At 57.2% G+C, this 67,989-nt stretch overlaps 3 protein-coding genes across 13 annotated transcripts in view; 2 read left to right on the forward strand and 1 right to left on the reverse strand.

Annotated features, from left to right (window-relative positions):
- Positions 1-5,393: 5,393 nt before the first annotated feature.
- Positions 5,394-13,159, reverse strand: DNPEP (aspartyl aminopeptidase). 2 transcript variants are annotated; one of them, XM_062192452.1, is made up of 15 exons: positions 13,101-13,159; positions 12,483-12,576; positions 12,304-12,392; positions 12,092-12,205; positions 11,782-11,907; positions 11,522-11,652; positions 11,220-11,295; positions 11,001-11,108; positions 10,259-10,336; positions 9,309-9,392; positions 8,251-8,411; positions 7,932-7,971; positions 7,734-7,835; positions 6,006-6,173; positions 5,394-5,683 (listed from the first exon to the last, which is right to left on the reverse strand). In XM_062192452.1, exons 2-15 carry the CDS (start codon positions 12,568-12,570, stop codon positions 5,633-5,635), a joined length of 1,416 nt encoding a protein of 471 aa, XP_062048436.1. In that variant the 5' UTR covers positions 12,571-12,576; positions 13,101-13,159; the 3' UTR covers positions 5,394-5,632. The 2 variants fall into 2 exon arrangements, with proteins under 2 accessions (XP_062048436.1, XP_062048426.1); XM_062192442.1 differs by having other exon boundaries at positions 12,990-13,147.
- Positions 13,160-40,749: 27,590 nt separating this feature from the next.
- On the forward strand, positions 40,750-47,976 carry DES (desmin). Its single transcript, XM_062192465.1, has 9 exons — positions 40,750-41,398; positions 42,288-42,348; positions 42,471-42,566; positions 42,727-42,888; positions 43,060-43,185; positions 43,477-43,697; positions 44,901-44,944; positions 46,387-46,469; positions 46,635-47,976. The coding sequence occupies exons 1-9, from the start codon at positions 40,824-40,826 to the stop codon at positions 46,674-46,676; spliced, it is 1,410 nt and encodes a 469-aa protein (XP_062048449.1). The 5' UTR covers positions 40,750-40,823; the 3' UTR covers positions 46,677-47,976.
- Positions 47,977-55,974: 7,998 nt separating this feature from the next.
- Positions 55,975-67,989, forward strand: part of SPEG (striated muscle enriched protein kinase) — a 54,002-nt gene continuing 41,987 nt past the window's right edge. For 6 of the 10 annotated variants that reach the window (XR_009865969.1, XM_062192477.1, XM_062192513.1 and 3 more), the window contains exons 1-5: positions 62,096-62,145; positions 63,062-63,980; positions 64,550-64,639; positions 64,727-65,063; positions 67,717-67,989. The exon at positions 67,717-67,989 is cut by the window's right edge and continues 1,037 nt beyond it. Coding sequence is in view for 9 of the 10 variants with exons in the window: in XM_062192477.1 (XP_062048461.1) it covers positions 63,779-63,980; positions 64,550-64,639; positions 64,727-65,063; positions 67,717-67,989 (902 nt within the window). In the remaining variant the exon portion in view is untranslated. Of the gene's footprint in view, positions 56,444-62,069; positions 62,146-63,061; positions 63,981-64,549; positions 64,640-64,726; positions 65,064-67,716 lie in introns of those variants that run through there. The other 4 variants (XM_062192486.1, XM_062192495.1, XM_062192505.1 and 1 more) reach the window with 4 other exon arrangements.

A 67,989-nucleotide genomic window follows, 5' to 3' on the forward strand; every position in this document is an offset into this window, starting at 1 on the left:
GCATTAGCAGGGAGCTGGACTGGAAGCAGAGCAGCCGGGACTCAAATTGGCACTCCAACATGGGATATCGGTGTTGCAGGTGGTGGCTTAACCCACTGCATCACAACACTGGCCACTTCTAAGTTTTTTTATCATTGTTTTTAAAGATATATTTATTTTATTTGAAAGGCAGAGTTAGAGAGAGGGAGAGATCTTCCATCCTCTGGTTCACTCCCCAAATGGCTGCAATGGCCAGGGCTGGGCCAGACTGAAGCCAAAACTCAGGAGCTTCTCCTGGGTCTCCAACACAGGTGCAGGGGCCCACGCACTTGAACCATCTTCTGCTGCTTTCCTGCATTAGCAGGGAGCTGGATCAGAAGTAGAGCAGCCAGGACTTGAACTGGCGTCCATATGGGATGTCGGTGTCAGAAATGCCAGCTTTTCCTGCTATACCACAGCACCCATTTTCTTTCTTTCTCTTTTTTTTTTTTTGACAGGCAGAGTGGACAGTGAGAGAGAGAGACAGAGAGAAAGGTCTTCCTTTTCCGTTGGTCCACCCTCCAATGGCCGCTGCAGCTGGCGCATAGTGCTGATCCGAAGCCAGGAGCCAGGTGCTTCTCCTGGTCTCCCATGCGGGTGCAGGGCCCAAGCACTTGGGCCATCCTCCACTGCCTTCCCGGGCCATAGCAGAGAGCTGGCCTGGAAGAGGGGCAACCGGGATAGAACCTGGTGTGCTGGCGCCGCAAGGCGGAGGATTAGCCTGTTAAGCCACGGCGCCGGCCTTTCTTTTTTAAAAATAGGTTTATACTCCCAGGTAGAACAGCAGGGTCATATGGCAGATCTATTTGTAGCTTTTTTTTTTTTTTTTTTTTGACAGGCAGAGTTAGATAGTGAGAGACAGAGAGAAAGGTTTTTCCTCCTTTGGCTCACCCCCCAAATGGCCACCACAGCACGGCGTGCTGTGCTGATCCAAAGCCAGGAGCCAAGAGCTTCTTCCTGGTCCCCCACATGCGTGCAGGGGCCCAAGGGCTTGGGCCATTTTCTACTGCTTTCCCAGGCCATAGCAGAGAGCTGGATTGAAAGTGGAGCAGCCAGACTCGAACCGGTGCCCATGTGGGATGCTGGCACTGCAGGCAGCAGCCTTTACCCACTCCGCCACAGCGCTGGGCCCTCTTTGTAGTTTGAGGAACTGCACACTGGCTGTACTCTCTAGTGGCCCTGCTAGTGTACACCCCAACACAGAGTGCAAGAGCTCCCCCTTCTCCCCACTCTGGCTCTTCTCCACCCAAGTTCAAGGCTGCAGATTTTCAAGCCATCCAGATGATGCCGAGCTGGGCCCAAGATTACGGGAGAGGTGGTTTCTTCTCTGGTTTTCCTTGACCACTTAGATTCAGCTCTTTGAGGTCCCAATCCGTGATGGTCATAGTTATCCAAGGTACCAAACTGTGACAAGCCTTGGATCCCCACTTTTGTCCCTGTTCCCTCGAGACCCTCAACATCCTGGTGCCTTGGATGCCTTTCTGGGGGTTGCCAAGCACCCCCAGGGTAAGAGCTTCTCGGTGCCTGGCTTCTCTTCCTGGATTCTTGCCCTCTCCCTGATCTCGGCCAGGTAACTACTCAGACCTTATTACCTCTGTGATGCTTTCTGAAACTTTTTAAAATAATTCTTCCCGCTTGATCAGCTGTCCTCGCTGGGGGAGGCTGGTCTCAATCGTGCAGGCCACCTTCAGAAGCTGAGGTTTCCCCCTTATAATTTTCAATTGGCTTCCACGACACCTTGGAATTCCACGCATCTCGGCTCGCTTTTAGAGGACCAGGCAGCCCCCTGGCTTCAGCGAGTGAGTGGGTGGAACAACTGGTGGTGTTGGTAGGAAGCCGCAGAAGCGGGACTGAGAACCGGTCTGATGTGGGCGTGGCCGTAAGACGCCTGAATGAGCCTGGAAGCTGACAAGAGATGGATTCTGAAGGCCCCACGGGCTGGATGGAGCATTTGGGCTCTGCACGTCACTAACAGGTTTCCAGGACAGTGTCGATTCAGATCTTCATCCAAACTGGAGACCGGAGATGCCAGTCTCACGACGGTTGTGTTTCTACCACCTAAACTGTGCCTGATACATGGCAGACGCCCACTAAGTATCAGCTGAATGAAACAGATGACTGTCCTACATTTTTTTTTTTTTTGACAGTGAGAGAGAGAGACAGAGAGAAAGGTCTTCCTTCTGTTGGTTCACTCCCCTAATGGCTACGGCTGGCGCTGCGCTGATCTGAAGCCAGGAGCCGGGTACTTCCTCCCAGTCTCCCATGGGGTGCAGGGACCCAAGCACTTGGGCCATCCTCTGCTGCCCTCCTGGGCCACAGCAGAGGCCCAGAAGAGGAGTGGAACTTCTAGTGGACTGGAAGAGGAACAACTGGGACTAGTACCTGGCACCCCAACCGGGACTAGAACCTGGGGTGCTGGCGCTGCAGGCAGAGGATTAGCTAAGTGAGCCATGGCACCAGCCCTGTCCTACATTTTTAAAAAAGATGTATTTACTTATTTGAAAGGCAGAATTACAGAGGGACAGAGGCAGAGTCAGAGAGAGAGAGAGAGAGGTCTTTTATCTGCTGGTTCACTCCCCAGATGGTCGCAAAGGCCGGAGCTGTGCCGATCTGAAGCCAGCCGCTAGGAGCTTCTTCCGGGTCTCTCATATGGGTGCAGGGGCCCAAGCACTTGGGCCATCTTCTACTGCTTTCCCAGGCCATAAAGAGAGCTGGATTGAAAGTAGAGCAGCCGGGACTCAAACCAGCACCCATATGGTGTGCTGGCACTGCAGGTGGCAGCTTTACCTGTTACACTACGGCGCTGGCCCCCCTACATTTTTTTTTTTTAAGATTTATTTGAAAGGCAGAGATAGAGGCAGAGAGAAATCTTTTATCTGCTGGTTCAAATGGCCGCTGGGGCTGGGCTGGGCCAAGTCGAAGCCAGGAGCTTCTTCCTTATCTCCTATGTGGGTACAGGAGACCAAGCACTTGGGCCATCTTCTGCTGCCTTCCCAGGCACATTAGCAAGGAGCTGGATCAGAAGTGGAGCAGCCAGGACAGGAACTGGCACCCATAAGGGATGCCAGTGTTACAGGTGGCAGCTTAACCCACTACCCCATGACACCAGCCCCTGTCCTACAATTTAGGAGTAACTTCTCTCCCACGATAGACCGCAAGTTACCTGAGGGCAGTATGGAAACAGGACTCCACAAATATTTCTTGGAGGAAGTGAGGGAGAAAGAAGTTTATGATGGGGTTATCTAGTCTCATCCAACCAGGTACAAAGAAATGTGACCATGGGATGCAGGAACTTCAGCTGCCCTTGGAAGCGGCTAGTGGGATGGAGAAGGCTCACATGGACAAGTCCCAGAGCCTACCTTCTAGGGGTTCCTTAAACACTTGTAGGCAGAACACACTGTGACCAAATTCCAACTCTTAAGAAAGCTGAGAATGCAAAAACAAAGCACCAGAGTTTTGAGAAGCTCAAAGACCCACATAAATGGGAGATTCTGGTCCTATGTGTTGGGGACAACTCCTCCTTTCTAGATTGCAAGATCCCAGGCACAACATGCTGGTATTCACCCACATCTCAAATATCATGGGGCTGGTGCTGTAGCGTAGTGGGCTCAGCTCCAGCCACCTGCTCCTGGCTTTGGATCAGCTCAGTTCCAGCCACTGCGGCCATTTGGGGAGTGAACCCCCTGATGGAAGACCTTTTTCTCTCTCTCTCTGTAACTCTCAAAATAAAATCTTTAAAAAAAATACATCATACCTTGGATTCCAGAGTGTCACTTCTAAGAATGTACCCCAGGGAAAAAATAAGACAAGTATGCAAATATATGTATATTCATCCCAGCATTGTTTAGAACTGCCAATAGGTGGGGGAAAAGCAATTAAAAGTCCATTAATAAGGGACTGAATAAAGATAATACTGTGCAGCAACTGTAAGAACAAATATTCTTTTCAGGGGAAGGTTTTTTTTCTTTTACATAATACACTGCTTGTCACTCTAGCCTAGAAAACCTCCACTCAAGTCTGCTACCCATTTTTCAGGCTTACTTTCTATGCATCCACATGCATATTTACAGATCCATAAAAATATGTATTGTAGGGGACGGTGCTGTGGAGTAGCAGGTAAAGCCGCCACCTGCAGTGCCGGTGTCCCATATGGGTGCTGGTTTGAGTCCCAGCTGGTCCACTTCTGTCCAGCTCTCTGCTATGGCCTGGGAAAGCAGAAGATGGCCCAAGTCCTTGGGCCCCTGCACCCACATGGGAGACCTGGAGGAAGCTCCTGGCTCCTGGCTTTGGATCAGCACAGCTCTGGCCATTGCGGCCATCAGGGGAGTGAACCAGAGGATGGAAGACCTCTCTCTCTGTATCTACCTCTCTTTGTAACTCTGTCTTTCAAATATATGAATCTTTTTTAAAAAAGTATTGTCTGTGCATGGGTTTTATACAAGTTGCAACATGCTCTGTCCAGTTTTACAACTTGTCTTTCCTATTCAATGCTGTCTTTGCCATCTCCTTAGTACAGTTTGGCTTCTTCTCAACAGCTACAAATGGCGGACACTTCGTAGTTCATTTGGCTTTGCCGTTACCAACAAACCTTCAGGTGGATTTAAATTTCTGTCACTGCTAAATTAAATTTGTATGTATGGATATGGACATATCTCTACATCACACGGAGTTTTTTTTAAAGTGGTCACATTTAAATAACATTAATTTTTAGATGGACATAAAAAGGATTGGGGCAGACATTTGGCCTAGCAGCTAAGATACCACTTAAGACACCCACAGCCCGTATCGGAGTGCCTGGGTTCGCATCTTGGATCCGCTCCCTGCTGATGCACACCCTGGGAGGGTAGGGTCCCTGCCACTCCCATGGGAGACCTGGATGGAGTTCCTGGCTCCTGGCTTTGGCCTGGTCCAGCTCCAGGGTTACAGGCATTTGGGAAGTGAACCAGCAGATGGGAGTCTCTCTCTCTCTCTCAAAAAAAGATGCTGCTGGTCGGCGCCGTGGCTCACTAGGCTAATCCTCTGCCTGCGGCGCCGGCACCCTGGGTTCTAGTCCCAGTCGGGGTGACGGATTCTGTCCTGGTTCCCCCTCTTCCAGGCCAGCTCTCTGCTGTGGCCCGGGAGTGCAGTGGAGGATGGCCCAAGTGCTTGGGCCCTGCACCCGCATGGGAGACCAGGAGAAGCACCTGGCTCCTGGCTTCGGATCAGCGTGGTGCACCAGCTGCAGCACGCCGGCCACGGTGGCCATTGTGGGGTGAACCAATGGCAAAAAGGAAGACCTTTCTCTCTGTCTCTCTCTCACCATCCACTCTGCCTGTCAAAAAACAAAATGCTGCTAATTTAAAAATGAACACATTTATTAAAAACAGAAAGAGATTTTAAACCAGGCCTCTGGCGGCTCTCGGGAGCTGTGGCCTCCCCTGGCTGAATCCCAGCCAGCCCCTCTGCTCTGGTTCCAAGGGTTCAAAGCCTGGCTCTACCTCCACCCCGCCGGTGTCCAAATAAGCACAGCAGAGATTCTGAGTGGAAAATCCACTTTAATCGTCCAGCTTCAGCTCGGCTGAGAGCCTGCCCTCCCGAGTGCAAAGGGGCGGGAGAGAGGTCTCCCCACAAGGCCTCAGTCCACGGAGAGTTTACGGCTCAGAGAAGGGAACAGCTCGAAGAAGCCCTGAAACGGGAGGCGACAAGGGTCAGACGGAGGTGCCCACCACGCACCTCCCGCCAACACCAAACCAGTGAGAGAAGCGTGGAGCCCTGCCTGGCATCTGCACCGCCCCACCCCCACCCCGCACCTGCGCTTCCCTTCGGGGGCTGCTCGGGCCTCTGGGCCTTGAGAGGAACAGGGGCCTTTGTGTGCCCACACGGTAGCCTCGTGACCAGCAGCCCATCACCAAGGCCTGCCACTCAGTGATGGCGCTGCTGCCCGACCAGTGCAGGCCCGAGAGGGAGGAGGAGCCGGGCCAGGGCAGGGAGGGTGGGCGGGGCGTTACCTTGAAGAGGGTGAGGGTCTGCAGCACCCCCGTGGTGCAGGCGGTCTCCCGGATGGAATGCATGGCCAGCTGCGGGCTGCCCAGGTCCAGCACCCGCAGCCCCAGCCGAGAAGCCAAGATGGGTCCAATGGTGGTCCCACAGGGGGAGTCGTTCCGGACCATGAGGTCCTGCAGGGAGGAGGGGAGTCAGGAGCCACACACAGTGTGTGCTCCTTAGGGCTGGGACGAAGCCACCTCACGACTGCAGGGTGCCCGGGTGTAGGTCCATGGCAGGCCCCAAGGGACAAAATATTCTGAACTGGTCCAGCTCTCCTGGTCTGCACCACCAGCACCCTGGTTCTGGCTGCAGTCACCCCACCTCCCACAAGGGGGAGCTCTTTTACAACCCCTGTCCATTTTGTCACCCTTGGCTTAATTACCCACCCTCCTATCGCCCCCACCCCCACACACAGAAAAATCATTCAGTAGTTTTACTGCTTCAAAATATATCGCTCTTGGCATTTGGAAACAATTTTCTTTATGTATATCAAGGCAAAAACTAAATATAATCATATTAGGATGCTAGATAAAGATTTTCAGTAGAAAACAGGACGATAAAATCACTACTAAGTTAATAACTACTCTGCTTTCTGACTAAGAACTGCTGTATTAATGCATGATTTTTCAAAGACGTCTACTTGTCCCGGCACTGTCCACGGACATGGCCCCAGAGTACCATTCCCCAATTCAACCGTCACATGCCAGACCCAGGTCTCGAAGCTATTGCTCACCCAAAGCTCCCAAGTCTGGGAGAGAGGACCCAGCTGCTCTTGTTGTGCACAAAAGCAAGGACATTTTTTTTTTTTTTTTTTGACAGGCAGAGTGGACAGTGAGAGAGAGAGACAGAGAGAAAGGTCTTCCTTTTGCCGTTGGTTCACCCTCCAATGGCTGCCGTGGTTGGCGCGCTGCGGCCGGCGCACCGCGCTGATCCGATGGCAGGAGCCAGGTGCTTCTCCTGGTCTCCCATGGGGTGCAGGGCCCAAGGACTTGAGCCATCCTCCACTGCACTCCCGGGCCACAGCAGAGAGCTGGCCTGGAAGAGGGGCAACCAGGATAGAATCCGGCGCCCCAACTGGGACTAGAACCCGGTGTGCCAGCGCCGCAAAATGGAGGATTAGCCTAGTGAGCCGCGGTGCCGGCAGGACATTTTCAAAAGTCAAAAGGGCCAGGAGTCACAGCAATGCAGCGGAGTCGGCATTGTTACCCCCCAGTTTGAGGCTCAGATTAGGAGACCAACGCAAGGTCACGTGGCTGACACTACAGAGGCAGCACTGGGGGCCAGCGCCGCGGCGGAGCAGATGAAGCTGCTGCCTGCGATGTGTCCCTGCCGTTCTGCTTCCGATCCAGCTCCCTGCTCATGGCCTGGGAAAGCAGCGGAAGATGGCCCAGGTGCTTGCACACCTGCACCTGCGAGGGAGACCTGGAGGAAGCTCCTGGCTCCTGACTTCAGCCCGTTGCAGGCATCTGAGGAGTGAACCAGCAAGTGGAAGATCTCTGTCATCCCTCTCTCTCTGTAACTCTTTCAAATAAATTAAACAAACAGCAGCATTGACTCCAGCTCTGTCTGTATCCCAGAGTTCTGCTCTCACTCTGTCAGGACCACCTCCACCAAGTCCCCACCATGGGGACACATCTGCCTGATGTGCCCGCCTGCCCTCCGGCAGCCTCCCTCCAGGCAGCGCCCCACACCTGCAGGGGCACCCCGACGTGGCTGGCCACCTCTCGGATCAGGGCCTCTGAGATGGCGTTGGAGGCGTAGCGCTGCTTGCTGTTCACCTTGATCACGGGGCCCTGGGAGAGGCGAGGGAGAGGCAGAGGTGGTGAGGGCCCAGCGAGAACAAGACGGGCCCCGGGCCCCGAGTCCTGAGGAGAAACAGAGCGCCTCACCTTGTGGAACAAGGGCCGGTGGTTCTCCTCATGCTTGTCCCTGCGGGAGGGAGACAGAGGCCAGAGATGGACAACAGGCACAGCAGACCGGGCAACTCCCACCTCCCCTGCCAGGGCAGACAGCACTAATGGATCCCAGCACTCTTTCCCAGCCAGCCCAGAGGCATCCTCAACATGGAGTTATAGGCAACCTGCAGCTGCAGGTGAACCTGCTCGGCTGTGCTGAGCCTAGGAGCAGTCAAAACCCTCCAGCAGAGCCAGTGGCGGGGCTGCGCCTGCAAGTGGGTCATGCTTGGGTTTCTGGATGTGGAAGACTCACAGGTAGTTGGGGTGCACGGCGTGGGCCATGTCTGCGCTGATCATGTAGGACTTGGGGATGGCCTCCTCGAAGGCCGTCACGTGCTGGGACGAGGCTGAGATCCGCCGTAGCACCAGCTCCGTCAGCAGCGACTGCGCTCCCTGGGCACTCTCGGACCCCACCTGGAGACAGCAGCGTGAACCGGGGCTCTGAGCTGGGTGGGGCCCAACGCCCAGACCGCCCCAGGACCCCACTGAGTCAGGGGGTGGACTGGGTGCAGGTGCCTGGGTCATCCCTGAGCCCTGACGCCCGGCTTGGGCTCAGATTCATTCGTGATCTTTGCTGGGGCAGAAGTAGCACTTATCAGCACTCCCCACACTCCCCCTGCCTTGCTCGCACCTGAGCCTGGGCACAGGTGTCCCAGGCACACGGATCAATCTCTCACACATGTGACAGAGCTGAGGGGCCCTGACATCCTGCACAGCAGAATACCCAAGTTTAGTGGTGCTAAGCACACAACTACCCGGCTAGAGATGACTTTCCCAGCCTCCCTTGCAGCTAAGCACGGCTGTGCCAAGGTCTAATGACTGTGAGCAGGGACAGATGCCACCTCTAGTCCACGTGGCCTTCACGCCCTCCTCCCTGCCTCTGAACTCAGTGTAGCACGGTGGCCAGGGCTGGAACAGCCACCCTGGGCCTGCAGCCATGAGCCCTGCACGCGCCATGGCGGCGATCCGTCCCGAGCTCCGACTCCGACTCGGGGATTACCGTCCACCCGTCCAAGTTCCAGCACCACAGCTAAGGCTGCAGTTAAGACACACGGGCACCAGGAGGTCCTGGGCTTGCAGGGCGACCTGGGCAGAGTCCCTGTCCCTGAGGAGGGGGCCATCCGAGTGGGAGATGGGGGCACAGCAGGGCAGAGCCGTGCGGAAGTGTGTGTGTGGGGGGGTGGTGGCCTAGTGCTGGGGACGGACCCCCATCCCTGGGGTCTCCAGAGCGGCCCTGGTTCAGGGCGGGGCTGGCACACGCTGGCTGCCTAAGACTGCACAGGGGAGCCCCTCGCCAGGCCCCCCATCTACCTCTTCGTTGTCGTAGAGTGTGATCATGCGCACGTGCGGCTCCATGGCCAGGGAGGCGGGGGCGGCGCAGGAGTCAATCAAAGCCTGGTTCAGGGGGAGAAACGAGAGCAAGACCCTCACCCCTGCTGCTTCCTTGATGCAGCCCCCCAGCTCCTTAGAGGGGTACACTCCGGGCGCCTCCACTGCAGCGGTGTAGAGTGGAGTGGGCGGGGCTTTCACTGCCCTCCTGCAGGGGGCGTGGTGGGGACCTTTCCAGCTAGGATGGGCACTCTTCTCCCATGAGGCAGGGGGAAGGTGTAGAAGGGGCCGAGGAGGAGCCGAGCACCCGGGAAAGCCAAAGACGGCAGCGAAGGCCTCGGCTGGGCAAGGCTGAGGTCCGAAGCGGTGAGCGGGACCCCATGTAGGTGACAGAGCGGCTGGCTGGTGGCCGCAGGGCACGCAGGCCCAGGCTGGACTCTGCTCTCAGGAACAGCCCAAAGCCCGTCTCCAGCCCCAGGATGTGCAGGGGAGGAAAGGCCGGAGGGCGAGGGCAAGAGAGAAAGCGAGGGAACGGCTGGGGTGCAAGAAGTGGGCAACAGCACGGTGAGCAGGATGTGGGGGCTGCACCCCAAGACCCCGGCGCAGACAGAGGGCTGGGTGGGCTTCAGCCAGCGCTGCGGTGGGGGCCGCCGCTGCCTTACGGCACGGTGAGGCCTTTCCCGTGAGGCCCCGGGAACGTGGTGAGAGCGAGCCACGCGGCGCCTAAACAACTCCTCGGCTTCCTTTCCAGGGCACGGCCAGAGGTGGCGCCCCTGAGGCTGCAACTTTCAGGTCTCCACCGTAATCCGCCCAGCGCCAGCAGACCCAGGGCGCCAGTGGCCCTCGCGCCACCCGCTGGGCCTGAGCCGCTCCTGACACGCCAGCTCTCGCGGGGACCTGGTGGCGGGGTGGGGGGAGGGGTTGCTCCTCACCTGCAGGGCACAGAAGCAGCTGTGCAGATTGTCCAGCCGAGGGGCAAAGATGAACTCGTCATAGGCTCCACCCAGGACCTGGACAGACAGGACCATCAGCCTGGCTTCCCGCCCTGCCCTGCTCACCACCGGCCTGGGTTCCTTGTGCAACCTCTCCCCGGCCCCACACGAGGGCGCTGTTACCTCTGCTTTCCCAGGGCTGAGAACGGAGGAGGGGCTGGGCTGGAACTGAGGGGTGGGAAGGGGCAGCCTGCGGGTCCTGGCCTCTTCGGGTGGGACAGGGCAAGGGAGGGCTGGGCGGTCATTGAAAAAGGAAACCGCGGCGAAACTGCACGCTCAAGCAGCACAGGACACCAGGGATGACCTGCTGCGGGCAACCGGGACTGAGCCTGGACCACATTCGGTTCTCTCAGCCTCCGAGGCTCGGAGCCAGCGTGGCCCAAGGCACCCAGGCGCCATCTGCAGCAGAGACTCCTGGGGAACCCGTGGAAAGGGCTAGTCCCAGGCTGCACCCTCCATACAGTCCCGCCAGGCAGGTGCGGGGCAGGGAACTTGTGCTGAGGACCCCCGCCCTGGAAGCAGAGTGGGCAGGTGTCCGCTGGGAAGAACAGGGACAACAGTGACCGAGGGACGGGTGGCAGTGATGAGTGCTCAGCGGACAGGCCGGGGCTGGCTGGGATCCTGGAACCCCCCACCCCCAGCACACCCCGGCCAGCTGGCCAAGTTCACGGCCATTGCTTACCGCAGGCTGGGTGTCTGCCAGGCAGAGCTCCATCTCCAAGATTTCCTCAGGGCTCAGCCCGAGATGGGCACAGAGCAGGGACATGAGGACCGTGTGGTGCCGCTCATCCTGCAAGGCACAGGTTGCTGGAGGAGGCTGGGCCTGGGCCTCCTCCCTCCCCCCCCGGCTCAGGTACCCTGTTCCCCTCTGCCCACCGCCCCGAGCAGGGAACCTGCTTACGGTAGCATTGGGAGGCCCCGGCTCAGGGGTCCCCTTCTCCAGCTCCTCCTGGACTGCTGTGGCAAGAATGGGGATGCTGTGGGGAGAGGCATGAGATGGGGTGTGGGGATGGCTGGAGGGGCCTGGGGGGCACCCACGGGCTCAGGTCCTCGCCTGCTCCCCAGGGGTAGAGGGGTGAGGACCCTTGGGCATCGAGGGGGTCCTGTGAGTAGAACGTGGCCATATTGGGGGCCCCCTTAGACAGCAGTCTCCCAGGTGCCCTCCCGTCCCTCGGCCCCCAAAGCCACCTGCCCCAGCCTCACAGGTGCGTCTCTGTGTTGGGTGCGAAGTTCTCGTTGACGTTGCGCTGCAGGTGGATGGCCAGGTGCGGGATGCGCAGAATGGGCCGTTCCACGTGCACCAGCCGCTGCTCCAGCCGGCCTGAGGAGGGGCACTGCGGCCAGGCGGGCCAGGTCAGCACCGCGGCCCTGGACCCAGACTGCCCGTCTCGGGAAGGCGGGGCTCTGCTGGGCCCCCGATGGACGTGACAGTCCGCCTCCCCCTCCCCAGCCGCAGTTCCCACCTTGACGATGACGCGTCCGGCCAGCGTCAGGTCACGGTCAAACCAGGTGCTCCAGATCCCGCCACCATAGGTCTCCACGCCAACCTGCTGGTAGCCCACCTGGCTGCGGCGAGAGCGGCGCTTCACCTGAGCGTGCGGCAGGGAGGGGGCGGTGAGAGCTGAGAGTTCGGCCATTTCCAAGGTAATGAACCCCCGTGGAGGAAGGGTGCAACCTGTCCGTCTTCTCCCCGGCCCCAACAGGTTCCGCCCCCTTGGCTCCCTTCTGCCCTTGCTCTCTCCCCCCACACCTACCCCCAGGCCAGGTCCTTACCCGGAGGCAGGGGCTGTCCGTGTGGGCGCCAATGAGGCTGAAGCCATTGCCAGGAACATACTGGCCTCCCACGGCAAAAGCGATGATGGTGGAGGCGTTCCTGGTCAGGAAGTACTGGGGGGAGGGGAGCGCAAAGGCAGGGGTGTGAGGTGCCTGGGCCGGCCCGTGGGACTTTGAGACCGGCCTCCCGGCGCCGCACACGCCCCCAGTACCTTGCACTCGGGCTTGATATCCCAGCTCTCCGTCTCCTTGAGTTCGTGGAAGCCAGCCTGGAGGAGGCGGCTGCGGCACTCGGCCACGACTGTAGGAGAAGGACCCCCTCAGCACGGTGGAATCTGGTGGGGAGGGGGCGTGCCACCTCCCACTCTCCTCGTTTGCCCTGGTCACTTACCGTGGAAAGGAGAGGGGCTCCGGTTCACGAACTTGAGGAGTTCCCGGGCCGCGGCCTGCACCGCCTCCTTGCGGGCCCTGACAGCCATGGACAGCTGGGGCGGGGGGGAGACGCTCGGGCTCCTACGAGGCTTGGGGCCCCTGGCCTCTTCCACCAGAGCCGCGAGCACTCCCCCGCCCCCAGGATCGGGTGCCTCTGCCGCTTTCCCCACCGAGACCCGGATCCCGGAGGGAGTCTCCGCCGAAAGCCCCAGCCCTGGACCCGAAGGACCACGACCCCAGGTCGCGCCGGCTCAGAAGGGCCCGCCCCCAAATCCGAGCTTAAACCACGACCCCGCCCAACGAGGAAGTCCCGGGCTGTATCACACTCCGAGCACCCGGTGTGCCCTCCAACTAGGCCGGCCTGCTCCACGCGCGACCCCAACCCGGGGCCAAAGCCCCGTCCCCAGGGAACAACCCCACCCAGTGTCCCGCAGGGCACCCCCTGCCAAACCCGGAAAGGTCGAACCTCTGCGGCGGGGCTTCCGGTTTCGCTGTGGGTCGGGCGCACCCCCACCCCGGCACGGCGTTAAACTTAGGCCCGAGCGGGTCTGCGGTTGAAATCCAAGCCGCCTCCTACCTGGAAGGCCCCGCGGGACAGCCGCGGAGGCCCAGCGGGCGCCCAGCCCGCCTCTCCTCAGGCCACGCCCCAGCCTGTCCGCCCCGCCCCGCGGCAGGCCACGCCCCCACCGCGCTGCGGGCCGCCGCGGCCAGCGCCCTCTGCCGGTCCGGAGGTGCTAGGACAGCCGCGAACGGCCCGGGACGTGGAGGACTCCACAGTACAAAGTGGGCCGTTGTTCGCGCTCTCTCTCCACAGGCAGCCACCTTGTGATACCAAAAGCGGCGTGGCCAGTGCTCACGGTGAGCGTGTGCCATATGGCGAAGCTTGCTACGCTCCTGTCTTTTCACAAGTGCACTATCCACTGTGCATTCACTGTCATTTACTGCATGAACACACTGATATATCGAGACCAGCTCCCAGGATGCGCAGAGAACGGCAAAAGCCTAAAAGCCTTTAGTAAAGGCCGGCGCCGCGGCTCACTAGGCTAATCCTCCGCCTTGCGGCGCCGGCACACCGGGTTCTAGTCCCGGTCGGAGCACCGATCCTGTCCCGGTTGCCCCTCTTCCAATCCAGCTCTCTGCTGTGGAGGATGGCCCAAGTGCTTGGGCCCTGCACCCCATGGGAGACCAGGAGAAGCACCTGGCTCCTGCCATCGGATCAGCGCGGTGGCCATTGGAGGGTGAACCAACGACAAAAAGGAAGACCTTTCTCTCTGTCTCTCTCTCACTGTCCACTCTGCCTGTCAAAAATAAAAAAAAAATTAAAAAAAAAGCCTTTAGTAAAATGTTTCAGAACTGAAATATGCACACATAGGGGTGGGTGTTTGGTGCAAGTCTAAGATGCCTTGTTGACTCCTAGCTCCGCCACTGATGCACAGTTGCAAGACAGCAAGTGGTGGCTAAAGCTGGGTCCCTGACCCCCGCATGGGTGGCCTGCATTGAGTTCCTGCCTCCTGGCTTCGGCCTGGCCCAGCCCTGGTTGTTATGGGCATTTGAGGACTGAACCAACATGTGGAGAAGCTCTCTGTGTCTGTCTCGCTCTTTCAAATAAGATGAAAATAAATAACCTTTTTAATAACCTTTTTTTTTAAACACACATAAAGCTGTATTTCTGGCCCCTCAATTTGGAAATTGTGCCTGCATATAGAAAGGGAAGCAGATGGAATGTTTCTTTGGCTCTTGATAATTTGGGGGAAAAATCAAGTGAGGAACTGGGGATGAGGTGGGGGACCCTTCAGTAAAGGGGTACCCAGCTCCACTCCTCCCTCACCTGCACCAGCACTGCACCGTACCTTTTCCCTGGTCCTCACTCCTCCTGGCTTCACGTCGAGTGTAAGTCCTATGTGCTATGGATCCTACAGTCACTTAGTCACTTCCTTGCGCACACCTTCAAGAACCTCTGGCTGGGGCCAGTGCTGTGGTACATATCAGAGTGCTGGTTCGAGTCCCACCTGCTCCACTTCCAACCTACCTCCTGCCAACGCATTTGGGAAAGCAGTGGTGAATGGCCCAAGTCCTTGGACCTGCCACCCATGTGGGGGGCCCAGGTAGAGTTCCAGTTTCCTGGCTTTGGCCTGGCCCAGCCCTGACTATTGAGGCCTTTTGGGGAGCGAACCCATGGATGGAAGATCAGTCTCTCTCTGTTGCTTTGCTTTTCAAATAAATGTATGAATACATTTTTTAAAATTATATTTAAAGGAAAAGAGAACCCTTGGCTCTGGATTTGCTTTCTTGCCTGGTGGAGCCGCAGCTCTACTGCAGCCCGCTCCGCGCCTGCTCCCCGCGCCATGCTGTCCTCCCCCCCCCTTTCTTTTGACAGGCAGAGTGGACAGTGAGAGAGACAGACAGAGAGAAAGGTCTTCCTTTTTCCATTGGTTCACTCCCCAATGGCCGCTGCAGCCGGCGCACCACGCTGATCCAAAGCCAGGAGCCAGGTGCTTCTCCTGGTCTCCCATGTGGGTGCAGGGCCCAAGCACTTGGGCCATCCTCCACAGGCCACATCCTCTGGGCCACAGCAGAGAGCTGGACTGGAAGAGGAGCAACCAGGACAGAATCTGGAGCCCCGACCGGGACTAGAACCCGGGGTGCCAGTGCCGCAGGCGGAGGATTAGCCTAGCAAGCTGAGGCGCTGGCCCATGCTGCCTCTACTTACTCTCCGTCTACAAGCACTAACCTTTTGGGACTTCATCCTGCCCAGAGCGCCTCCTGCCTCTCCCAGACCATCCATTCTTCTGCTCTCCTGGAAGATCGCTGCGTTCGATCTCCTGCCTTGGCCTTACTCTGGGCGAATGGCCGTGGTTCCCATTATCCTGTGAAATTCCGAGTCCTCAAAGGAGAACCTCTGCAGGTTCTAAGCATCTGCGCTCCACATTCTGTTGGTGTTTCCATGGATAAACCATCTGTGCTTCTATCCAAGGCCACCTCTGCCTCACGCACAAGGCCCCTCTCCCTTGCTGCTCCAGGACCCTATACCAGCCGCTCTCCCCCTTCTCTTGTGTTCCCACTCTCCACGGTGGGTCGTGCTGGTCAGCACACACGCGTGCTGTAATTTCTTCCTGTTAGGCATGGGCAGTGTGGTGCAGTGGGTTGAGCCACCTCTCATAACACTGGCATTTCGTATCAGAGCTGCTTCAAGTCCTGGCTAGTCCGCTCCTGATCCAGTTCTCTGCTAATGTGCCTGGGAAGGCAGCAGGTAATGGCTGAAGTGCTTGGGCCTCTGCCACCCACATGGAAGACCCAAATGAAGCTCCTGGTTCCTGGCTTTGGTCGGGCCCAGCCTGTCTGCCGTGAGCACTCCGGAGTAAACCAGCAAATGGAAGATGGAATATAGCTCCCCGTCCCTCTCTCTCATTGTCACTCTGCCTCTCAGGTAGATGAACAACTTTTAAAAAATAAACATTTTTCAAAAGCAGCAGTCCTCACTTCACTCCCAATGTCCCTCCAGCAAAGGGTGGCCTCGTTTTTCTGCCATCCGTTAAATGGGTCTCCTTTCACAGAGTTTTCTAGACTTAGTGTCTGTAATTGCTCATCTCCCAGTCTCTTTTAAACTCTCCGGAATGAGGGTTTATCTCAAACGTGCTGTCCAAAGTTCTCTTGTCTGAGTCGAAACCAACCCCCATGACCCTGAACCCAAAGGTCAACCTTCAGTCTGCACTGTGTTTTATTTGAAAGGCGGAGAGAGAGAGAGAGAGAGCGAGAGAGAGAGAGAGAGAGAGTTATTCCATGCACTGGTTCACTCTCCAAATGCCCGCATCAGCTGGGGCTGAGCCGTGCAGAGGCCAGGAGCCTGGAACTCAATGCAGGCCTCCCACGTGGATTCTGGGGACTCAGGTTAGAGCCTCCGAGGCTGAGCGCTACCTGGAAGCTGGACAGATGTGGGGCGCAGACGTCCCAAGTGGTGACAGCGCTGGGCCGGATGCCCCCGCTCGTTGCCTGGGACTCACGGGCAGCACTTGACAAAGGTTCTGGCTGCTTTCCTGGAAACACTCCTCACCCGGCCTCTGAGACTCTGGCTGCCCTTGGCCTCCCCTTGGCATCTCCTCTACTCCTCCCCATCTTTAAATGACTCGCGCAGAGCGCAGTTCTTGCAAACCTATCCTCTCCCTTATTGATCTCGTCCAGCCTCATGGCTTTGAGTAGTATCTACACCCAGACAATTCCCAGACGGATCTCTAGCCCAGACCTCTCTTCTGAACCATAATCTCACCTGTCCGAGTGTTATTCCGTGACTCCGCCTGTGTGCCCGTCTTAGCCCATTTTCTGCTGCTGTAACAAAACACCCAAAGGCTGAGTTGTTATAAAGAGGTTTATTTAACTCGGGATTCTGGAGGCTGCAGGGTCCAAGCCGCATGGTGCTGGCATCCTGGCAGGCACCCCTGGCTGTATCACAACACGGCAGAGAAATGCACGGGGCACAGACGCACAAACGAGAAAGGTGTGGGTGGAGTGGCCTCGCTGTGTCGCAAGCTCCTCCCGTGGGAACGGACTGACTCAGATGGCAGCTTGAATCGCTTCCAAGGGCAGCGTCCTCGGTGACCTGACCACTTCCCACTGGGTTCCAGCACCTCACCACCACCACACTGGGGACCAAGCTTCTAGCACATGCACCTGCACGGGACATGCCCAACCCATCCGTGCTGTAGCAGTGCCTGATAGGAGCCAGCGGCTTGGAGTGGCTGGCTCTGAACTTGTTCTGAAAGCCACCCATACCCTTCCCATCTCAGTAAAAGGCGGCCCTGTCCTGCCACTCTCAGGCCCAAGCCCCCCGTGACATCCTTAGCGCCACTCCTCCTCTGACTCCTATCCGTCAGCACCTCCTGCTGGCCCTGGCTCCTACTAGCATCCCCCAGAGGGAAGTGCTGTGGCCCTCGGTCCTCCCCTCAAGGCTGTCCTGTCCTGCCTTGGGGCCTACAGGAAGAATCTGCAGTATCAGTCGACTGCAGGCCAATGACAAGGAGCGATTCCGCCTCTGCTGGGGCCGTCCTCAGCGCCTGGCACATTGTCCCGAATGAATTAAATTTGTAGACGCAATTGCTCTTTGTGGACAGGGGCCCCATAGAATACCAGGCAGCAATAAAAAGCTCACTCGCGGTAGTGATGAACGCAGCAGTCCGTGCCCAGGAAACAACACGGAGAGATGGGGAACAGCTCGGTGGTTGCCAAGGCTAAGGTGGATGGGGGAGGGATGGTGTGACTCGGGAGGGGCAGCACAAGCTACATCTTATGGCTGGTGAGGGCTGTGAGGGCTGGTTGTCGATCTCCATTACGGGAGTGACTGTAACTCTACATGTAGAAGAAATACAGCCGCAAGCAGAGACAAAGAAGGAAAAGCGGACCCTCCGCCCCGACCCCCAGCACAAACCTTGAAAAGCGGCTTCTCCCAGTTACCTGGTGATGCGGCTGCCCACTGTTATCTTGTCCAGGGAGGGAAGAGGGCCCATGTTCTGCTTCTGTAAACTCCAGTCATAACTCTGTCCTAACAAATCTGCCCCTGGTATCTCTCTTACAAACACACTGGACCCACCGACCATTGGAAGTGTGGTCCTAAGTCACGGAGGCTGCAATTTAAACCCCCCAATGCTGTAACGGCTAAGGTATGACGCGCATGAACCGACAAATATCGTAAGAAACTTGGGATTGTTGCTCAGTTCTCGGGAAATGATTCCAGCTGAGCCCGCTGGCGTTGTGAAGCTACTCGGATCCTCCGCTGTCTCTGGTGCCTGTTTGAACAGAGGGAGCTTTCCCACCCCAGGTTTCTGTGACATACACATGTGACAGCATTAGGTTCCCAGATAACAGACGGGATGCCCAGTTAAATTTGAGTTTAGGATATACAAAAGTGATTTCTTCAGGCTATATTCTAAATATGATGGGATATACTTATGCTAAAAATAAGAATTCTCTGAACACGCTGTATTTTTATTTGCTAAGTCTGGCAACCCTAGGAAAAAATACCCTAGAACTGCGAGTTTATGCGCACTCAGTTTTTTTTTTTTTTTCTTTTAGGATTTATTTTATCTGTTTGAAAGTCAGAGTGATAGAGAGAGAGAGAGGAGGGAAGAGAAACAGAGACAGAGATCTATCTGCTGGTTCGCTCCCTTAAACGGCCACAACAGCTGGAACTGGGCCAGGCCGAAACCAGGAGCCAGGAACTCCATCCAAGCCTCCCATGTGGGTGACAGGGACCCAGGGAAGGCGCACTAGCAGGGAGCTGGATTGGAAGTGGAGCAGCTGGGACTCGATCCGGTGCTCTGACATGGGACGTCAGCGTCGCGAGCGGAGGCTTAACTTGCCGCGCCACCATGCCAGCCCCCACGCACCCCTATTTTCCCAGTGTTCCTTTCCTGGTTGTGATATCACGCTCTGAGCAGAGGGTGCACAGGCTGTCTCTGCACTGTTTTTGCAACCTCCCGAAAATGTGTAATTATTTCAAATGACAAAGGCCTTTGGAATGGTCCTCAAAAGAAAGCCAATGCTCCTGGTGGTAGAAACAAAGGAGGTTTTATGCAGCCTTGTAAAGGCTTCCCAGAGGGCTTCAGAGGCTTCCTTGGGAGTGGAAGGTCAGGATCTCAGGTCATCAGAACAAAGAGTGTGGGCTCAGGATCAGGGCCAGCCAGGTCAGCTTGTTAGCTGTGAGCCACCTATGCCAAGGTGAGCTGGGCCTGCCCACTCCTGTCTCCTGCTCCGAGTTCGGTGGCACCAGGCCTGTGCGTGTTTGCACTGCAGAGATGGGCAAACACTGCTCACCACGGCGGCCCCTTTCCTCCCCAAGAGCTGCCTGCTAAGCATTCACCATCATTCCACGGACTTGGAGCCTCAATTTTCTTATCTAAAACGAGGGAAGAAGAAGGGGGCCAGTGCTGTGGCATAGCAGGTAAAGCGGCCACCTTCCATGCTGTCATCCCTGTGGGCGCTGGTTCGAGTCCCGGATGCTCTACTTCCAATCTCGCTCCCTGCTGATGGCCTGGGAAATCAGTGGAAGATGGTCCAAGTGCTTGGGCCCCTGCACCCATGTGGGAGACTGGAAAGGGAGACCTGGCTCCTGGATTCAGATTGGCCCAGCTGCAGCCATTGTGGACATTTTGGGGAATGAACCAGCAGATGGAAGACCCCACCCCCCACCTCTGCTTCTGTAACTCTGTCTTTCAAATAAATAAATAAAATATTTAAAAAGTGGAAGAAGGTGTCGGTAATAATCTCATCACATTCTAAGGATTAAATGAGATAATGCATTTAGGTGGCTCCTCACTCAGTTTTCAAATAGTAAGTGGACAATAATCAATAGGTGGGGTTATCTCATATTAAACTGAGCAACTTTCAGGCAGTTTTTAAATTAAAAAAAATTTTTTTTGACAGGCAGAGTTAGACAGTGAGAGAGAGAGACAGAGAGAAAGATCTTCCTTTTTTTGTTGGTTCACCCCCCCAAGTGGCTGATCCAAAGCCAGGAGCCAGGTGCTTCTCCTGGTCTCCCATGCAGGTGCAGGGCCCAAGCACTTGGGCCATCCTCCACTGCACTCCCGGGCCACAGCAGAGAGCTGGCCTGGAAGAGGGGCAACCGGGACAGAATCCAGCGCCCCAACAGGGACTAGAACCCGGGGTGCCGGCACTGCAGGCGGAGCATTAGCCTAGTGAGCCACGGCGCCAGCCTTGTAGGCAGTTTTTTAAATGTTCTTTTTTTAGTGCCTTACCCAGCTTGATATCTTCGGTTTTTTAAGTGATTTTTTTTTATTTGAGAGGCAAAGAGAGAGAGAGGATGAGCTCTCCCACTCCCCTAGTCACTCCCCAGAGTTGACCCAGGATGAAGCTGGGAGCTGGTAACTCAATCCAGGTCTCCTACAGAGGTGACAGGGGCCCAACTACTTGAGCCACCACCTGCTACCTGCTGAGGTGTGCATTAGCGGGAAGCTGGATTGGGGAGCGGAGCTGCATCCTGAACCCCGGTGATCTGAGTTAGAATACGGCAGTCCCAGCCAACAGCTCACCTGTTGTGCCCAAAGCTCACTCACTGAGTCATCTGGATACCTTTAGTAACTGACACAGGGTCTGACATACAGCAGGTGCTAAATAAATGTTTGCTCACTAATGCATACGTGGCAAATAACAGGAATTTGGAGTAACATACCCCTAGAAGATCAGCATTTTTTCTGAAGCCTTCTAGAAGATCCTGGGGATTTTCAGGCCTGTGGCAGGCTGCCAGGGAGGCCTGGGACCACCCCCACCACCCAAGGGTAATGTCTGCCTTTGCAGGCCTGGCCCTGCGCCCCCAAGGAACAGCACTCCTGGGGTGCCCCCTCCAGGTGTCAGGGGGCAGGCGCAATCCCTCACCCCTCCTTCCTCCCGGAGCCGAGAGGGAGCACTTCTCGCTCTGAGCCTGTCCGACTAGAGGTCATTTAATCCTTGCTGGATTTGTCCTGTTTATTTTAGTGAACAGGGCTGTTGAGTTTCAGTTTGGATTTCTAGGGGTGCTTACTCATTTTGCTTCCCTTTTATTTACTCTCTGCAAGCTCTCGGGTTTGAGTAAATACATCTATAAAGTCCCAGGGACTGGGTTATTCTGTGTCTGGTATTTTAATGGCCTTTAAACAGTGGCTGCTCAGGTAAGCATTTTATAGATGGGTTGAAAAGGTGGGGAGTTTTCTTCTCAGCGACCTCTGCCTCGTTCCAAGCTGACAACTGGCTTCGCCTGATAAATCATGGCTTTGTCAGTAATAAAACTATCAAAAGCCAAGCCCCATCTCCAACGGAGAAACCACCCTACCCTGTTCAGCCAGGTCTAGGGCTTAGTTTTTAGTCCGGGGCAGTCCTCAGGGCATGAATCCCCTGGAGTACTTTATAAAAATGCAGATCCACACACCCGCACCTGAAAATTCTCATTTGCAAGATTTAGGCTGAGGCCCAGGAATCTGTTTTTTACATTTTTAAACATTTTTTTAAAGGTTTATTTACTTGAAAGGCAGAGTTATGGGGAGAGGAAGAAACAGAGAGAGAGAGAGAGAGAGAGAGAGAGAGCTCCTCTGTCCACTAGTTCACTCCCCAAATGGCTGTGACACCAGGGACAGCCTTGGCCCAAGCCAGGAGCCAGGAACTCTACCCAGGTCTCCCATATGGGCGGCAGGGGTCCAAGCATTGGGCCAACTTCTGCTGCTTCTCCCAGGTGCACTGGCGGGGAGCTGAATTGGAAATGGAGCAGCCGGGAGTCAAACCAGGGCTCATATGGGATGCCAGTGTCACAGGCAGTGGCTTTACCCACTGTGCCCCAACGAAGGTCCCAGGAATTTGCATTTTTACTCAGCACTGCGGGTAGTTCTGAGACCTTTGGATGACCTGGGTAATCTGGATTCTCAAAAACACTTGTGCCAGAGAGTGGGCCACCCTTGGACCTGCTGCCAAAGTGGTGGGCAGCTCGGTGAGAAGCCGGGGAGCCAAGGAGGGTTGTAGGGACTGCTCAGATCCACGTTGAGCACGGGGCTCCTCCAGAGTGGGCCAGGGTGAGAAGCAGTTTTCCTGAGAAGCTGGGGTTCCACGTCTAATTCTTGGCGGACTGAGGCAGCAACCCTATTTTGTTCGTCTTTGTATCCAGCATGCTGCATGCAGGGTTCACAGAGGTTGGCACTTGGGGACCAGAAGCTGTGTCTGCACTGTCCCATGGCCGGGACACTCCCACGGAGCACAGAGCAGAGACCGGCCCAGGTTACATCCCGGTAGCCAGCAAGCTATCAGTTGAGACCAGACATGGGGGAGCGCCGGGGACCTGCCCAGCGCCTCTGAAGGTCAGGCGGAGCCTGCACACAGCCTGGCCCGCGTGCCCAGGTTTGGGGCCAGCTCCTTCCCTGCCACGGGCCCTTCTGCTCAGACTTGCAGGATCCTACCTCCTGCCCTCTCTCTGTCCACGGAGCCCATAGTGACATTCTCAGGCTAGCCCACTGTGACCACTGTGAAACTCAGCTCCAGCCCTGGGAAAAGGGGAGTCCTGAGTCCTTAAAGAACCCCCCTGGGGGGCCGGCATCCCACACGGGCACTGGTTCTAGTCCCCGCTGCTCCACTTCCCATCCAGTGCCCTGCTAATGTTCCTGGGAAAGCAGCGGAAGATGGCCCAAGTGCTTGGGCCCCTGCACCCATGTGGAAGACCCGAAGAAGCTCTGGGCTCCTGGCTTCAGATTGGCCCAGCTCCTGCCTTTGTAGCCATTTGGGGAGTGACCCAGTGAATGGAAGACCTCCCACCACCTTATAGCTCTGACTTTCAAATAAATACATAATTTTTTAAAGGAACGTTCTCTCTGCTTCTCGCTCTTGGCCCCTTTGCTTCCTTTCTGCCACCCAAGTGCGCTCACTATTTTATTTGTGTGTATGTTTATTGTCTCTTTCTGGGCCAGAGACTCAGCCCACGTGGGCCTCGCCCCCTGCTGGCTCCTGGCGGCGCCGCACTGGTGAGCGCTCACTGAGCGTTCTGCAGGCGCCTGAATACGCGAATGAGAGGCCGCGCTGTGCCGGCTCAGCCATCCATCCCTTTACTCCCCGGACAGGGCTGGCTGGGCGCATCTGCTGAGGGCCAGGCTCTTGTCGACCTGAATAACTCCCATGCCGCCTTGCGGAGCTCCGGGGCGGGCGGCGGGGTGCTGGAGACGCATCCTTTGTACAATGCACCCTGACAAGGGCTGGAGCGGAGACGGGACCGCGTGCAGGAGCTCGCTGTGGCCACGACAGGCTCTTAAGCCAGAGAAATGGCCCCTTGTCTGGAAGGATTCCCTCCTGGCTCCCCTCCCCTCACACCCCTGCCTGATTCAGGGAGCCCCAGCTGCCCCCAGGCCTCTGCCTCCGCTGACAACGGCTGCGGTTTGTCTCTGTTCATATGGCAGCAGGGCGCTGCTGTCGAAGCAATCTATAAAACCCCACTTACCGCCGGCCGAGCCACAGAAATCGATCCCGACGCTCGCTCCCATCTGCAAACTCGCTTCTGAGGGTCTCCGAAGTGTGGGGCGCGGCTTTTGATGCTGGGGGGCTGGGGAGGGATGGATGAAAAGGCGGGCTCTGCCCCAGGGGCGCTTCCGACCTCTCGACCTCCCGAAGGAGACAGGACACGGGTGTGAGCCGGTGGACCGCACGTAGGGACAGCGCGTCTGCCCGGTGATGGGTGGAGGCCCCGGAACTGGGCGGCGCTACGCTGCAGCACTGACCGCTTGAAATGTGGCCAAACCTTCCAGTCCCTCTCGCGTTGACAGGTGCTACGTGGAGTTTGCTGTTTGCTGAACATGATGTTTAAAGTATCTCCATCAAAAAACACTGATTTCGGGGCTGGTGTTGTGGCTTAGTGGGTAAAGCCGCCACCTGCAGTGCCTGCATCCCATACGAGCGCTGGTTTGAGAACCGGCTGCTCCACCTCCGATCCAGCTCTCTGCTAATGGCCTGGGAAAGCAGTAGAGGATGGCCCAAGTCCTTGGACCCCTGCACCCGCGTGGGCGACCCGGAAGAAACTCCTGGCTCCTGGCTTCGGATTGGCGCAGCTCCTGCCTTTGTAGCCATTTGGGGAGTGAACCAGCGGATGGAAGACCTCTCTCTCGCTCTCGCTCTCTCTCTCTCTCTCTCTGTATCTGTGCCTCTCGGTAAATAAATAAATCTTCAAAAAATTGATTTCATTCCAAAATTATAATCTTTTATTAGACACACTGGGTTAAGTATACTAGTCATTTTCATTTTTAAAATGTGGCATCCAGGGGGCGTTGTGGTATAGCAGGTTATGCTACTGCCTGGGATGCCTGCATCTTGTATCGGAGTGCTTGGGATCCTGGAGTCGCACCTCTGCTTCTGATGTAGCTGCCTTCTAAAGCAAGGGAGAACAGGATTGGGTTCCTGGCTCCCGGCTCCCGGCTGCTGCAGACATTTGGGGAATGAATCAGTGGTTGAACGATCTCTCTCTGCCTTTCAAATAAATAAAATAAATGAATATATTTAACATGACATGTGTGGCTCCTGTTGTATCTCTTTGAAAATTTTATTTATTTACTTGAATGTCAGGACTACAGGGGCCAATGTTGTGGTGTGGAAGGTTAAGCATCCACCTGCAGGGCCAGCCTCCTATATAGGTGCCTGTTCGACTCCCGGCTGCTCCACTTCCGATCCAGCTCCCTGTTCATGGCCTGGGAAAGCAGGGGAAGATGGCCCAGGTGCTTGGGCCCATTCTATGGGATGCCAGTGCCCCAGGCAGTGCCTTTACCAGCTATGCCACAGCGCCGCCCCATCCTGTTGTATTTCTATGGGACACTTAGGGTCCAAGAGTTGAGAGGGCCCAGCACCGGAGCTATAGGCTGTGCCACAGTGGTGGGGGAGACTTCTGAGGCGGTGGGTCAGTTGGGAACCAGCAAAGGGGGCCACTGAGGGAGGGTGTGTGAGGGACATTGAAGAAGCCTAATCTGGGAAGGAAGGAGGGAGGGAGGATGGCAGTTCCTGGAGGCAGCAGGCCCCCAGGGGCCATGCACACCTCAGCGACAGACACCAGCTCTTCCTACCCCTTGGGCCCCTCCCCAAAGAGCCCGCTCCCCTTGCAATGCCATGGAAAATGGCTCCTTTCTGTCAATCCTGGACCGTGGAGTCGGCCAGAGCTGGCCAGTGAGCTGGGCTTGGGTGCTGCGCTGTCAGGCCACTGGTGCATGAGTGGATTAAAAACATAGCCCTCCGCCCCTGCCCACTGCAGGGCCCTGGGTAAAGGGCGCCGTCTGGGAGGGAGAGAGGTCAGCGATTCCAGTGCAGGGGGGAGCTGGGAGTTTGGCCAATGTTTGAGATGCGAGGGGGTTTGACTTCTCCGAGGAGCAGCGTGACCCAGCAGGACGTCTGAGCCAGACAAAGCTTCCAGGGCAGACATGGGAAAGCCAGGCAGCCCCAGAGGATGCCTGCTTCTCCTGCCTGGGCCCTCCGCTCCGCCACACAGAGAGGCTGTAAACACTCCACTACAAGGATTAACGCTGCGTGTGGCGTCTGGGACATTGTGAGCGAGGCTTGGAGGCTGTGTTTGTGTCTGTGTTAAATTGATCCCTTTAACCCCTAGCACCTAGGATGGGAGGCTGGGTACACAGCCAGGGCTCAATAAATATCGACGAATGGAGAACCGCAGAAGGAAGGAGGGAGCCCAGACCTGCTACAGCACGGAAGCACATTCTAGCACGAGGCTAAACTTTTAGATTTTCTGGACGTGGGCAGCAAGAATCTGAGTCAGAGGAAGACTGAGGCTCGGCTCAGCCCATCGCACCCTCCGACCTCCCACTGGGAAGCTTCTGGAGGGTGTAGCTCCAGGCAGCCAGACTTCCTGGACTAAATCTCTGGCCCCCCAGACCCTTACACTATTAAGTACCTTTTAGAAGACCTCAGGGCTTCTGTAAAAAGGAAAGATAGTGTGATGAATTCTGGGAGGGTTGGATAAACCTGGCCTGGATGGGGCTGGGGTGGTTTCATTACTTCCAGGATCAGCAAAGGGCTCCTCAAGTGGGTCCAGAGGCCTGCAGTTTCCCTTGATGGCCACTGGAGGGCACTTGGACTCCGATATACCAGAGCTCCACCTTCCAGCCGCAGGGAGAGCTGTAATTCAAGAAACGTCTGACAATCATCAGGGAAATGACAGCTCTCGTGTGCTGAATATCCAATATGGCGTTTGATCTTCCTCCCTATTCACTACAATTGTGTGCGTTATTCTGGCTATTTAGGGGAGGCTTAAAGAAGCCAAAGGTCCTGCAGCTAAATAAGATCCGGAGAAGGACTTGAACCTACGCCCCTGGGCGCCAACTAAAGGCAGTGAATGCACCCGCGGTAGTCTGTGTGGAAGCCGGGAGCTGCGTATGCTACACCATTTCCCAAGGCCCTCATTGGAAGATCACTCAAGACAATTGGTCCATTTCTGATGGTAATGGTCCTTTTTTCCCCTCCCTGAAATGATATCGTTAGCTAAATGAAGGGTCCCACAATTCATGGTGTCTTAACTTGGAGGAAATAAAGTCGTCGTGATACAAGTCAGGAAAAGGTAATTTTCGTGTAACGTTCCAACAGTGCTACTCTATATCCAGAACCATTCTAAACGCTTTAGATGAAGTCCTCGATCGATCTTCACGGCCACCCTCGGAAGAGTGCATCACTCTCAGCCCCGATTCCAGCTACAGAACTGGACACACAGAGACGGAAACCACGTGCTCAAGGCCACACAGCTCCTAGGCACAAGAGCTCGGCCTGGGGAGCCAGGTGGCCTGATTCCAGGCTGGGCTCTGAGAAGGGAGGCATTCGGGAGTCCAGGCTGGAGCTGGTTTTGTGATGGGCAGGGGGTAAGAGCTGCATGGTGGGGGCAGGAGAACAGCACCAGCAAAGGCCCTGTGGTGGGAAAGCAGAAGACCTGCACGGGCTCGGGCCTGGGGCCACTTGGAGGCCTGCACGGCCCGAGCCCCTTGGGGCCTCTTGGCGTGGGAAAAGAAGAGGGGTGGCATGGCTGGGCCGGCCCAGGCTGGGGGCGGTATGCTTCGATCTGGGGAAGAGCTGAGGCCACCTTGCCTGGGCCCCTCTCCAGGGACGGTTGTTGGGAAGAGCAGTGTGTACTCAGGAAACGGCCAGATTGGATTACACGGAAGATTAAAGGAGCTAAATCGGGCCTGGGCTGGGGGTGGGGAGGCTTCCAAGGAAGGGGCTGAGAGGGACCAGTGGTGGGAGGGAGGGGTGGTCCCACACCAGGCCCCAAGCCCTCTGTCCCCTAGCAAGGACTGCTGGCTTGAGTGGAGCTGGTGCTGGCTTGGGGCGGGGACCCAGAGGCCAGGCAGGGTTGGGCAGGATTTCGGGGCACAGAGTCGGATCCATGCGGAGACCATGTCTGCAGTGTCAAGTCAGGAAGTGGGGGGTACTGCTGTTCTGAGGGTGTTGGTAAGGAACAGCTAGCAAGAGGCTGGGGCCCGATGGCCTCCCCAGGTCCCAGCCCCTCCCCCAGCTTGAATGGCAGCACCGGCTGTGGCCCCTCCCAGGTCCAAGGGCAGGCGGTCAGCGGTCTGTTCTGGTGCTGGGGAGTGGGAGAGCCTGCCTCTGCTCTTTGTGGCTGGATGGGATGGTAGGGGGTGCCAGGGGGCTCTTGGGGACTTGGGGTTTAGGGTTCTGCCACCATGGGTAGGGGAAAAGCCCCCAGTGCTCAGCTTTCAGGAAACTGTGGCTGCTGGGGTCTTTCACTGGGAAGGGCTGTGCATCCAGGACATGGCTGCTGGCCCTGGCCCGCAGAAGCGGGGCAGTGGGAATCCGCAGCCGCGGGCAGTGGACGCCGGCATCTCTGTGCAAGCTGGAGGCCGCAGGATCAGGCCCAGCCCCGAGTCCGCTCCTCCTGGGCGGCTGTTCCAGGACAGTTGAGTGGAGGCCGGTGGGGGGCAGTCTGGGGCCAAGGTGCACTCAGGGAGCCTCTCCAGCCAGTGGGAGAGCCCCAGTGCCCAGCCGGCCTACGGTGGCTTGGGGCAGAGTGGCCTTCCGGCTTCCATTCCCCAGATAGGGAACTCCAATGCCCCTACCCCACCCTGGGGATGAAGGCCCACTCCTCTGCCAGTGGGTCTGGCTCCAGAGTTGCTGCTCCATGCCCAACTATCTCTCTGCTGGGCAGCAGGGCTGGGGGCAGGGACAGGAGCAGGGCAGGATATTAGGAAGGACATGCTGGGTCCTGGACAAGGAGCTCTTGTCTATGGAGAGCCCTAGACAGGGCCGAGCTAAAAGGGGAGCCTAAGGCCATGCCCACCAAACCAACCCATGGTAAGGCATTAGTGGCCACCCCAAGACATAAGCAGGGCTTCTAGGGGGTCACTGACCAGGGTTCAGATCTAGGCTTTGGTTGTTCCCTTGCTGTGCAACCTTGGGGAACTTCCTCAGTCTCTCTGACCCTAATAGCCACAGCTAGGAAGTAAGATAGTAACAGTCGCTTCACGGTGCTGTAAGGTTAGAGAGACTGATTTGACACGGCATCTGTCCCTGGCATACAGTAGGTGCTCAATGAGTGGTGGTTATGCTATCAGAGGCAGCATAATCTATGAGGCCGTGAGTCTTGGCCCTGTATCTGTCTCTCCCTGACTTCCCAGCCTCACAGATGGGAAACTGAGGCTTACGGCCTCACGGTCCATCAGTTTTTCCCCAAACTTCCCTCCTTGCCACTGGCCGTGTGGGAAGACAGAAGGTTGAGTGGCTGGGGCTACACGGACACACGACGCCGAGGGTTCCCAAAGGGTGTCCTCTGGAGCCCGACACTCACGTTCACGGCCCACTTGATGGTTGGAGGACAAAGCATCCCATGGTTCAGGGTGCAGTGGTGGGCTGTGGTCTGGAGTGGCAGAAGAAGAGCTGGGGTCTGAGCGGCCCCCAGGCTGTGACTCAGTGACTCAGCTGGCGGGGGAAGAGGAGGATGAGCCTCTGTGGTTATTAATAGCATCTGAGCATAGTGGCCCTGTGAGGTCACTGCCAGCCTGCCCAGACCCTGCTGAAATCGCCCTGCAGCCTCAGAGGGACACAGGAAAGCTGGCCGGTGCCCAGGAGAGCAGGGCGATGACCAAACCGGAGGGGCCCAGACCAAAAAAGCCTATGAGGAGACACGAAAGGAATGGGGAGGAATCGGGGCAAGGAGAGTGCTGCGTGATGAAGGCGCGTTAAGGTGTAGGAGGGAAAGGCAGGGTCATCAGTAGCAGCAGAGCCGGGCCTGGGGCACGAGCCTGTGGCGGGGTGGAGGGCTCCATGCCGTCTTTGTCTGGGTGCCCTGCCCGCTCCCAGTCTGCCATCCTGCACGGCCCAAGCTGCTCCTCGATGCCGCCACTTAACCCCTCCCACTCAGACTCCTTCCCCTCTCCCACCCTCAAACCCACCCTCCCCAGTCTGGCCAAAGAGATCTTTCCTCCCTCAAGGTGTGTGTGTGTGTGTGGGGGGGTGGCTGCTGTGTTGGGAACGGGGCTCCTCAGGCCGGCTCTGTCTCTTGGGTGAGAGAGGGCGGAAGTTCAAGGGCATCCCGCACAGGCTGCAGGGTCTGGGGGTGATGAAAGTTATGGTAGAGACCAAGAGCCTGCAGGTGGTAGTCCAGTTGCTCAGAGCTAAGGGCTGGAGCTGGGGAGAGGGATGCCAGGGCCTGGAGTGGGGACACCGTGAGTGTCTTGGGGGGAGCTGATTGCATTTCTGCTGGCCAGTGGGGGACCAGGGCTGGGTCTCAGAGCTCTCTCTCCTGAGGGGTCACCTTCCTTCTGGGCTCTGCTTCATGAGAGTCTGCCGGTAGCACAGGCGCTTTGGGGCAGCCCAGCCCGGGGAGGCCTGGAGGCTCCCGCGGGATGCTGGCCTCCCTCACACCTCTCTCTAGGGTTGGGGTAGCCAGGAGTTGCCATGATACCCCACTTGGACAAGAAGAAACTGTACCCGAGAGAGAGGACATCACCAGTCCAATTCACACAGCTTGTGCCAGGACTCCTCAGCTCTCCACCCTATACTCTCCAGCCCCCAGCTCCTAGTACAACAGGAAGCCTACCCCAGACCCCAATGCTGCCGAGGCCCCCTCCCTTCTCTCGGGCCTCCCGCTGCTCGCCCTCCGCTCCCCCATGCCTGCTTCAGATAAAATTCACGTGGTGCTGAGGATGGAGCACCCGGCACTTCCAGCTTCACCATCTCGGGAGCTCCCAGCCCTGGAGGCCCAGCCACCTCCCCCATCTTAGCCTCCCTGGCGGGCAGAGATGTCCTATTTGGTAGAAGCGGGGGGCTGGGCAGGAGGTGAGCTGAGCTGCAGACTTCTCCTACTTTGGCAGAAAACCCCGCAGTGCTCTCCATCTGTAAGCGGAGGGCGGGCAGGAGGGGGCTGGAGTCGGGGCTGTGGGGCCCTCCCCAGAGAAGGAGCAAGGTCAAGAGCGTGTGTGGGGGGGTGAGGATGAGGCAGGGGAGGGAGGGATGAGAACTGGGGAGGGTTGGAGGGGTGGGGGGGCAGGAGGTGGGAGAGGAAACACATGGCCTGGAGGTTTTAAGCCAATCAGACTTGGAAGGTGACAGATGGGGGCGGGGCGGGGGGGACAGGGCAGCAGGACAGGGGTGAGTGTCAGGGAGAATCTTGACGCCATTCCCCCCTTGTGCTGGGCCCCCAACTCCACGGCGGGCGCCGTGGGGGTGACATCAGGAAGAAACAATCGCCTCGGACATTCCTTCCCTTTTACAGGCACACCCCGCTCCTCCAGCTCCCGCTCGGCAGCCTGGGGAGGTTCAGCCGCTGCTGTGGCCCAGGAGAAGGTGGATGGGGCAGTGTGGGAGGAGCCGCCGGCCCAGGGGCTCCTCGCAGGGAGGTGTGGTGGGGGTGCTAAGCAGGGCCACATCTGGGAGCACTCACTGCCCATCCATCCCCTAGGGTGCAGAGATGAGGGATGTTGGAAGCTGAGGGGACCCCCGAGATGAGCTGGTCTGGTCCCCTCTCTCACACTGGGGCTATGGCGGGGCCGTGAGAGGACATGAGGCTTGTCCAGGTGACACAGTCGGCACTGACCCCCACATCTCAGGCTCGGGCCCACCATGCCTGACCCGATGCTGGGCCGCTACCTGCAGACTAGTACTAAAGCCGATGACAAGAGCCTGGACCCCGGGACTCGCAAGTGCCATGCTGCCTCCTGGGCTAAAAGCATGGAGTGGGGAGGGGCTCTGCTGGGAACAGGCAGGGGAGGAGAGGACGCAGGAGAACTGAGTAAAGGATGACCCTGGAGGTGGGTGAGAGGGGCTGGCACTGCGACCCACCTGGGATCCTGGGGTTCAGTGACGCTCTCCCAGGCAGGACAAGGACCCACCTCCCTGCTTGTTGGCCTCTCGGTATTTTTCTCACTCAGATGCACTGTGTTGATGAGGCCAGGGTTGCTACTATGGTTGTCCATTCTCCATCCATGCATGCGTGGAGTCTGGGGGCCCCTCACAGTAGCCAGGGCCCTCTGGGAGTTTCAGAGACCAGCCAAGGCCTCCACTGCTGGCAGCCCTCATGCTGAGCCAAAGTCGGGGAACAGTAAATGCAAAGTCCCGGAAGCAGCACCACCCAACAGCAAAGAGGCTGCTCGGGGGAGCCTGAAGAACCAGTGCGTGAGCCGAAGCAGAGCAGCGCACACACATCATCTGACTTCAAATAAGGAGCTATTTGCTAACCGCAGAGCTGGCAGGGCCGCCACTGTCCCTCGGCGGACATATGTTGCGTGCTCTGTGTGTCTTTGTGGAATGCAAAAGGCGGGAAGACTCAAGCAGGACAAGCGCTTGCTGGGGTCCTAGGAGAGATTTATGCCTTACGTGAGAGTGAGAGCACGGGACTGGTTGCCCTGGAGACCTGCAGGGTCCAACCTCAAGTTTCTTTTCTTTTTTTTTAAGATTTATTTTTTTTATTTGAAAGAGTTACAAAGAGAGGTAGATACAGAGAGAGAGGTCTTCCATCCACTGGTTCACTCCCCTGATGGCCGCAATGGCCAGAGCTGTGCTGATCCAAAGCCAGGAGCCAGGAGCTTCCTCTGTGTCTCCCATGTGGGTGCAGGGGCCCAAGGACTTGGGCCATTTTCTCCCACTTTCCCAGGCCATAGCAGAGAGCTGGATCGGAAGAGGAGCAGCTGGGACTAGAACCGGCGCCCACATGGGATGCTGGTGCTTCAGGCCAGGGCTTTAACCTGCTGCGCCACAGTGCCAGTCCCCAACCTCAAGTTTCTAAGACTCTGTGGTTCTGGCTATTTGGGGAGATTTTAAACAGAGAGCAAGACTCCCTCCCTTCCTCTCTTTCTCCTCCTTTCCTTCCTTGAGCAACACTTATTGCCAGTATCCACTGTGCAAGGCACCATGCCCCATGCACAGATTTATCAACTGTCCCCTTCTGACAAGTGCTCAATGAAATGGTCTGTCTTGGTAGACCTTCCTATTTGTAGTACCAACATAGGGAAAAAACAAAAAAACAAAAAAACAACAAACTGAAAGAGGCCGACTCATAAAATGACATGACTGTTATGCTAAAAAAATTTTTGTATATTCCAGAGTATGGGGATGAGTGTTTGGTACAATGAATCAGACGGCACTTGGGATGCCCGCATCACATATCAGAGCACCTGGGTTAGAGCCCCAGCTCCACTTCTGATTCCAGTTTCCTGCTAATGGTGCGCCCTGGGAGACAGCAGGCGTTGGCTCAAATACTTGGATCCCTGCCACACTTGTGGGAAACCTTGATTGAGTTCCCAGCTCCTGGCTTCAGCATGGCCCAGCCCCAGGTTTTGTAGGCATTTGGGGAATGAGGGAGCAAATGGAAGATTCTCTCCCTCTCTCTCTCTCTCTCTCTATTTGCCTATCTCTGTTATTGTCAAAGACACAAGAAAATAACAGACCAATATTCCTTATGAATACCAATGTAAAAATTCTAAACAAAATACTAGTGAACAGAATTCAGCAGCAAATTAAGGGAACTGCATACCATGACTGGATAGAAGTTTTTCCTGGAGGGCAAGGATGGTTCAATGTATGAAAACCAATCAGTGGGGCTGGTGCTGTGGCACAGCAGGTTAACGCCCTGGCCTGAAGCACTGGCATCCCATTTAGGCGCTGGTTTGAGACCTGGATGCTCCATTTCTGATCCAGCTCTCTGCTAATGGTCTGGGAAAGCAGTGGAGGATGGCCCAAGTCCTTGGGCCCCTGCACCTGCATGGGAGACTTGGAAGAAGCTCCTGGCTCCTGGCTTCGGATCAGCGCAGCTCTGGCTGTTGCAGCCAATTGGGGAGTGAACCATCAGATGTAAGACCTCTCTCTCTCTCTCTCTCTCTCTCTCTCTCTTTGCCCTCTCCTCTCTCTAACTCTGACTTTCAAATAAAAAAATAAATCTTTAAAAAAAAAGGAAAACCAATCAGTATAATAGATCATATTAACACAAAGAAGGGGGAAATACATGATCATCTAAGTTATTGATAAATGAAACCAATTGCATTTACAAAAAGAACAAAAAGAATAAAATATGTAATAAACACAACTAAAGATGCAATCAATTTGTGCACGGAAAACCACAAAACATTGCTGTAACAAAGAAGAAACAAATAAACACAAAGATGTCCTGTGCTCATGGGACGGAAGAGTTAGTACTGGGAAGATGTCCAATGCTACCTAACATGACCAACAGGTTCAGCATCATCCCTAACAAAATCCCAGCAGTGCTTTTTACAGAAGTAGAAAATTCCATCCTAAAATTCATTTATAATCTCAGGGGACTTCAGGAAGCAAAGATACAAAAAACAAAAACCTGAAAAAGGTGAACAAAGTTGGTGACTCACGTTTCCTGATTTCAAAACTTACTATAAAGGTCCAGTTATCAACACAATGTGGTCAAGACAGATGTACAGGCCAATGGAAACAGAGAGCCTAGGGATGACAGAGAACAGCCATGGGATATGCTGAATAACCATCTGTTTAAATTCCTGCTTTCTCTTTCTTTTTTTTTTTTAAGATTTATTTTATTTATTTGAAAGAAAGAGTTACAGAGAGAGGTAGAGACAGGGAGCCAGGTCTTCCATTTGCTGGTTCACTCCCCAGATGGCCGTAACGACCAGAGCTGAGCTGATCGGAAGTCAGGAGCCAGGAGCCTCTGCCAGGTCTCCCACGTGGGTGCAGGGGCCGAAGGACTTGGGCCATCCTCTACTGCTTTCCCAGGCCATAGCAGAGAGCTGGATCAGAAAGGGAGCAGCCAAGACTCGAACCAGCGCCCATATGGGATGCTGGCAATTCAGGCCAGGGCTCTAACCTGCTGCACCATAGCACCAGCCAAAATCCCTGCTTTCAATACCCATCTGTACACACCTAGAAATAGAATTGCTGTGTTATATGGTAATCCTGCACAATGGCTTTTTTATTTATTTATTTTTTTTTTGAGAAATTGCCTTGCTATTTTACCCAGTGACTGTCAAAATTTTCATTCCCAGGAGCACCGCACAAACATTCCCATTTCTCTACATCATCACCAATACTTGTCACTCTGCCAATAATGTGTTTTGATACCCAAGAGTTTTTAAATTTTATGAAGTTTAATTTACCTATTTTTCTTTTGTTATTTGTCATATAAAAGAAACCACTGCTCTTCCGGGGTCACATGCAAGAACTCATTTCCAGATCCAGTGTCATAAAGTTTCCCCTATGTTTTCTTCTAGGAGTTTTACAGCTTTAGCTGTTATGTCCAGCTGTGGGATCCATTTTGAGTTCATTTCTGTCAGTGGTGTAGGTAAGGCTTCAACCTTGTTTTTCTGCAGGTGGATATCCAATTTCCCATCCCCATTTACTGAATGATTTGGGCATCCTGGTGGATAAACATTTAGCCCTGTATGTGATCAACGGATGTATTGATAAACAAAATGTGGTATTATATACAATGGCATATTAGTCAGCCTCTAAAGGGAAGAGCATTCTGACACGTGCTTTAACGTGTCAGGAGACGTTATACAAAGTGAAAGAAGCCAGTCACAAAGGGACCAACCCTCTGTTGTTCCACTTATATAAGACACGTCGAGTAGTGAAATTCGTGGAGACGGAAAGTAGAGTGATGGTGTTCAAGTAGGTTAAAATGGAGACGGGGCTTGAGGATCAGCAGACAGAGCCAGGGAGGCCTTGTGGGTAACCCTGACCTTGCCTGGTTTGCAAACATAAGTGAAACTTAGCTGGAGCTGTTTCTTGTACACGCTGACATGAAAGAGAAACAAAATGTAGGCTCAACCAATCAGGAGCAGGCAGCAGACTGCAACAACAAAGCGCTTTCTACGGGATAGGACAAATAAGGCAGCTGCATGGCTGTGACCAATGAAGTAATGGCTTCGCTGCACTTCTGCGTCTCTACTGTAAAAGCCTTCCCCAGAGGCAGGGTCTCAGCCCAGCAGTTGACACCACCAGGGACACCCGTGTCCCATATCAGAGGGTCTGAGTTCAAGTCCTCACTCCACTTCAGAATCCAGCTTGCGGCCCGTGTGTGCCCTGGGAGCCAGCAGGTGATGCTGGCTCAAGCTGTAAGGGTACCTGCCGACCCGGGGAGAGCAGGGTTGAATTCCCAGTATCCGGCTTTGGCCTGATCCAGTCCCGGTTGTTGTTGTGGGTGTTTGGGGAAAGAACAAGCAAATGGGAGCTCTCTTTTTCTCTCTCTCTTACCCTGCCTTTCAAATCGACAACATAGTAACTAAGGAAGAATTTGAAGGCCTGCCCCTTGCATTCCCTTGCGGAGGTCCTGAATCACTTCTGACTCGGAGTTGCCCAATTCAAGAGTTGCTGTGCTCACATGAACTCTTTACAATGCTACTTTCTATCACTGGTACCAGGGACTGAGCAGAGATGAGAAAGTTCTAGAGATGGATGGTGAGAATTGTTGCATATTATATGTGCATTAGGTACCTAATGCCTTGAACTGCATACTTTAAATGGGGGCCAACACTGTATTGACGCCGGTTAAGCCACTGCCTGTGACACCAGCATCTTTTATGAGTGCCGGTTCACGGATCCCAGCTTCTCCACTTCCAATCCAGCTCTGCTTAATGCGCCCAGGAAAGCAGCGGCAGAAGGCCCAAGCACTTGGGCTTCTGCCACCCACATGGAAGATACCAGTGGAGTTCTTGGCCTTTGGCCTGGCCCAGCCCTGACTGTTGTGGCCATTTGGAGAATGACCCAGTGGATGGAAGGTATCTGCCTCTCTCTCCCTCTCTCTGTAACTTTGCCTTTCAAATAAATAACTTTTTTAAAAAAAAATGGCTAAAACGGTGACTGGTGTTGGGGTGCACCAGAGTAGGCCTCCATTTGTGATTCTGGCATCCTGCAAGAGTGCAGACTGGAGTCCCAGCTGCTCTGCTTTCTACCCAGGTTCCTTCTAAGGTGCTGGGAAGGCCGTTGAAGATGGCTGAAGTCCTTGGGCCCCTGCCACCCACGTGGGAGAACAGAACGAAGTTCCTGACTCCTGGCTTCAGCCTGGCCCAGATCTGGCTATTGAGGCTATTTGGGGAGTGAACAGCTGACGGAAGATCTTTTTCTGTCTTGTGTCTTGTGTTCTCTCTCTTAAATAAGTAAATCCTTAAAACAGGGGTTGTGGCACGGCAGGTTCAGCTGCTGCTTGGGACAGTGCATCCCAGATCTGGGAGTGGCTGGTCGAGTCCCAGCTACTCCCCCTCCAATCCAACCTCCTGCTGGTGAGCCTGGGAAGGCAGCACACATGGCTGTCTCTGCCACCAGTGTGGGAGGTCTGGTTGGAGCAGGGCACTCTTAGCTTTGGTCTGGTTCAGCCCCAGCTGTTGCTGGCTTTGGAGGAGTGAGCCAGCAGATTCTCTCTCTCTCTCTTTCTCCCTCCTTTTCTCTCTCAGCCCTCTATAAATAAGAAAATCCTTTTAAAAATGTTTAACTTGGTAAAGTTTATGTTACACAAGTTTTGTCACAATAAAAAATGACTTAGCCGCTCTCAAGGGACTAAAATGCAGTGATCCCTAAGATACAATCATGGACGAAAGCTCACTTCTGAACCCTGTGCAAAGTGTTAGAAAAGGGGGGGGGGGCATTCCTTGAGTGTCAGGGTGTGCGTGCGTGTGCACAGCACTCTGAAAGGAGAGAATATAAACAGCAACCTAAAGCTGGCTGTCTCGCAGCAGGATGTGTGGCCCGTGGGTGCCAAGAGTGGGAGGGAGGCCGACTTTTCACTCCCCCTCCTTGATGCAGCTTGAGTTTTGGGGCATGCGCACTGCCATTCAGGTCCCTTACCATCATCTTCAGACTCAGCCCAGTTCTAGGAAGGCCCTGGGAGGCTGCCCTCTCCTTCCGGCCGCACTGCCCCTGCTTGGAGCGTGTTCTGGAGCGCTCCTCTGCCACCTGCCTTGCCAGTCGCAGCGTGTTGTTTTGCTGTCCTCCATGGTAGCAAATCCTCGGGGGTGGAACTGAATTTTGGAAACAATCCCAAATAGTTTGGAGCCAAGTCTAGTAGCTGTCAGTTCTGACTAGAGAATCGATGGCACGACTTATGTATTTGCTTTCTGCCTCATTGCACCAAGGATTAAGGCCCAGGGCTCCTCCAAAGGCCCATTGCCTAATGTGGAGCCCAAGAGGAGTCTCTGCTACGTCGTCCTTGGCAGCGTCAGAGAAATGGGTGTCAGTGGGGCTGGTGGTGTGGCACAACGGGTTAAGCTGCCGCCTGTGATGTCGGCATCCCATATCTGAGGGCTGGCAAGTCCCGGCTGCTCTGCTTCTGATTCAGCTCTCTGTTAATGCTCCTGGGAAGGCAGTGGGTGATAGCCCTAATGCTTGGGCCTCTGCCACCCATGTGGGAGACCAGGATGGAGTTCTTGGCTCCTGGCTTCAGCCTGGCCCAGAACTGGCTGTCGTAGCCATTTGGGGAGTGAACCAATGGGCTGAAGCTTCTTTCCCCTCTCTCTGTCTTTCTCTCTCTCCCCCTCTCTGGTGCTCTGCCTTTCAAAATAAATAAATAAAATAAACAATTGCTTTTTTAAAGAATTATTTTATTTCTTTGAAAGACAGAGTTACGGAGAGAGGTAGAACCACAGAGAGGTCTTTCACTCCACTGGTTCACTCCCCAAATAACTGCAACGGCCAGAGCTGAGCTGATCCGAAGCCAGGAGCCAGGATCTTCTTCCAAGTCTCCCACGCAGGTGCAAGGGGCCCAAGGACTTGGACCATCCTCTACTGCTTTCCCAGGCTATAGCAGAGAGCTGGATTGGAAGAGGAGCAGCCGGAACTCAAATCAGCATCCATATGGGATGGCAGCGCTGCAGGCTAGGGCTTTAACCTGCTGCACCACAGTGCCAGCCCCAACAATTCTTTAAAAAAATAAAGAGAGAAAGAAATGGATATCCAGTCTCCTAGAATAGATTAATCAGGCTCTTTGGGCTTCAGTGAACAATAAGGCAAAAGACAAGAAGAAAGGGGTGAGGGCTCACAAAACTGAAGCAAGAGCTCCAGGAAGTAGGGTCTGGGGCTGGGCTGGGCTGGGGGCTGCCTGCCCCTGCCTGCACCCCCGCTCCTCTCTGGGTCTCCCAGCATGCTGGCCTCTTCTTCCTCCTACTCCCCAGGAGCAAGAAACATGGCTACCAAAGGCTCCAGTCTCTCCAGTTTAGTAATCCCAATTCTGCCTGCTGGATCCTTGTGTGTGTGTGCATGTGTGTGTGTGTGTCTTATGGCCCCGCTCAGGACCACGCCCACCCCTTGAGCCAATCACCCTATAGTAAGATTGGCTGGGATCAGGCTCACATGTGTAGTCTTTGGGAGTTGGGAGGGGGAGGAGGTGCAGCATTTGTCCTCAAAATAAGGAGACTTGCAGGCTACTTTGAATGACATTGACAATGCTGCCAGTGTGGCTGCTGCTGCCCGGGGTATGTTACAGACCCTACGACCTCCAAATCCTTTGCAATACACAAGGGCGCTTCCCAGAGTTCATGGGAAAAAGGAATTAAAAGTTATTTTAGTGCAAAAACATTGAAATTCTTACATACTTGTACAAGTCTAGTTAGGAGGATGGAAGGCAAAAATAACCATAAGACAACAGCTTGACCGACTCGGAGGCTGGATAAGAACATCTGGAACTCCCCATCCACCTCGGAAGCCTGGCTCGGGTAAAGATGAGCCACTTCATGGGAAAGGGCTTTGGAAATACAGCGGTAACCAGGCCCTTTAGAGTTTCCCTGGCACATTCACACCTTACCTGGGCCAAAGCCCGGCTCTGCAATCAGACTGCCTCAGTTTCCTGAGCTGTACAATGGGAAGCACGCTAGACTCTCCTCCTAGGGTGGCTGAGGAACTGGGGATGATGTGTATGAGGCCCCCAGCAGATGGGCACACAGCAGGTGGTCAGTGCACGGAAGACATCATTATCGTTGTGTTGGGTGCAGTGTGGTTACCTAGGCCTCCGCAGCCCCCACAGGGCAGCCATGCAAGGCTGAGCGTCCCCAGGGATAGCTGAGGACCCTCGGACTCAGAGGTGAAGGACAGGCCTGCCAGCAACTACTCCCGCTGGTGATGGTGGGACCAGGCAGAACCACCCACGGCCCCCTCATCCAGTGCTTTATGTCCAGGGTTCGCATCCCAAAAGGCTCAGGCCTAAGAGAGGGCTGTGGAGCCCCAGTGGGGGTGTGGAGACACGGCTGATGCCTTTAGGCAGAGGAGGGTGCTGTGGAGGGACCAGGGATGGGAGTGTTTGGGGCCCGTCTCCTCCAGCTTCCCCAGGTACCCGGGCCCCGCCCCCAGAGCGCCTCTCCTGGGCCTTGTCTCCCGGGGCTTAGGCATTCTCCTCTATAAATACCAGCTCTGGTATTTCGGGTTGGCAGCTGCTGCCTCCCGGGAGATGGCTGGGTTGACACTTGGCTCCTGACAAAACACAAACCCCTGGTGTGAGTGGGTGTGGGTGCTTGAGGAAGGGGATGAATCAGAGAGGGGGCAGAGTGGGGGTCAGGGTGGGAGGCAGGAGCAGTCAGTGTGTGGGTGTGACCGTACCCACGATGGGAAACAGAGAGCACACTGGCCCCTTCCTGGAAGTCATCTTTCTGTTTATAAACTTCAGGACCCGCCCCCTTGCTAGTTTTGGTGGGGGAGTGGGGCAGGAGGCCCACAGGACCCAGCGGGAGACTGAGGCTGGTACCAGTGGACATACACGGGCAGGCAGGCTCTGGCCAAGATGACTCTACCCACCAGATGCCCTGCCACCCTCCCTGCCTACCTGGAGACCCCACCCCATAGGCCAGGCCTTTCTATGAGCCCCCCAGAACCAATGCACTTGCCGGAGAAGCTTAGAAAGGAGGGCGCTTGGACACGTCCTGGGAACAGGTCTTGTCCCTTCAAAGAAGCCAGAGTGTCTCCCTGGAGCAATAAAGAGGACCCTCACCCTAACAGAAGCCCCTAGCTGCTCCCTCCCGGGGACAAGGTAGCCACCCAGGGCTGAAGGGACCCCCACCCCCACGCTGGGAGGTGCCGGCTGTCCTGGCGCAGCAGTTGGCAAGCCTGCCTGTCTTCGGCCCTCCTGAGGGCCTTAGCCCCTCGCAGGCCCCCCGGCCGCGCGCTCAGGGGCGCAGGCCCGCCCCGCCCCCACGGCCAGGCCGCCCTTTCCTGGCAGGACAGCGGGATCCTGCAGCTGTCAGGGGAGGGGCGGCGGGGGCTGATGTCAGGAGGGCTACAAATAGTGCCGACGGCTGGGGCCCCTGGCAGTCTCCCTCGCCGCCTCCACTCTCCAGCCGGCCGCCCGCCCGCCGCCGCCTCCGTGCGCCCGCCCAGCCTCGCCCGTGCCGCCACCATGAGCCAGGCCTACTCGTCCAGCCAGCGCGTGTCCTCCTACCGCCGCACCTTCGGCGGCGCCCCGGGCTTCTCGCTCGGCTCCCCGCTCAGCTCACCCGTGTTCCCACGCACGGGCTTTGGCACCAAGGGCTCCTCGAGCTCGGTGACGTCGCGCGTGTACCAGGTGTCGCGCACGTCGGGCGGGGCTGGGGGCCTGGGGTCGCTGCGGGCCAGCCGGCTGGGGACCACGCGGACACCCTCCTATGGCGCGGGCGAGCTGCTGGACTTCTCGCTGGCCGACGCCGTGAACCAGGAGTTCCTGGCCACGCGCACCAACGAGAAGGTGGAGCTGCAGGAGCTCAATGACCGCTTCGCCAACTACATCGAGAAGGTGCGCTTCCTGGAGCAGCAGAACGCGGCGCTCGCCGCCGAGGTGAACCGGCTCAAGGGCCGCGAGCCCACGCGCGTCGCGGAGCTGTACGAGGAGGAGCTGCGCGAGCTGCGGCGCCAGGTGGAGGTGCTCACCAACCAGCGAGCCCGCGTCGACGTCGAGCGCGACAACCTCATCGACGACCTGCAGCGGCTCAAGGCCAAGTGAGGCCCGGAGCCCCGACCCCCTTCCCTTGGGCCCAGCCACCAGCACCCTCCTCCTCCAGGTCTAGGACGCTCTCCAGCCCCATGCAGGGGGAAGCTCCTCCCCTTGGCTCCCCTGCGGGGAGATGGGCACAGGTCTCTCCCCATTGCGCTCCCAGCTTACACGGGAGTCTTGGGGGGAGCTACATCATGGGGTGGAAATGATAAACCTGGAGAGACTCCCCCTTAGAAAGCATCTTGAGATGTTGGAGGGATGGTGATAGGGGTCAGGGAGGCAGGTGGGGGCAGGAAAGGCTGGAGGAGGCCAGGTGTAGTCAGAGGGGGAGGGGAGGCCGAGAGGGGGAGGGGAGAGGAGAAGGGGGCCTGGCCCCTGGGCAGAGCGGAGGCTGTAGTTTCCCAAGGTGGATCCCTGAGCTGGAGGAAAGGGGCCGGGGTGGTGGAAGGCTGCGACGGCAGGAAGCTGGAGAGGACCAGGTGGAAGGGTGAGAGGGAGGCAGTCTAGGGTGCTCTGGGCCGTGCGGCTGACAGCACAGGTGAGCCGAGTCGCCCTCCTGCCACCAAAGTCCCAGACGAGAGCAGCCACATGGGCCAGGCTGGGGCTGAGATCTAGGAGTGCAGAGGTGGATAAAATAGACACGGCTCCTGACCCCATGGAGGTCACAGGCTGGTGGGGACGCGGCCTTCGAGGGTGTGACTTCTGGGCAGAGATTGGGCCACTTCCTGTCCCCTCCCTGCCTGGGCGGGGCCTCTGTCACTCCCTTTTTGGGCCTCCTGGCTCTACCCAGCAGCCAGGCCTTCTCCTTCTCCTGAGCCCACTCCCTGACCATCTCCACTGCCAGCTTTAGCTCTCCCACCCACAATTCTCTGACCTTCTGTCTGTCCTGGGCAGGCTGCAGGAGGAGATCCAACTGAAAGAAGAGGCAGAGAATAACCTGGCTGCCTTCCGAGCGGTGAGCCCTCTTCTGTCTCCCAGCTGCCTTGCCCCTCGTGTAGCCCCTGTGTGGCCCCTGGTCTCCCTCTGCCTCGCCTGGGTGGCCCGTGACACTGTGCTTCCCCCCTGGACCCCTCCCAGGATGTGGACGCAGCCACACTAGCTCGCATTGACCTGGAGCGCAGAATCGAATCTCTCAACGAGGAGATCGCATTCCTTAAGAAAGTGCACGAAGAGGTATGCCCGGCCCCCTGCGCCTCAGGGTCCTTGGGCTGTGGTCAAAGCAGCAGGGAAAGTGGGGATGGGGTGGGGCTCAGGGATGGGGATGTGAGGGCGCTGTGGGGTGGGGGTGGGGGCGGGGCCTGGCAGGAGACTGAAGCGCAGCCACACCTTGCAGGAGATCCGGGAGTTGCAAGCCCAACTTCAGGAACAGCAGGTCCAGGTGGAGATGGACATGTCCAAGCCGGACCTCACAGCTGCCCTCAGGGACATCCGGGCTCAGTATGAGAGCATTGCGGCTAAGAACATTTCTGAAGCCGAGGAGTGGTACAAGTCCAAGGTGGGTCCCTGGGGGACTGCGGCACCTCTGACCTCCTTAACCCCCATTTGGAGGTGCTGCCCGTGGTCCCTTGCTGGAGGCAGGGGGGAGCACGAAGTCTCCCTGCTTCCTGCTCATCCCTACTTGCATCCTGCTCCTCCCTCCTCTCAGAGTCCCTCTCTCTGCCCTTAGGTGTCTGACCTGACCCAGGCTGCCAACAAGAACAACGATGCCCTGCGCCAGGCCAAGCAGGAGATGATGGAATACCGACACCAGATCCAGTCCTACACCTGCGAGATTGATGCCCTCAAGGGCACTGTGAGTCCCTTTGCACCTCGCCCTGCCCAGCCCCTGCCTCTTGCCTCCCCTGCTCTGTGACCTTGAACCTGTCACAGACCTTATTTGGGCCTCCATCCCTCCGCATCTGCAACAGGTGTCGCACTCAGGAATCTGGGTGGGGGTGGGGAGGCTGAACACAGGTGCTTCCTTGGGGAAGTCTCAGGCAGCCTGACCACCCAGCCCAAGGCTGTGTCTCTCTCCATGCCAGGCCCCCTGTGGCCTCCTCCCTGCACAGCTCTCCTCATCTGGACTCCCTTTTCTCCCCTGTAGAACGATTCCCTGATGCGGCAGATGCGGGAGCTGGAAGACCGCTTTGCCAGCGAGGCCAGCGGCTACCAGGACAACATTGCGCGCCTGGAGGAGGAGATCCGGCACCTCAAGGACGAGATGGCCCGCCACCTGCGCGAGTACCAGGACCTGCTCAATGTGAAGATGGCCCTGGACGTGGAGATTGCTACCTACCGGAAGCTGCTGGAGGGCGAGGAAAGCCGGTGAGGGGCGAGGCCGGGCTGGGGGTGGGACGCTGAGGGGCCCAGTGCTGTGCTGCCCTTGGCGGGGCGGGGGGGCAGCTCGGGGCCACACCAACGAGACCTGGAAACCAGAAGCCGCCACCGCTCTCATTGCAAACCATTAACCAAAGCCACCTGGGTAAAGAAAGGATTTAATTAACAGCTTTTATAACACGAGAAGTGTAAGTATTCTCTTATTCATGTTCGGAATGAAGAATCAGTAGCATAAAACCATATTCTGCAAACAGTAATAAAATAATAGTGCCCATCAAGGGAGACATGACAGCAGAGTGGGCAGGGATGAGGAAGGGAGGGGAGGGGACAGAGACAGGTAGACGGGAAGCCCTGCCCAGGGAATGGCTGAGGGAGCAGGTGAAGAAAAACCTGCGCACACACACGCACACGCACACACACGTGCACACGCATGCCTAAAGGCAAACCCTCAGGAAGGCCGAGCTGCTCACCTCTAGACGCAGAAAACAACACACAGCTGGCAAGGGACAAGAGGGCACCTTCTGGGGTGATGGAAATGAGCCATTTTCTTGGTTTGTTGTAGACGTTGTTCAAAGCCGCCGAAATGAAGATCTGTGCATTTCACTCCATATTAATTTAACCTCAATTTAAAACAGGCCAACTACTTTCCCCAAACAGTTATCTATTGCATAAAAAGGTTAAGATCTGAGGTCTAAGAAAAGCAGCAGACGTGTTTGGATACGGACTTCGACATGGAGATTCAGGTTTCACAGAACAAATGACAGCCTTTTACGGTGGCTCAAGTCCTGTTGCATCTCCCCAGCAAGCTACATCAGTGGTCAGATCCGAGAACTGGCCTGGCTGGAGGGTGGGCACACACACAGTGGGCATCCCTCAAAGCTGCCACTGATGCCTCTGGCAGTGCCAGGGGTGGGCAGGACATCCTGGCGAATGGGAGGGTCTGTGGGATTGGACCTCTTAGCGTCACACTAAGGGGTCAGAGTTGGGATGACAGATCCTTCCAGAAGGGACAATGCCTGGGATAGCTTGGGTTGGAGCCTTTTACCCCATGCCCTGAGCAGTGTGGGCAGCGGGTGTGTTGGGCTAAGTGGGATTGGGACTTCTCAGGCTAGTGTTTATGGAGGATGGGTGGTTGCAGGGAGAGATGGGTGGGTCCTTAACCCTCCTGGGGCTTGGTCTGTCCCCTTTCAGGATCAACCTCCCCATCCAGACCTACTCTGCTCTCAACTTCCGAGGTGAGTTTGTGTTGGTGGGGTGGAGGCAGGCGTCACCAGGGCGGTGTGGGCGCTGCGCAAAGCCAGCCAGGAGGGGAGGCTGGAACAGGGGAGCAGGGCCAGATCTGAGGTCTGGGGGAAAGGGGGGCTGCTGAGAATGTGGGGGCAGGGTCACGTTCTAAAGGAGAGACTTCCAGATTTCATTGCATTGCGTTGTGTTGACCATGTCCCCTGCCCCACCTGGGCATGCTGCACATTCCAGAAACAGCCTCTGTTCTGAGTCCCAGGGGTGTCCTGGGGGGCCTGGCAGCAGAAGCATCCCTTCCTCGCTGGGCTGGAAGGCACCGCCCACCCAGGGTCTGCTGTGCCAAGCACCCTAGCGGCTGCTTCTCGAACACCTCCGTTTGCTGGAGCAAGATGTTGGATGTGCGTTCGAAAAAAACCAAGCCAGATCTTAGCAAAGCCAAACAATGGAAAGAAGGAGCTCTTAGGGCACTGCGCCATTAGTAATATGCAGATTGAGTGGCTTTCCAGGCCCGGATTGCAGAAAAACACGCTGTAATGATGCATTAGGAAGGCAAGTCGGAGTCCTTGGCAGCGTCTCCTTTCCTAGATCAAACCTTTTACATTTCAATGTTCGTTTCCATCAGGAGAAAAATGCCGCTGTGCTCCGCCAAGTTTTGGCGTTTATCACGGGCTAGCTGCTTGCTAAGGAGGTTCAGGAATGCCCCGCTCCTAACACCAGGGACCTCGGTTGGACCCTCCCTATAAACTGACGCTCTCCTTTCCGTTAGCTGTTCATATGGACACCAAGCTTGAGTCTTGCATTTAAAACTGCTGAATGCGTTTCCAGACCAATAGCTCTGTGACCATGATAATGCGAGGATCGCTTCGTAGTGAGAAAGCTGAGGCACAGGAGAGCAGGTGGATGTCCATGGGCACAGTGAACCATGCACTGACTCCCGCTCCATCTCACCTCCCTCAAGACATCAGGCTTAAAGGGGCCAGGTTCTAGAAGAGCCTTCCAACACGTCACATGTCGTATGTCACATAGCTCTAGGCTTTGGGATGCTAGTGGCCTTGGAGGAGGGGACCCCCAAATACAAATCGGTGCAGGGCTCTCCCGGGGTCCAGGGGCGGAGAGGAAGCATGGAGCTGTGGAGAGTGTGAATGCTGGGTAGCCTGGGCCTCCTGCACGACCCACCCAGGGGGCAAATCTGTTGGCTCCTAAGTCCCTCTCAGCACTGAGGCTGGCCCCGAGCTCTGCAGAGCCACCTGCTGGCCACTGGGCTCAAGGACAGTGGCTAAAGTCTTGCAAGGAGCCTGTCTTGAGGCGGCAGGAGTGTGCCCAGGCTCCGGCTGGCATTCCCTGGGTGGAGTCCCAGCGCCCCACCCCGTCCTCCTTCCCCGGGCAGCCCAGGTCTGGGCTTGGTCACACTGAACGTGCCACGTGTCTGTCACAGAAACCAGCCCAGAGCAGAGGGGCTCTGAGGTCCATACCAAAAAGACTGTGATGATCAAGACCATCGAGACCCGGGATGGAGAGGTGAGCAGTCTGTGTGGCCTCCTCACCCTGGGTAGGGGGCTGTGGGAGTGTCTTCGGCCAGCTGGGCTGGTCTAGGCCCTTGGCTGGGGGACAGGAGGGGTCGGCACAGGGCAGAGGCCCCCTTCTCAGCCAGCACATGTTGGACTGGGCTTCTCTCACCTCCAGGTCGTCAGCGAGGCCACACAGCAGCAACACGAGGTGCTGTAAAGCCAGAGCCGCTCCGAGACCGTCCTCGCCCCTGTCCTCACTGCCTCCCAAAGCCAGCCTCCTTCTACCCTGGGACACCGCCCCCCAGCTGCCTCCCCTTCACAGCCCCTGCCCCCTCCTCACTGACCAGCCCTCGTGGTCCCCACAGGGGACATGGCCTGGACCTGCCCAGCCACAGGGCACATCCCAGACGCTGCCGTGAGTCCTGGCTGTTGGAAGTGGGTGAACGTGGCTCTCGAGCCAAGTGGAGCCCAGGCCCGGGCCTGTGACCTTGCCATTCCCGCCTCCTAACCTTGGGCTCGATGTTGGGACCCAACAGGGTCAGAGTGGAGCCCAGGAGACCTCTCCATCCATTAGCCTGGATCACAGCAAGGGACAGCCTTGTGAGCAAGCTGGGCAGGTAGCAGGGTGGCCCCTGTGGATCCTGGGGGGCTGGAGACCATCACTGTTGTCCCTTCCTTTCCTTTCCCCAGCTCAGGGAGGGCTCAGAAAGCAAGGGCTGCAAGAAGGAACCCCCGAAGGTGCCGTGTGTGGGAGCAGGAGATTCCGAAGGAGAGAGGGTGGGTGAGATGCTGGAGAGGACAGAGGCAGAGCGTGGTCTCAGGCTGGCGTCTGGGGTGCCCACCTCCCCAAGCCCGCCCCTCTCGCGCAGGGCTCTGGACAGAAACAATAAAGACGTAAGCACAAGCCTTGCCTGTCTTAACTGCCGGCTCGCCCTGGGGGTCCCTGGGGCCCCGTCACATCGCCCTGAGATGGAGTGGGCCCTGCCCCTGTGCAGCCAGCAACATGGGGGCAAGGAGGGCTGGCCCAGGGGCTTTAGCTGGAGAACCACAAGTGCTTCCTCTTAGTCCCCAGCTCCTAGATGGCACCTTTCTGCCCGCTCCGCGTCTTCAGGTCAGCAGGGGCACCTGCTGCTGTCCTTTCCAAAGGACTTGGTGGCTCCCACAGACAGCTCCCGAAGGAGACCCCGCAGTCCCCTCCTCAAAGGAACCTGGGTTCTTTCCATGAACCCCTCCAAAGACCTCTGATGCACAGGGGCTACATCTGGAAAAATAGCAAAGTGCGGAAAGGGGAAGATCTGTGCATGGCTAAGGAGACGCGACCCTCTACAAATCCCAGTTCCCCTGACAGCCCTCTCCCGTTTCAAGGCAATCTCGAGTACAGCGCCATAGGGAAATTTGGGGAGAATGGAGGGAGGGGGAGGGGAGCGTGGGACAGCCCAGAAGAAATTAGGAAATCTCGGAGGGAAACATGAAAATACATTAGGAGGCTTGATAATTAAAGCGGATTTGTTCAGGAAGAGGAAGTGTGCAATCATTAATGGAGTAAAACTGTTTGGAAGAGAACCGCGTGTACGCACAGCATTCCAGCACATGTGTTCATTAATTCAACAACAGAGCTTGGGGGCAACTGGGGAGCCCAGGGGTGTTGAGGAGGGGCGGGACTGAAGGCTATGTTTCTTCTGAATCCTCCTGAAAAATAGATCCCAGGTGGATCCAAGACTTCGAGCTGGTGGATCATGCAGGCCCCAGTCTTCACGCTGAGCACAAGAACAGTAGGTCACACAGCCGTAGGTCAAATAGACCTAATGATGTCTTAGTCTGAAGGCTCCGTGTCTGACATTCCGCACTGGCCTTTCCGGAAACTTCCAGAGGTCTTTCTGGTTCTCCTACTCCTTCTCACAAGTCTCCCTTTCTCTCTGAGAACACCCTTTCTCCATGGCGTTCTTTATTTTTTTCTTTTAAGATTTAATGTATGCATTTGAAAGGCAGAGTTACAGAGAGAGAAGGAAGGAGAGCTAGAGAGAGAGAGAGAGAGAGGTCTTACATCGGCTGGTTCACTCCCCAAATGGCTGTAACAGCCAGGGTTGGGCTAGGCCAAAGTTAGGATCCAGGAGATTCTTCTGTGTCTTCCATGTGGGTCCAGGGGCCCAGGGACATGGGCCGTCCTCTGCTGCTTTCCCAGGCCATTAGCAGGGAGCTAGATCAGAAGTGGAGCAACCGAGACTTGAACTGGTGCCCATATGGAATGCCGGTGCTGCAGGCGGCAGCCTAACCCTCCGCGCCACAGCCTGACGCCTCCATGGTGCTCTTGACTCTTGCCCTGGGAGGGTCCCAAGTTCCCAGCTTCCATCCCCCGTGACCCATGGTTCTTTCTGTTTCCCTTGTGCGCTGATGGAGCTGGGAAGTATCAGTCAAACTTTGGCATCCAGAAACCCCACAGCACCTTGCAAAAAGAAAAGTTGGAAGCAGCCTTTCCCATGTCTTCATGGGAAAGGGGCGGCTTCTCCTTGAGTCTGCAGGTGGCCTGGAATTGGAGCTCATCTGTCTGTGAGCGGAACACCTGCGTGGGGCTGGGTGCAGGTGGGCCATGCGCACGTGTATCTGGGAGTGGTTTCTGGAGCCTGCAGCCCATGCTTTCCCTTGAATGAGCTACATGCACTCACAGGAGACACAAGGCAAGGAAGGAGCCTCTAGCGCCCCCAAAGGCCCAGGATTGGCAGAGTCACAAAGGTGGGAGGCAGATGGGGTGGTCGACACTCAGAGTTGGATTCAGATGCGCCCTGGGCAGTAACCCTCACCGGGCAGAAGTCCCCTTCCCAGCCTTGCCCCAGCATCCTCTGCCTGAACGTCCTCTTCCAGCCCGGGGCAGCTCTGAAGGGCAGTCCTCCCTTCTGGGCACCCTTCTGTCTCCTGGGGCCACCACCACTCATCCTCAGAGGAGCCGCACCCCCTCCCCGTCCCCTGGGGGCAGCTCTCTGAGCAGGGCCTGCCTGGGACAGGAATCCTGGTTCTCAGCTGGGCCAGCCTCCTTGGGAGCTGGACAGTGACCCCAGGACCAGGGACTGACAGAAACAAACCAACACAGGCTTGGGTCTCCTGGGATTGTGTCCAGATGGCTGGGTCTGGATGTACCCCCCACCCCACCCCATATACACACACAAACACACGCCCACGGCCTCCAAGGAAAACATCTCCCTCTTCCTGGGTCTCCTCCAGGACTCTGAATGTTGAGAGAAATAAGGGGGCTTGCAGAGGACTGGCCAGCTTCCCGCTGGAGCCCAGGACCAGGCCCAGACTCACCCTGACCCCATCTGAGGGGGCGGGGCAGGAAAGATGATGGAAACGTTCGCTCCTCTGCTGGGTGTGGAGAGCTCAGCGGGCACTTTCTTATCTCCAGCGTCCACTGTGGCTGCCTTCCCACCTGGAGCCCCCGGGACCCCTCCCTTTCTACCCAATCACCTCCTCCCTCCATCCTCAAAACTGGAGCCCAAGATCTTTGATTAGATACCCAAAATGTTAGCTACCCCAAGGCAGAAGGGTTTCATCCATTTTTTTTTTCACTATATGCTTGGAAGAACATTTGATGCATAATAGGTGCTCATTAAATATTTTAACTTTTTTAACCGCACCAGAGAGGTGGGGTGAATCACACAGCAGACAGCGTCGGTAGCAAAGGAGGATTAGGCCCCAAGCTCCTTGGCCTCTGGAGCCCAGATCTCTTTCCATGACGCCGCAGGCTTGTGATCGAAGGCAGGGCAGACTGGCAGCACACACACCCTGCCTGGCGCCAGGCTGCAGGGCACCGTGGGGCCCACCCGGCCAGCTGCCCTGGGGGCGGGGCGGAGCCTGACAGCTTCCAGCCGCCCCAGCTAGGGCCAGCTCCTCCAGGAGAGGGCGCCAGCAACTCGCGCCCTCCCCACCCGGCCCCACAGACCCGGGTGTGGAATCAATGGATGTCCCCATTGGCGACCTAGGAAGGCAGGAGAAAAGCTGAGCTCCAGGCTGTGTGCCAGGCCCTTCTAAATAGTTCATTTTCATTTTAATATTTAATATAATAATTTAACGCCGTCACAACAGCGTAAGTCAGATGGTGTAATTCTTTGACTCAAAACCGCGAGAAGGCTTCCTGTTCCCCGGGGAGCAGAAATGCCGTGGCCTGCACTGTGCAGGGCCATCTGGCCCCTGCTCGCTGTCAGATCCATTTGCCTCCACTCCCCGCTCACTCTCCCAGCCTCGCTGCCTTCTGGATCTTCCCAGAGCCCACCAGGCATGTTTCCACCTCTGCCTCAAGCCATCCGCCCCACACAACGGCACTGTTTGCTTCCTCACCCCTTGAGGTCGACACAAGGTCCACTCGAGCCACCCTGTGGGAAAGCCCAGTCCCACCGTGCTCGTACCCCCCACCGCCAACCGGAGCCTTCCCACCGTGCCCACCTCCTGTGCGGATATTCAACTTTCCTTTGTGCTCAAATACAAGCAGCACCAGGGCAGGCGTCCTCCACTGGTTCACTGCTCTATTTCTGGTCTCTAGAACCGTGCCAGGCCCATAGAAAGAACTCGAATATGTTTGTTGAATGAATGAATGAATGTAACCAAATTGGGCTACCCTGCTACCCTCATTTCATTTTTTTAAAGTTTATTTATTTGAAAGGCAGAGCTACAGAGAGAGAGAGAAAGATAAAGAGAGAGAGAGAGATAAGGAGATAAAGAGAGAGAGAGAACCTTCCGTCGCTGATTCACTCCCTAAATGGCCACAAGGGCTGTGGCTGGGCCAGGCCTAAACCGGGAGCTTAGAACTCCATCTGGGCCTCCCACATGGGTGGCAGGGGCCAAAGCGCTCGGGCCATCTTCCACTGCTTTTTCCCCAGGCACATTAGCAGGGAGCTGGTACGGAAGTAAAGCAGGCGGGACCCAAACAGGCACTCATATGGGATCCTGCATGGAAGGCAGTGGCTTAACCCATTCTATAGATGAGGAGATTGAGGCTTAGCATACAGTTTATTCATCCAGTCAACTAAGCAGCCGACTGCCACAGACCACTTAACCGTGTGCCACGCGATTGCTGAGGCACGGTGTTTGGTGGCGTTGGATTATCAGTGCTGACAAAACAGTCGCCTTTGTTCCCGACGCTGGTCTGTTTGCAAGCCTTCACCCACATTTTTACCTTGTAGATTTCAGCTCATCATCTGCACTTCCAGGGCCTGAGGGAGGGCATTGCTTGGCTGCAAAGGGGACTCACGAGTGAATATTGAAGGTTGATGGGTAGTGATGCATGATCCCACACACTTGTCAGAGCCCAGACAAGTGCACATCACAAAGAGCAAGCTACAAGAAAAATTCCTTCTCAAGGCTCTTGATCTCTGTGGACATGGTTCAGTGTTTAAACTGTTTCCTCTGTGCCCTGCACACATGCACACACACGCACGCACACACTCAGACTTCCGTGTCCCAGAATGGGGGAGGGGGTGAGGAGACAAGGTTCATAGACACTTCCTCCATCTCTCATGGCTCCGCTGAGCCCTTCCAGACTTCCTCCCTGCAGCCTCAAGGTCAGGATTCGGTCTGCCACCTGAACTTTTTTTTTTTTTGAGGGAACTGGATTCGCATGGGGCTGTCACAAATAGCACAGAGAAGTCCAGTGTTCCCTTCACTTGGCTCCCCCCAGTGGTGACACCTGGTATAGCCACAGCACCCTACCACAATCAGGAAAGTGACACTGGTGCAGTCCCCTGCCCCCACCTCCCCGTCCACATTTGCCAGTCTTACAGTCACTCTGCCTGGGTGGGGGCAGGGTAGTGTATGTGCCTGACCATGCACATTTAGTCCTATGCAGTTTTACCATTGCTGTAGACTCCTGCGACTACCACCACAGTCAAGACACAGGACTGGTGTGTCACAAAGGCCACATTTGCACTTGAAAAAGCTGTAGTGTAGTAGGCTAAGCCTCCGTCTGAGGTGCTAGCAGCCCATATGGGCACCGGTTCGTGTCCTGGCTGCTCTTCGTCTGATCCAGCTCCGCTATGGCCTGGGAAAGTAGTAAAGGATGGCCCAAGTGCTTGGGCCCCTGTACCCACAGGGAGACCCAGAAGAAACTCCTGACTCCTGGCTTCAGATTGGCCCAGCTCTGGCCGTTGTGGCCATTTGAGGAGTGAATTAGCAAATGGAAGACTTTCTCTCTGTCTCTCCCTCTCTGTCTGTAACTCTACCTATCAGATAAAGAAAACTTTTTTTTTTTAAAAAAAAGCAGTCCTGGGGGGCTGGGGGTGGCATTGTGGCACAGTGGGCTAAGCTTGCAATGTGGGATCCCATATTGGAGTAATGGTTTGAGTCTTGGCAGCTCAGCTTCTGATCCTGTTTATTTTTCTATTTTTTTTTAAAGATTTATTATTTATGGGGCCGGCGCTGTGGTGCAGAGGGTTAAAGCCCTGGCCTGAAGCCCCAGCATCCCATATGGAATTTATAATTTATTTGAAAATCAGAGTTACACAGAGAGAGAAGGAGAGGCAGAAAGAGAAAGGTCTTCCATCTGCTGGTTCTCTCCCCAATTGGCCTCAATGGCCAGAGCTGTGCCAACCTGAAGCCAGGAGCCAGGAGCTTTTTCCAGGTCTCCCATGCAGGTGCAGGGGCCCAAGGACTTGGACCATCTTCCACTGCTTTCCTAGGCCATAGCAGAGAGCTGGATCGGAAGTGCAGCAGCTGGGACTTGAACTGGCACCCATATGAGATGCCGGCACTGCAGGTGGCGGCCTTACCCACTACACCACAGCGTTGGCTCCAGCTCCCTGTTAATGTGCCTGGGAAAATAGCAGAATATGGCCCAAGTGCTGGTACGCCTGCATGAGAGACCTGGGTGGAGTTGCTGGTTCCTGGCTTTGGCCTGGCCCATCCTTGACCATCTTGGCCATTTGGGGAGTGAATCATGGAATGAAAGATCTCTTTATCTCTATCTCTCCCTGTATCTCTGTCACTGCAGCTTTCAACTAAAATAAATAAATAAAAATAAAAAGCAGTGGGGATATGTTTGCTGCAGCAATTGAATGAGATGCCCACATCTCATTCAGCATGCCTGGGTTGGAGTCCAAGCTCTGCTCCCAATGCCAGCTTCCTGCGAATGCACACCTTGGGAAGCAGCAGGTGGTGCCTTAAGTGGCTGTGTCCCTGCCACCCACATAAGAGACTCAGACCGAGTTCTCGGCTCCTGACCTCAGCCTGTTGCAGCCCTGACTGTTGTGGGCATTTAGGAAGTGAACCAGTGGATGAGAGGTTTCTGTCTGCCTTGCAATTAAACAAGCATTCGTTTATGCATGTACGTGTATATGTAAAGTGGTGATGTCCCATCTTGACGCTTCTCAAAGTGCAACCTTGGACACAGCAGAGTCACCTGGGCCACTTGTTAACTGTGCAGCTTGCTGGCCCCTCCCAGGCCCCTCCCACCAAGCCAGCATCTCTAGGGGTGAAGCCTGGGGAATCTCCACTTTTTCTTTTTTTCTTTGAAAAAGATTTAGTTTTTCCAGATGAGAGACTTTCATGGTTAGAGGAGAAGAGCTGGTCACGCCTCACAATCCAGAGGGTTTTTCTTTTTCTTTTGTTCAATGATTTACAAAATCCACAGGATGAAAAGGGACAACCCAGGCTGAGGACTGCGACATGGGCAGGAACCGGAACACACATCAGAAAGCTCTGCATTGGGGCCGACGCTGTGGCATAGAAGGTTAGGCCTCCACCTGCAGTGCTGGCATCACATATGGGCATCGGTTTGAGTCCTGGCTGCTCCACTTCCTATTCAGCTCCCTGCTAGTGTCCCTGGGAAAGCAAGGGAAGATGGCCCAAGTGCTTGGGTCCCTGCACCCAAGTGGGAGACCCAGAAGAAGCTCCTGGCCCCTTGCTTTGACCTGGCTCAACCCTGGCCATTGTAGTCATTTGGGGAGTGAACCAGCTGATGTATCTCTGTCTGTATCTCTACCTTTCAAGTAAATAAATACATAAATCATCTTAAGAAAGAAAGAAAGGAAGGAAGGAAGGAAGGAAGGAAGGAAGAAAGAAAGAAAGAAAGCAAGCAGGCTAGTCCAGCATGCCTGGCTACATTACACATCCAGGAAAAACACAAGGCACTCAGTCAAGGGTCTCTCCAGGGCTCCCCCAAGACCACCACGGCTCTGGCACGCATTTCTACTTCTGCCTGGCATCCCCCCCCCCATCTGAGTTTAGGGACTGAGTATGCTTGGGAAATCAGCAAAGCTGTGAGTTGCAGCAGCCCTCAACCCCTCCTGGGCAGGGGCTCCTTGGGGCCCCAGTGAGGGCAGGGTCAGGCTGCTCGGGGCTCTTGATGCTTCTAGGAGCAGGAGAGGCAGAACTAGAGAGGCCACACACAGCCTCACGGGCCAGCTGCATGCGGTCCTGCCACTGCTGTGGCCCTGCTCCGTAGGCAGGGACTGAACTGAAGACAAACCAGGCACGTCATTCCCAAAGACCAGTCTGTTTCAGTGTTTATTGGATGCCTATACCACTGGGCACGGAGTGGACCTCACACAGCCCCAGATTCAGTTCTCTTGGGCTTCAGGTTCAATCCTACTCTTGGTTCCCTTGTTTGAGTAAAACAAAAAGCTTGATCCCAACTCACGTAAGTGCTGTCCTGAGAACCACCTGTTCTGGCCGGCCTCCCACCTCTGGTCCACCCTCCATGCTGGGGCTGCCTAAGGGATGCTCTAAAACTCAGTGCCCCCCAACATTATGTGCTGCTTAAAGCTCCGTGGGAGCGCCCCCTGCCCTCGGGATAGAGATCTTAGCATCTGGAACTTAGCACCAGCTCTTGCCTCCACTCACCCACCCACCTCCAGTCAGTTCCTTGCACAGCCCTCTGGTTCCCATAACTTCACCATTTGCATCATGCTCTGATTCTGTCCTGCTGTTCCCGGGGCTGGTAAGGTCCTTCCCTGTCTTTTCTGCCTGTTGCAATCCGTGGGGGTTGAGACAGGCTTGGTGTTGCCCAGAGAGCGGAGGCAGGAGCAGCTGGAAGCTAGAATCCACCTGCCAGGCTCCTGGTCTTACTATTGACCGGCTGTCATGGAGGCGCCGGGGGAAGTCCCTGGCCTCTCCCGCCAGGCTGTCCGCTCACCTCCACTTGGACCCGCCCCCCAGCCATCTCTGGGCACCTCACCCAGGTCCTCTCCCCTTCCTCTCCCCCAGCCCAGTGAGGCTGGGGACCCCCGTTCTGAGGGGTGGAGGGAGGCGCTTGGGATTGAGCCAGAGTAACCCGATGCCTGCGCGCAGGTCGGCTGTGGGGGCGGGCACGCCACGGGGGAGGGGGCCTGGGATCAGTTCCCAGAGACTCGCCTAAGCTGGGGTTGACCATGGGGGCTCCAGGAGGCAAAGAAGGAGCCGAGTGGAGGCCAAGTCCCCTCCTTGGCTGCCCCCTCCCTGCACGGCTCCCTCGCAACCCGAGCCGGGGGGCCTAAAAATAGCCCCCGAGGCGCAACGGGCGGCCGCCCTGGTGACCTTCTGGTCTCACAGGCCGAAGGCGGTTGGGCAGCAGGAAGGCAGGCCGCCGGCCCCCCACCACTGTCTCCCAGGGCACCAGCCCCCGCGTGCCCGTGGCCCATCTCGAAGAGGCCATGCAGAGAGCTCGGGGCGCACGAAGCGAGGACGCGGGCACGAGGGCACCCCCCAGCCCCGGGGTGCCCCCGAAGAGAGCCAAGGTGGGGGCTGGCGGAGGGGCCGGGGCGCCGGTCTTCCTGCGGCCCCTGAGGAACTCGGCCGTGTGTGCGGGCAGCGACGTGCGGCTGCGGGTGGTGGTGAGCGGGACGCCCCAGCCCAGCCTCAGCTGGTTCCGGGACGGGCAGCCCCTGCCCGCGCCGGCGCTCGAGCCCAGCTGCTTGTGGCTGCGGAGCTGCGGGGCGCAGGACGCCGGCGTGTACAGCTGCCGGGCCCAGAACGATCGTGGCCAGGCCTCCTGCGAAGCTGTGCTCACTGTGCTGGAGGTGGCAGGTAATGGGGCGCTGGGGACTGCCACCGGCCAGGCAGGGGCACCCAGGGAGGACAAGGGCTGCCCGTGACCACGCTGGAGAGAAGCCGGTTCCTCTGCCTTCTCCCCAGGTGCCCTGGCATCTCAGCATCTCAGGCCTCAAACTGCACACCAGGAAAGAGCAGGGCCCAGCCCAGCCAAGCCTGGGACCCACCCAGGTCTTTTGGGGAACTCTGCAGCCCTCTGGGCAGAATGGAGTTCTGCAGCGACCCCAGAGTGTGTGCGTGTGTCTGGGGGAGAGGCAGCTACACTGCTAAGGGGAGCCCTGGCAGGCCATTGTAATGGCAGGGTGGGTGTGGGCGGCACCAGGAGGATAGGAGAGGCCGGGGGCGGATGCCTAGGAGCAGGGCCCAGGGTGTCAGAAGGTGGAGCCAGGGCTGAGGCCGCATTGGCATGACAGAGGTGGGTACATGAGAATTGACATGCAAGCATGCGTGTGTGTGCATGTGGAGGGTTCTGGACTCCCTGGGGTGGTGCAAACACACGTAGGTCAGGAGCATGGATGGGTCAGGAAAGCCCCCGGACCGTGGCTACCTGAGGTTCCAGGTATGTTCAGAGGGTGTGGAAGCGGGATGCTCCAGGCCAGGGCTCAGGCCTCTGCCTGCGGGCATGGAGTCTCAGCTTGATGGTACGGGGCAGAAGGGAATGAGGGAGCCCAGACTCTGTGCTCCTGGGCCTGCAGAGGCTGTGTGGCTGCTGGGCAGGGCCAGTTTCCCCTAGGATCAGTTCTGGGCCTTCCTGTTTGATTTCCTCAGCACCCGAGTTATCCAAATGGTCCTCGTCCAGGCCAAAGACAGAGCCTTGTGCAGACTGAGCCTTGAGAAACACAACTCAGAGGGAGCAGTAGGCTGCACTTGGCCCTAGGCATTTGCACTTTCCTCCAATGGGGTGGGGTGTCTAGGGGGAAATCCTCAGGGGCTAGGGAGGAGGCCCAGGCATGAGCGGAGGGGCAGGAAGGCTCAGAGTCTGGAGACCGAGCAGGGCTAGCCCAGCTCTGCCCCTGGCCTGCGCGCCTTCCTAGTCCTGCCCTGCACGCCCTCCTAGTCTCCAACCGCTGGTTCCCTCTGGTCCCTGTAGCCATAGGGAACCAGTGAGGGCCAAGGTTGGCTTCTCTGGGTTCCCTCGGCTCTGAGCTGGGAAAGGAGTAGACTCCTTGCATATCTTAGACTACACAGACAGAAGATACACGGGAATGCAAGTAGGAGAGATGTTAGGGAAGGCGAGAGCAGAGAAGGAGCATGGTGGCCACGTCTGTTTACATTGGGAGGGAGCACAGGTGAGGACACTGTGACCCAGAAGGGAGGGAGGGCTGCACGGGACACCCCACCAGTAATGGCCACCCGAGAACCAAGAAGCTGGTTTTCCAGTGTGGGCCCTGGGGGCTTCTTACTACGTAAGAAGTTCTGGGGGAGAGGGAGAGGTGCTGTCCAGTGTTGGGGAGCAGCTGCTGCATGGTAGGCCCAGGCCCGGCATTTCTGCAGATGGCCTGCCAGAGCCCTCTGTTGTGGGGCGAGTGATGAGGTACAAGAGCCACCCCCCGTCCCCCAGGCTGTTTCCTCTGCTCTTCTGTAATCTGGGTGGGGTGGTCGGCAGAGCTGGGCCCTGGCTGGGCATAGCTAGATTGAGGGCAGAGGGGCCAGTCTCCAGCCTGGGCTGCGCTGGCGAAATGGCAGGCTTGAGAGGCGTGGGCTGAGGCCAAGGCCCTGGGTGCCGTGGGGCTGGATTTGGGGTCCTTTGTTTTGTATGTTAGAACAGGAAGAGGATGAGGCCGCTGGGGGTCCTGTTGGAGGGCATATGCTGGCTGTGCAGATAGGAGGTGGTAGGACAGCTCCACAGCAAAGAACCTTGTCCGGAACTGTTCCGCCCCTCCCACATGATTTGGGGGAGGAGGGACGTGGCTTCTATGATGCTAGGGACATTCCAGGTGGGGCTGTCTTCCTCCCCTCTCTATTGCCGCCCGCCCCCAGCCCCTGCCCAGTGACAGCTCCCGGCCCAGGGCAGCTGTGCAGGCAGCTCAGCATGGCGCAAACGCACTCCATGGCAAACGTTCTTGGTTGGAACCAACAGCAGGAGGACTTCAGGGTATTCGAGGAAGCCGAGCAAGGAGCTGGCTACAGAGGGCAGGAAGCAGTTTCCTGGCTGGAATTGCTCCCTGGCTCAGCGAGACAGGGTGATGCTGAGGTTCCTGGCACACCTACAGTCCGAGATGCTAGCTCACGGATGGAGGGATGTTGGCACAGCTCAGGAGGGCTGGGCCCTGAACGCACAGGTGGGAGGATGGGCAATTAGAGTGGTGGTGGTGGGATTGGTGGGGGGGGGGGCTGTGGAAGTGAGGAAGGTTAGGACACAAAGGAGATGATGGTGGAAATGCAGGGTACTTGTAGCACTTCATGCAAGTAAGATACACTTAATGTGTAAGATGTCCTACCTCACTCATTATTTCACATTCTAATATGACTGTGTTTGAGAAAGCTGGGGCTCAGAGGGGACACGTGGCTGGTGGGGTGGCAGGGCTTGCGTCTGCAATCCAGGCTTCTGGGCCTGCCTGGGGCTGCATGACCTTTCTCTAGACAGAGAAATGTGAAAGACTAACTGGAGGATTTGTCATCATCACCATTGTTAGCTTGTCGGTAGCTGCAAGTCCATCTTCCGGCCTCGTCTCCAAGATGGGATAGGCAGGTGTTTTTCTCTTTCAAAATATCAGGCAAGGAGCCACGTGCAAATCCATTGAGCGGAGCCGAGTGCCACACGCAAAGCTTGGGCTCCGTGTGGCTGAAGGAAGAGCCCTGCACCCATGGACAGCGAGGAGGAAGGAAGGGCACAGCTCAGAGGAGGGGCTGGCCGAGGATGCTCACCACGTGGGTGCGGCGGAAGTTGATGGCCAGGGCCTGGGAGACCCTGGTGTGTGTCAGCAGATGGTGGTGAACCATCCTGGGGACTTGAAAGCATGGATGGCAGCGGTGAGAGACAGGGAGAGAGGGCAGAGTCAGGCACGGGAAAGATGGGGAGGCACCAGGCTGAAAAGCCGGGAAACTCGTCTACAGGTGGGAGGGGGTCTGGAGAGTACGGCCAAGTGCCAATCAGGGAAAAGAGGAGGGGCCAGAGTGGGAGCAGGGAAGCCCAAGTCCTGCAGGTGACACTTTGCTGCACCAGGAAGATCCTGGGTGGGATGGGGCATGGTGGCTTCTCCAGCTGTTTCTTAGGTGTGGGTCGGGGCTCACAAGGGGGAGGGAAGGCTGGATAAAAGGGACTGTCCCGGGAAGATTCACTCTCCCATCCCCACTGCAACCTACAGATGATTTTCTAGGGAGGGGACACCACCAATAGGCAACAAGCACAGCAGTGCTGAGCAGGGTAGTGAGTGGGGGAAGGAGGAAGAAACAGGCATGAGAGAGCGGCAGCAAAGGGGAGGGGAGTGGGTGTACGTGGCTCAGAGAAGCGTCTTCCTGCGAGATGCGGTATGCCACGAGGATTCGGAGTTCCTCCAGTTAAGGGGAGATGCCGGCAGGGCAAGTCGGAAATCTGGGTTTGAGGAAGTGGCGGAGGGGCACAGCGATGGCAGCGGGCAATGGGGCCAGCTGGAGCGGCCCACCCTGAGAGCACGTTCCAGGCCAGCCCTTCAGGGGTGACCAACAGAGGCCCAAGGCAGGGACACAGAATCCAGCCGGCCCCTCCTCAGCCCAGCTGTCCCGTCACTCACGCCTGCTGCCCATTGGTTATTTTTGCTTTGGAATGTGCCAGCCCCTCGGATTCTCCCGGAGAGCAGGAGCTCAAGTTACCCCCTCTGCACACTTGGCTCCCCCACCTGTGGGTGGATGCATTTGGGGGTGGACAGGGAGAGTGCTTGCAGGTGTCCAGGTCTCTCTGGCTGGAACTGGTATGAACACACACAGGGGCTTCTCAGTGCACATCTGCAGGCAGGCATCTCTGTGTGCAGCATTGGCCTCTGGTGTCTGGGAGACAGAGACACCCATGTGCACCCAGAATGTACCAGACACGACCTTAGACTTTGAAATAAAGGGGCCACAAGTCACATCACTTCAGGAGCCACGCAGAAACCGAAATGAGGGAGGGGCTGTTGTGGGCCGCTGAACTTGAAGTGCTGGCCTCATCCCCAACATTGTATAGCTGAACACAACTCATTGGTCTGTCCCTGTTTTGGGTTTTGTTTTTTGGTTTTTTTTTTTTTTTTTTTTTTTTTTTTTTTTTTTTTGACACAGGCTTTAAAGAAACAGGGTTAAGGGACTCATTGACCAATCAGCACATGAGGCTTTATGACAGAGTGATCAATAATCCAATCATAGAATCCTGGCTCCCTCAATTTACTGGCTGTGTGACCTTGGAAAAGTTACCTCTCTGTGCCTGTCTCCTGCCTTGCTGTGAGGATTTTTAGAGTTTATTCATATGATGTGCTCAGCACAATGACTGGCATATACCAAGCACGCAATGATTAATAATTCCGCAGTACTGTATCTCGGCCTGGAAACCAGGATTGGCACTAGCTGTGCACACAGGGGTGGGGGTTCTGATCTTGGGTACAGGTGGAGTCCCAGAGCCTGTGTAGCTTTGGCTCTGTGACAGGGCTTCCCTGAGCCTAGGTTGCTGGTCAGTTAAAGAGGGATGGGAGTGCTCCTAAAAGGCGTCAAGCTCAGAGGGTCGTTGTGAATGCCGTTACATTTGTGAAGTACCTGGCATTTAGTTAAAGAAACCTAGAAATAGTGATCACGGGGGTGGGGGGTGAATTTTCGGTGTGCAATGTGTGCTGAAGGAGGCGGAGGTGGAGTGGGGGTGAGGAGGAATTTGATGACAGTGGCCATCTGTGAGGGAGAGCATGGGTCTACTGTGCGAATACTAGGAATTTACCTGGGACACCTGGGCTCCTGCACCTGTTTGTGTCTACAGAGGGGGGGAGACAGGAGTAGTGCAAACGGCATCAGGACAGGTAAAGCCCTCTCTGGCCTCCCTAAGGAGCCTGGGGGCTTTCATAGTCCGCAGCCCCCACCCCCAGGGACCCTTGCCCGGCCTATGACCCAGGCGCCCCCATCAGGCGCTGTGCCCCGTGGCCGGCTCAGCACTGCCTGGCACAGAGGCCCTGTGCGCATGTTTGTGGAGTGAGCAAGTGGAGATGCTGCTGACCTTCCAGAGCCGCTCCGCGGGAGGAGGGTGGGAGTGGCGAGGAGGCCGCGTTGCGTTGGGCTGCCAAGGAGAGTGGCCTGGAGGAGGGGCCACTGCGCGTCTTTCTGTGCCTCAGTTTCCCCTAGTGCCCAAGGCCCTGAAGGCAGATGCGGGGTGGAGGTGTAGGGCTGTCCGCGCCTGGGGTTGCCGGGTGGACGCGGTGGGAGGCAGGTGAAGGCAGCCCCAGGGGACGCCGGGGGCCAGAGAGGGAAGGGGCGTCCGCAGGGGCGCAGGCTGACGGGGGAGGGGCGGGCTCTGGGCGCCGCCGCCGCCGCCGCCTTCTCCTTCGCCGCCGCCTCCTTACCCCCACCCGGGCTCCCGAGGCCCCGAGGCTCCTTCCGCCGCCCGCACCGGCTCCCGCCCGCTCCCCAGCTCGCCCCCGGCCCCGCCTCCGACTCCGCCCCGCCCCCGCCCGTCCCCTCCTCGCCCGACCGCCGGCCCGGCCCCCTCCCCCGCCATGAAGAAGCTGTGGGTGAAGAAGCGTTTCCAGGTGAGGGCTCCGGGGGCGGGCGGCGCCGGGAGGGGCCAGGAGGGCCGGGCGCCCCGGAGGGAGGGAGGGCGGGTCGCCGCGGCCAGCCCCGGGGAGGGGGCGCTGGAGCAGCACCTGCCCCACCCGGCCCCGCCGAGGGTGGCAGCCGGCCGTGAGCCGGGGGGCGCTCTGGCCTGCGTGCGGGGTGCGCAGGCCCCTCCCTGCACCGAAGGACAGACCTCCCTCCGAGAGCCCCCAATCCCTACGACCACTGGGCACCCTCCCCTACCCCCCGCTGCAACCTGCGGCCGGGGCTCCCCTTTGCTGCTTTGCCACCTCGTCTCCTCTGGCCTCTGTCCCACGCCAGCCTGGCTTCCCCCTACCCACCCACCCCGGAGCCTTCCATCTTCCGGAGCTCCTGAAAGCAACGCAGGACTCCGCGCTCAGCTAAATAACCCCCCACGCCCTGCCGTGTCCCCTGCGTACCGGGCCGCCTTCCTGCATTCCGGAGGCCCGGCCCCCTGGAGACCTATGGCCTCCATCGGCCCTCCCCTGCCCGCTGACACCTAGCCTAGTCTGCCCGCCAGAATCCCTGTCCTGCCTCCATCTCCCAGTCCACCAGGCGCCCCTCCCCCAGCTCCCTCACGGTCACCCTGGCTACCTTGCCTCCTGTCCCCATCTTCTGGAAGCAGTGCTGGGCCCTGGTCTGGGAGCCTCTGGCCAGCAGGGAGTCCTCCACTTCTTCCTCCCCTTGCTCTCCCAGAGGAAGGCAGAGTACAGACATTTCCTGTTGGGGAAGCTGCTGGCTCCGGGTGTCTGTCCACCCCTCCCCTACACACACACACTGGGCCCTGGAATGAGCTGGGACTCGGTGGGCAGGTGTGGGTAAGAGGTACAGGAACCTCAGGAGCAACTCATTCTGGCTTTTCTCTTTCAGAAAACCGGCCATTCCCGCCGGGCCTTTGGCCGCCTCACCCATGGTGCGTGGACTTTGGGCATCCTGACCTTAACCTCATGCCCATCCCTTCTCTTGGGCCATGTCCCTTCGAGAGGCATCAAGGCCCTGAAGACAGCCATGAGATCTGGCCTCCCCGTCCCCCCCCCACCTCCCACTCATCCACCCACTCAGGAAGTCCCCCTGTGCCTTACAACCAAGAGGAGACTTGGAAATGGGGAGGGGCTCCCTGGCACACCCTGCTGCAGCCAGGGCTCCCTGTTCTCCATCTGTGGAGCCAAGCGCACAGGAGCTCGCTGCCCTGCTTTGGCAGTCGGTATATAGCTCCTGCCTATTGTGGCCCCCAGAGGGAAACTGAGGCACAGAACCTGCTGGACTCTGGGGAAGTTGAATGCTTTTTTTTTTTTTCCTGCTTAACCCCTGGGTATTTTTGAGGGCCATTCAGCAGAAGAGAGGGATCTTGGGGAAGGTGCCTGTCACATCAGGGTGCAAATGGGGTGGGCTGGTTTTTGAGCTAGGCAGGGTTAAGTACATTGCAAATATTGTAACAGAGGGCTGGCCTGACCCATAACGGGAGGCCCAGGTCTGTGGCTGGGTTGGACACAAAGAGCAGTGTGTGTGTGTGTGTGTATGTCTGGCCAGTGGGAGCATAAAGCAATGCCAAGGGTGCCAGAATCTTGGGGATAGTTGGGAAAACCAATGCAGATATGTGGGCTCCTCAGTGCTGGGCACAGCCCAGGTATCTCTCCCAACCCGTTCCCACAGGGCATCTGGGCACTCCTCTGTCCTGCCTGCCCTCCATGCCCTACCCACAAACGCTCTGATAACAGTCTGTCCATGTCTCTCTCCTGCTGCTCCTATGGAAGCGAAGTTTTCCGCTCCTGCAGAAAGCAAAGTTACGGTAGGAAACTGGCTCCTGCCCTAGCCCCACTCCCCTGTCTTCCCCACCTGGCCCTGGCCTCTCCTCGCTCTGCCTCAGCCGCCGCTTGATGCCTTCCGGCTGGTTTGGAGTTGAGGGCAGGCTGGCACTGCGGTGGTCGAGTGCCCTGCAGTGCAACTCGGAGGTGATGCCTCTTTGTTCCTGGGGGCCCGGAATCCAGACTTTAGAGCCTTGGAAGCTAGGATGTTGTGATATGGGGGCTTAGGTTCTCAGTGACAAGGGAGGGAGAGGGTTCATGCCCTGGTGATGTTAGCCAGGTGGGAGGGGGAGGGCAGTTTTGAGGGCCCCGTGGAGGCAAGCGGGCCCAGGGGCCCAGAGGTAGGTCCAGGGCACTGGCGGGAGAAGCCACCCTGAGATACACAGGCTCGGCCGCGGGGTGTAAGGCGCAAACGAGAGGGGGAGAAGACAGGGTGCTGGAAGCCCTCTGGGTGGAAGATGGAGCCTGCTATGGGGGAGGCAGGAGGCGACTTAGGGAAGAGGTGGAGGCATCGGGAGGAGGGCCCCGCCCACACAGACCCCTTCTTCTCCAGACTCGGAGACGGCTGAGGATGACATCAGCGATGTGCAGGGGACCCAGCGCCTGGAGCTGCGGGATGACGGGGCCTTCAGCACCCCCACGGGTGAGCTCCCTGGGTGCTCCCAGAGCAGGCAGGCTGGCTTCCCCTGGAGGGTGGGGGGCCTCCGTCTCACCGTGTTCCTTTCTCTAGGGGGCTCTGACACCCTGGTGGGCACCTCCCTGGACACACCCCCGACCTCCGTGACAGGCACCTCGGAGGAGCAAGTGAGCTGGTGGGGCAGCGGGCAGACGGTCCTGGAGCAGGAAGCGGGCAGTGGGGGTGGCACCCGCCGCCTCCCAGGCAGCCCAAGGCAAGCACAGGCTACCGGGGCCGGGCCACGGCACCTGGGGGTGGAGCCGCTGGTGCGGGCGTCTCGAGCTAATCTGGTGGGCGCAAGCTGGGGGTCAGAGGATAGCCTTTCCGTGGCCAGTGACCTGTACGGCAGCGCGTTCAGTCTGTACAGAGGACGAGCGCTCTCGATCCACGTGTAAGTAACGGCCTCCCCCGGGCCCGTCCTGTCCCATCTCACCGTGCTGTGGGCTGCCCCTCATTGCTCCATCTCCCCAGCCCCATCCATCTCTGCATACTTCCTCACCCCCACCGCTTCCAATCCTGGCCCGGCCCCCCATTCTCTCCTCCCACACTGCTCCACCTCCTCCAGTGCCACCTCCACCGCCCACGTGCTCTGGTACCCAACCTGTCCTGGCTCACCGTGCCATCTCCAGTCTCGGGGATCCCTGTCCCTTCTTCTTCTCTTCCACGAGCTCCAGCTCCTCCCGGGCCCTCTCCTGCCTCACCCATTCAAGTTCCAGTTGTCCCTAGGATTCCCCCACCCCCGCCCAGGGGCCCCCTCCGTGCCTGCTGTCTCAGCAGCTGCTGCCTTTTTATCTCTCTGCACATTCCTGTTCCCGTGTGGGCCTTTTTCGGGGAGGAACAGAGCCCTTCCACACGGCAGCTCCCTGGAGAGCGGGAGAGAGCAGGGGAGCGAGCGAGCAACCTGGAGAGAGCAGAGAGCGAGGTGGTCAGGGGCAGACGGGGTGAGGGGCCTGGGGCAGCAGGAGGATATGGGCTGTGGGGGAGGCAGGGACTGGGAGAGGGAGGGGCTGGAGGCGGGGCTGGGTGGAGGAGGAGAGCTTGGAGTGACAGCGGCAGGGGGCATGCGATGATCTTGTGGGGAACGCCCTGGGGGTGGGGTTCTAGGGTGTCCTGGTAGGGGGTGGTACAGAGCGGAGGTGTTGGAGTGAGGCATTGGAGCCAATTTTGGAGATTTGGGGGCTAGCAGATGAAGGAGGGGGTGCTAAAGCAGAAGAGGGCAGTGGCTGATGATGGAGGTATTGAGGGGCATTCGGGGAGCTGAGAGGGGGCCTGATTTGTGATGGATAAGGGTGTTGGGGGGGAGGTGCAATCGTCAAGGACAGAGAAGGGGGCTGGTGGGGGCATGCTTGTTGTGAGCATGGTTGTAGTGGCCAGAGGTGGGCCGGGGAGAGGTCTGGGACCTGGTCGGGGCAGGAAAAAGCTCCCTGACTTATCTGGTTGGCATCACTGGGCGCTCCTGCGCCCTGGACTCGCCTCTCCTTCTCTGCCGTTCGTCACCAGGCCCAGCTGGAGCCTGGAGTTGCTATGGCAACTTCAGAGGAACCCATTTCCTTAGTGATGCCGGTGGTGGTACGGAGTCTGGCCTGGAGTGTGGTGCTGCCGGCAGGAGGCCTCCTGGGCTGTCCCCAGTTTCTCTGCAGGCCTCAGGCTGTTGCTCTGGGACTTGCTGCCCTGCCTACAAGGGGGCTGGCTGAGACTATTCCCCTGGGACACTGTCGATTGCCACTTGTCCCATTCTCCAGGTCGGAGGTGGGTCTGCAGCGCAGGCAGCTGACCCAGGTGGGCTAGAACATCCCAGGAACCGCTGCTCCTCCTCTCTCTCCCTTTGGTGCCCCAGGAAACCTGGCCCCCTTAGAGGGAATACGGGCGCGACTCACACCACCTGGATTTCAGGCAGCCATTTCCTAGCTGTGTCACCTCAGGGAGGCACCTGCACCTCTTTACAGCCTCAGTTCTCTTCATCTGTAAATGGGGGTGATGACAGTTCCTGTCTCAAAGGACCTGAGGATTAAGTGACTCAGTGCATCCTAAGTGCTTAGTACACGCCAGGCTCCCTGTATTTAATGAGCCATTTCATATGTTTTTATTCAGTTCCTTCTGTGGCTCTCAGATTCCCTTTCTTGCTAGTCTTTATGCTTGACATCTACCCTGATAAGGGTCCAGATAGGGGAAACTGAGGCTCAGTTCTTGGGTCCCAAAGCCTTGTTAGGTGAGGGGGTACCGGGGCTGACAGACACCTTCTTTCCTCCTCCTCTTCCGCACCCCCCTATTCAGGCCCACTTGGAGGTTATTTCTGAGCTGAGTTATTTCTGAACATATCCTTCGCTGGTGGGGTGTGTGTCGGGGGGAGGGCTTCTGAGCTTCTCCCAAGGGTTCTCAAGGACTTGAGATATTGCCTATACTGCGGGCAGATGGAGCACAGGGACTGGGAGCCTGGGTATGCCGGTCCAGGACCCCAGCTGTCACCTTCTGGGTCAACAGTGCCAAGGGGCTCAGGCCTCCCCGGGGGCTTTGTGCCCAAAGCCCCCGGCAAGGACGCAGTTGCTGTTTTCCAGGGGCCACTGGGGGGGGGGGTGTCGTGCTGAGGATGGGCAAGGGTTGTCAGGGCCAGCTGGGGCAGGGATGAGTGGCAGGTTGCATTCCCCAGAGGGTTCCCTCCCCATCCAACCCTCCTGCCTGCCCATACCCCTCCATCCTTTGGGTCCTAAGTCTCATCCGTTTCTCTCCCTCATGCTCAGTTCTGTTTCTGCTGTTTCCCAGCTTCCGGGGGCTTGGGGGGGAGGGGGGTGGCCAGAGACCTTGGGGCTGTGTCTGCACCTAGACGTAGCCACTGGCCCAGTCTCCTGGTGCATGAGCCGCGGCCTCTCCCCAGCACCTGCTCTGGCTGTGTCCTCCTCTTGGGGGTGGGGTGGGGGCAGGAGCGTGTGGCCCATGTCACCCCCAAGCCTGCACAGCATGACCCACCGCCCAGTTGCCGTCACAAGCTGAGGGCCCAGGAGGGAGGCCCCCTGAGTCTTCTCCCCGTCTTGGTCTTGGTCCCGCAGCAGCGTTCCTCAGAGTGGACTGCACAGGGAAGAAGTTGACCTTCAGCCACAGCCTCAGCCGGCCAGCGAAGTCCCGCGTCCTCGGCCGGCCCCTCCGCCCCCGTCCAAATCCGCGCTGCTCCCCCCACCGTCCCCTCGGGTGGGGAAGCGGTCTCCGCCGGGAGCCGGTGCCCAGCCCCCGGCCGCCCCCACACCGCCCCACCGGCGCACTAAGGAGCCTGCGCCGCCCGAGGACGCCACCGCCGAAGAGAAGCGAGGGAAAAAATCCAAGTC

The sequence above is a fragment of the Lepus europaeus genome, chromosome 1, assembly GCF_033115175.1.
Source record: "Lepus europaeus isolate LE1 chromosome 1, mLepTim1.pri, whole genome shotgun sequence".
In the NCBI taxonomy this organism is placed as follows: Eukaryota; Metazoa; Chordata; class Mammalia; order Lagomorpha; family Leporidae; genus Lepus; species Lepus europaeus.

What these genes read in the sequence shown, in the direction of transcription:
- DNPEP (XM_062192452.1), bottom strand. Translation starts at nt 12,570, where the DNA reads ATGGCTGTCAGGGCCCGCAAGGAGGCGGTGCAGGCCGCGGCCCGGGAA. An exon ending in GAGCCCCTCTCCTTTCCACG is followed by an intron (nt 12,393 to 12,482) that starts GTAAGTGACCAG and finishes CTTCTCCTACAG; the next exon opens with TCGTGGCCGAGTGCCGCAGC. An exon ending in TGGCAGACACCCAGCCTGCG is followed by an intron (nt 10,337 to 11,000) that starts GTAAGCAATGGC and finishes CTGTCTGTCCAG; the next exon opens with GTCCTGGGTGGAGCCTATGA.
- DES (XM_062192465.1), top strand. Translation starts at nt 40,824, where the DNA reads ATGAGCCAGGCCTACTCGTCCAGCCAGCGCGTGTCCTCCTACCGCCGC. An exon ending in AGGAGTGGTACAAGTCCAAG is followed by an intron (nt 42,889 to 43,059) that starts GTGGGTCCCTGG and finishes CTCTGCCCTTAG; the next exon opens with GTGTCTGACCTGACCCAGGC. An exon ending in TTGATGCCCTCAAGGGCACT is followed by an intron (nt 43,186 to 43,476) that starts GTGAGTCCCTTT and finishes TCTCCCCTGTAG; the next exon opens with AACGATTCCCTGATGCGGCA.